The 69766-nt window shown below is 52.2% G+C and overlaps 2 protein-coding genes across 10 annotated transcripts in view; one reads left to right on the forward strand and one right to left on the reverse strand.

The window, feature by feature from the left end:
• AP5Z1 (adaptor related protein complex 5 subunit zeta 1) overlaps positions 1–4380 on the forward strand; it is a 25667-nt gene extending 21287 nt beyond the window's left edge. For all 4 annotated transcript variants that reach the window (XM_044433783.1, XM_044433784.1, XM_044433785.1 and 1 more), the window contains 4 exons: positions 415–512; positions 1504–1636; positions 2646–2860; positions 3940–4380. In XM_044433783.1, the coding sequence (XP_044289718.1) occupies positions 415–512; positions 1504–1636; positions 2646–2860; positions 3940–4210 (717 nt within the window). In that variant the 3' untranslated portion in view covers positions 4211–4380. The remainder of the gene's footprint in view (positions 1–414; positions 513–1503; positions 1637–2645; positions 2861–3939) is intronic.
• A 3341-nt stretch (positions 4381–7721) lies between these two features.
• On the reverse strand, positions 7722–51096 carry RADIL (Rap associating with DIL domain). 6 transcript variants are annotated; one of them, XM_044433561.1, is made up of 14 exons: positions 50470–51096; positions 35774–36099; positions 34504–35184; positions 34197–34234; positions 27274–27434; positions 25305–25417; positions 21269–21506; positions 20804–20976; positions 20002–20152; positions 16861–17051; positions 13353–13734; positions 11007–11146; positions 9759–9898; positions 7722–8682 (listed from the first exon to the last, which is right to left on the reverse strand). In XM_044433561.1, exons 1-14 carry the CDS (start codon positions 51017–51019, stop codon positions 8574–8576), a joined length of 3393 nt encoding a protein of 1130 aa, XP_044289496.1. In that variant the 5' UTR covers positions 51020–51096; the 3' UTR covers positions 7722–8573. The 6 variants fall into 6 exon arrangements, with proteins under 6 accessions (XP_044289496.1, XP_044289500.1, XP_044289501.1 ...); XM_044433565.1 differs by lacking the exon at positions 50470–51096 and adding an exon at positions 47988–48300; XM_044433566.1 differs by lacking the exon at positions 50470–51096 and adding an exon at positions 47974–48300.
• Positions 51097–69766: the final 18670 nt, after the last annotated feature.

A 69766-nucleotide genomic window follows, 5' to 3' on the forward strand; every position in this document is an offset into this window, starting at 1 on the left:
TTACGCTTTTCCTCTGGGTTCCTCTGTGTGAACAGAACGCTGGCCTGGCCGGACCTTAGTCTGATCTAAGCCTCTCTATTTTCTTGTGTCGCTAAACCATGGCTTGTGGCATGTGCCCGAGGCAAACCGTGATTCAAGCCGTTTCTGTGCTTTCCCAGCTTGCACGGCGACAGGCAGGAGGCACAGCATCACCTCATGACAAGCCCCCCAGATACAAGGTTTAAAGCTGAGTCAGCAGTTCAGTGTACATTTGGGACCTTCTCCAAGACCACATTAAACCAGGGTTCATACCAACAATGGTTGAGCCGTTTGAGCGCCACCAAGCTGACATGGTGATGGTGGCGGAGCCCCTGTCTCCGTTTTCCTAGTTAACGCCAAAATAGGAGACTCTCCCTTCTTCTTCTTCTTCTCCAGTTTGCAGACGGGGCTCTTGTGAACAAGCTGGTTTTGGCTATGCTGGAGAGAAGCGAGCAACTTTATGAGCTCCCAGCTTTCAAGGCAGAGGTATACAGGTGAGTGTGGGTGCCCCGAGGTGGGGAGGGATTGAAAGCGGGCCCTCCAGGGCACAGGAAAACTACAAAGTCTTCAGCCCTGGCAGCAACAGAAGCTCTTGGACGACCCGGTTCTATACCATCATTTGGTCTATTTATTTGTTTACAGAGCTGTTGATTAGTAGAGTTAGGATCTTCTGTGCCATATTGGCTTTCTAGTGATAGTCTTAAGTATTTTGGCGCTAACATCTCCACCCCGAGTGTAGCACAATGTGGCATGAATAATACAAAATTGGGCCCACCTGAACCAATGTCACACCTGTTTGCATCACCTCCTCCCTAGACCTGCCCCAGATTCAGTTTCTGGATCAGCTTGCGACAGAGAAAAGCTGTAGAATTGCCCATTGCTGATGGGCAGTGGAAGAAACAGGCTCCTCTGTCCATTCTGATTAAAGGCATTCCACTGGATGGATCATGCTAATTTAATTAAATAAATGTGTACATGGATACAAATAACTCTTAAGCAAGAAATATTTCTTTCCAAACAACATGCACGTTCTGTAGGGAGCCTCCTCTTAGTTCATCCAGTTCCCTCCCGTAGAAGCGAGAGGATGGCGGTCTGCTTTTGTAGCTGTATTTAAAAAATAGTTTGCAACTCGGCTTTGCCCAGTCTGGATTGACGTCTTAATTGATTGGAGGTGCTTTCAAGCAGTGGATCGAACACATCAATCTGTTAAGCCCCACGGCCCTAGGAAAGGCATCCAGGGGGTGCCACGGAAGCCCACCGTGGCGGTTGCATTTCTGCTCTGCATGGGGCAAACTAGAATAGCATGCAGAGAAGGAAAAGGCCCTCCACGCTTGGAGTAAAGGCGGCTAGGGTTCTGCTGCCAGAAGAGCCTCGCGGGGACCGTGTCAAGAGCTCACCTTCCGAAAGCGTAGGCGGAAGTAGTCCGATTGCAGTGGGGTGTTAGAAGCCTTGCACAATGCATCCCTGTCTCTCCTTTGTCGGCAGAGCGATGAGTTCCCAGCTGCCGGTGCTGTGCAAGCTGCACCCTTCGTTGGTCGTGGAACTCTCCACAGAGCTTTTGGAGTTTTCGGGAGCCATCTCCAACATTGACAGCAAAGAGGACGTCTTCACCCATGTGGTAAAGAGAAGCCCACACTCCTCGGAGGGCAGGATGCTTCCCCTAGCCAGGTTCCCTTGCAGGATATTCCCTGAGGGCACGATCCTTCGCATGTTTGGGTAGGGAAAAGTGCGACACTTCCTGATAGTTGCTCAGCCACCTTGGCTCAGTCACCAATTCTAAGGGAGGCTGAAGGAAGACTGGAATGGGCAGCCAGGAAGGAACTGGGAAAGGTCAAAGGTAAGGCAGTCTCCACTGGGAGACCAGTGCCAAAAGCACCCAACTGCTGTGTTACCAGTCACTGGGAATGGGTGTGAAGGCTGGACAGTGAGGAACCGACCAGAAGAACATCGATACATCTAAAATATGGTGCTGGAGGAAAGCTTAGCAAATTCCCTGGACTGGCAGAAAGAGGAGCACGTGGGCGCTAGATCACATCAAGGCGGCACTTTCTCCAGAAGCCGAAATGATGAAGCTGGAGCTGTCATATTTGGGGCACATCATGCGAACACAAGAATCCCTGGAGAAGACCATCCTGCGAGGGAAAGCCGAAGGCAGGAGGAGGGCCATCTGGTCTCCCGCCCGGCCCCAGCCGGCCCTGCTCACGACACGCCCACCATGTGCACGTCCAGCCTGTCCTTGAACACCTGCACTGAGGGGGCCTCAGCCACCTTCCGTGGAAGCCCATTCCACACCCTCGGGGTCCCGACTGTCAGGAAGTGCTTCCTGGCCTCTAAACGGAACCTTGGCTCCCTGAGCTTTGCTCCGTTGGAGCACATCCTGCCTTCCTCTGCAGGGGAGAACCGGTCTCTACCCACCTCCATGTGACACCCCCTCACGTACCTGTAGGTCGCCAACATACCCCTCTGAGCCTCCATGTGATCCCCGAGCTACTCAAGGTTTGCAGTCATGAAGCCAGAAAATCCCATTAACTCCCATCCTCAGGGAATGTCCCACAATTAGGGCTGCGAAGATGGGTGTGGGCGTGCCAGTTCCCCTCCCTGAATGGCCGTGTCTCCTCTCCCAACAGGTCTGGGCCATTGGCGAATATGCATCGGTGTCGCATGATAAAAGGTGCACAGTGGAGCAGATCAACAAGTTCTTTGAAGTTCTGGAAGCCCTGCTCTTCGAAATCACCCAGTCTCGGCCCTCGGTCAGCGTCCCCAAGTCCTCGCCCCGCGTGACTGCCGTTCTCATGACTGCACTAACCAAGCTGGCATCACGCAGCCAGGACCTGATCCCAAGGTATGCGGTGGGCAACTGGGCGAGAGGCGCATGGCTGGCTTGTCGGTCTGGTTGGTGTGTGCTCGCGCATGGCTTGATCTGGTGGTGCCACAGCTTTTTCAGTAGAGCAAATGGCTTTGCATTTAGAACGCAGAGGGCAGTTGCTGGCTTTCCAGGGCCACTCCAACCCCAGTTCCCCTCGCCTCCACTCCTGTTCCTGCACTGCTTGTCACAACCAAACCACGGGGTACCGAACCGCTAGAGAAACACAAACAGAACCCATCTGGCCTGAAAAGATACCCACTTTTGCGTCTCCGTTGTGGTTTGCCACCCAATTTCAGCAGCAATTGTTCTGCTTCGCAACATTTGCACCTCCAAATTTTCAGCAGTGCAGAAGCGGTTCTGCCACTTTTGAAGTATTGGGTCCCAGCATCAGACCCTGGTATTTCAGGTAGCAGGACCTGGAAAGAAAGGCTTGTAGTATTTGCAAATCACAGAGTGCATATTTCGCTGGAACTGGAGGCCTTCCAGATATTGTCAGGATTTCCGCCCCTTGTCATCACTGACTTGGCCGTGGTGGCTGGGGCTGATGGGATTTGGACAACAGTTCGGCTACATAACATGGGACCAGGGTATTTGCGTGTGCGTCTCCTCCCTTACCAGCTGCCTGGTGTCGGGGGATTCTCTCTAGGGCAGAATGACAGTCTGGTTGCAGCAAAGCTTTCTGTGTACCCTTCTGCTGAACTCTTGCCGGTTGAAATTCAGCGTGTGCTGATGTTTTTCCAGCACCTGCTGCAGCATCCTTATTACAACCAGCTTTCCCTGATAGAAAGGCCAACCGTGTTTTTATTGGTATAATTGTATCATTCTGTTGTTTTCATCTGCGGTATTTTGGCACTGGTATTGCTCGCTGCTCAGAGCCCCGTAAACAGTATCTGGCTCCCCCCCCCGCCCCCAGGGTAGGCAGGCCAACGGCTTGGTTTCATCCAAGGCAGCTTCTCACTGCTTCTTTGCCCAGTCCTTGCTCCCCAGTCAGTCCTGGTCCTGCTGAGACTGGCGCTCACTCATCCCATGCAACCCACGTGTCTCTCTCTGCCCAGGGTTTCCCTGTTCCTGTCCAAGATGAGGGCCTTTGTCAAAAGCCCAGCGGTTTCCTCCATCTACAGCGCAGAGGATGCAGAAGCAATCCTGACGCGGGCCACCGAGCTCATGAACTTGCTGAAAATGCCCAGCGTGGCTCAGTTTGTGCTGACCCCATCGCTCGAGGTCTCCAGCCCCCGCTTCCACCAGGACACGCACTCTTCCCTGCCCCTGGCCATGAAGACCACCAGCCGGCTTTTGGAGGGAGGCGCTGGCTCCGTTCCCGGCTGAGGCGAAGCTGGGTGGAGCTGCAGAGGCCAGCCTTGTCTTGGGCGCTTCCATTTTGACTCTGGGATCGAGGCAGAGGGTGGGCCATTCCACAGAGTGGGAGACTCCCTCGGAAGCGGACCGGTGCTGTATGGCTGTTGCTGAGAAGTAAAATCGACCACAGTGAAAAACTTCCCTTTCCCAAGCTGCACGGATTTGTGCCTCCTCGGTTGGTTGGGGTGCCCCCGCCCCAACCCCCCCGGCCCTCTCCTCAGGTAGCTGAGAACCCCACTTACACCCTCAACTGGTCACACAGCTTGCAAGCTTCTTTTCCCACCACTGTAGTTTGTTTTCCCGTATAGTGAAGGCATATGAGGCATGTTGGATCCAAACCCCTCTGTAGATAAATAGCTTGTCTGAGTATCCCTAAGGGGAATAAGCATTCCTCCTGCATCCAGGGCCTCTGAAAGGAGGTGGCCAGAGGCTGGGGGCTTTTTGACTGCCTGGCCCCTCCCTCCCAGTCTTGGTCCTCCTTGGCTAGAGCTGAAATAAAAGGCCCGGCTCGGTCCAGCTACACGGAATCCTGAAACCAGTGGGAGGGGTTGCGCACGAGTCCAATTCCATCGAGTGGTGGCTAGCCTTCCCCTTATTTTCTTTGGAGCAGCAAGCCACTGTTTTTTATGAGCACAGGAAGCGACCTTACAATGACTCCACTGGCCCATCTAGCCCAGTGCAGCAGACTCTGGCTGGCAGCAGCCGCTCTGTAGGGTTTCCGGCAGGATTCTTCCCAAGTCCTGCCTGGAGATGCTGGGGATCCAGCTTGCAGTCTCCTACAGAGCAGGTGTGAGCCACATCCTCTCCCCTTCTGGGGGCCCTACAGACAGTTATTTCCCTCTGACTTGAAAAAGGGAGAGTCATAAAATGACTCTACTCCCCTGGGCTTTGCTGAACACAATCGGAAGCCCATTGTTTGATCACACAGCAAAGGCTTCACACAGCACAGCAGAGCCGCTGCCAGCCCTGGTAGTCAAAGCCGAGGCAGATGGGCCCGTGATCAGGCTTTGAGCAAGGTGGCAGCTTGTGGAAGGTGAAGCAAAAGAAGGCTTCCAGGCCCTCCTCCCCCCATCCCTCCCCCCTTTTAAACTCTTCAGCCTGAGTGCCCTCCCTCCTCCCTCTGCATCAGTGGAAACTAACGTGCTGCCTGGAGTCACTGGCTTGGCCTTTTCTCCCAGTGGTTTTTGGTCTTAACACTGGGAGGCTGCCAGCTGTTTGGTGTGTCCTCACCTGTCATCTTGAGTTAATAGGGAGCAGCATAGGAGAACTCCTGGGCTCAGGATGCCCTGTGAGCTGGTTTGCCATGGGGTACAGTAAGATAGCAAAGTTAACAGCTGGAGGAGGGGGCCGTTGCTTGAACGTGCCCACCTTAGAAACTTCCACACACAGATTTAAAAAGAAAAAAAAAAAAAACTCGGCCATGTGAGTGCAGGACCACCTCTCTGCTGCACAAGCCTTCTCCTCATGACACGCTGCGGCTGCCCACAGGATCCCTGGTGCAGGATGGGTGCAAGCGCCTCAGCAGCTGAGGCATGCAGGCCGGCCACCTCTGGAAAAGGATAGCCCCTCCCCTCGTGAATCTGCCCAGGCCCCCTTTTAAAGCCGCCCTGACTGGTGGCCACCACCACTTCCCGTTTAAGCTCCATAGTTTATCTGCTGTGTGAAGAGGTACTTCCTTTTATCCGCTCTAAACCTCCTGCCAAAATGTCTCCCTTCCCGCATTCCCCTCACCATGCATTATTCTAAACACCTCTGTCCTGCCTCCCTCCCTTGTCTTTTTTTCCAAGCTAAAAAGCCCCAGCTAAACTTCTCCCATCCACCGAGGGGTTAGTGGGACAAGGGTCTTATAAACAAGTTAGTTCTCTTTTCCTGAGTGCGACTGCGGAGGAGGTCCGAAGTTGGTTCTTCTCACTACCCCGTCCACGTTCTTCTCCTCCCAGCTGCTGGGTATAATGGGATTGGGGGACGGGGCGGGCGGGAGCCCAATTGCAGCCCGATTCCAGAGATTGCACGGTGAGCTGCCCCATAATGCCAGTGGGAAGCTGCCTTGACTGAGCCAGATCATGGGGCCCATCCTCCCCAGCAGTGCTGGCATGGGCTGGCAGCCGTGGCACTCTGGCCTTCCAGCCAAGGGTTTTTCCTGCTCCCTCAGGAAAGGCCGGGAAGCAAAGCTGCATGCCAAGCAGGGACTCCAGCCCAAAGCCATGGGTCTTTCAGTGCCAGGGCTTTGGACAGAGCCGGGGGCAGCCTTGGGCCCCCCCCAGCAGGACTCAGCACAGTCAGGCGGAAAGTGAGGAATGGGCGGAAACAGTCCGGCAAGTTTGGAGGGGTTGTGTCCAGTTGTGTCCGTCCCCTAGAATAACCACCGTTGGGTGGCTCATGAACGACGGTCGTCCTGTTTGGCTAGGTGCGCTTGCAACAGCTAACAACTACAGGGTGGGTTTTTTGGTGGGGGGCGGTTAAAATCAGGCCTGTGGCCACCTGTCTTTCCTTGCCGTGACTCACAGAAATGCTCCCTCTCTCGGCTCTAGTCCACACAACTGCTTTCCCTTTGTACGTGTCTTAGTCCGGCCCAACGGTGAAACGGTGGGAGACAGTGGTAAGAAAGCACCGGCATCGTGTGTCCCCCGTACCCGGGCGCTCTTCCTCCAGCACCGCTGCTGGAAAGGAGCGCCGCGGTGGCGCGGCTCACTGCCGCTGGGCAGAGGCCGGGGAACGAGCGCCCCATTCATCCTTCGTTCGGGCCGACGGTGCCAGGCGCCCTCAAAAGTCCCGCTGGCTTGCAGGGAGAGGCCCGAGCCACAGAGGAGCAGCATTGCATCCCCAAAGCTGCCACTCCTGAGCGGCTCCCGTTGGCAGTGGACGCTTCCAGCGGCCAGCCAGGCGCTCTGGCTCCGGGTCCTGGGCAGTTCCAACCATCTGACGCTCAACGGGGGAGTGCTTGGTGCTGAGCCCAGGCATCCTCACGGCATCACCTGCCAATGGGGCAGCCACACGCACTGCTGGGAGACCCCGGTGGGGCCTGGAGAGGCGACGCACCCCCGACAGGAACCCCGGATTGTGGCCACCCTCGTCACGGGGCCACAGGTCAGCTTCTGTGGTTTTTACAGAAAGAGGCTCTGCTCCTTTACAGGTCACACAGCAAGCAGTAATTGGCTGTTGAATTTTTCGCATGTCCCTGCACCTCCCTCTAGAGAAGCAGTAGATAGAACCTCACATGTGCGCACCTGATTGCTTTCTTGAACCACCCCTGCCCTTTACCCTCACAATAACCCTGTGAGGTAGGTTAGACTGAGTATGTTGAGCTTCATTACGCTTCTTGGCTGGCTGGGGATTTGAACCCAGGCCTTCCCTAATGTGATCCGACATTCTAACACCAGGGACTTGCGATGTTTCTTCCCAAGCAGCACCCGCTGCTTCCTGCCTGTTCTGCTCTTGGCATCAAAGCCCAACTCTCCATAAAAAGAGAAAGAGACGGAGAGACGGCAATTCATGGCAATGTTTTAAAGACCAACTTGTAAACAGAATGCTGCAAGTTAAAGGTTAGGCTACAACCGTTTTCCCTTTGTATGAACCCACCTTCTCCCATGGGCAAGGGAGCTTCCCTAAAATTCCCACCTAGATGTAGTTCTTACTTTCATTAGGTGCCGCCCAGGAGTGTTTTGACTCCTGAAACATGGTTTTTAAAAGTGCTCCTTGACCGCAGCATCCCATGGAGGGAGGCAGCAAGCCCTGAGCAAAGAGGCCCCTTGAGCAGCGTGCAGAGTTTAGAAGAAAACACCAGGCTCCCCCATTCGTTGCCGCAGTCTCCAGTCAGGAGCAACAGAAACTGCTAGCTGGACACGTTCTTGAACCCGGCTTGCTTTAGCAGCACCATGGCCGCCCTCTGCCACTCCAGCTCATTTTGGGGCAGCCCAGAGCTCAGGAACTGAGAGAGAAGCAGTCTGGAGTAGCTGGGAGACGGCGATTTCAGACGGGCGACACCCAGATCCAAGGGGCATTGTGTGACCTGGACAGCTTGCACATTTGAGATGGAAAGTGGCTAGGCTGGTCCCAAGTCAGCACGTCCATGAAGAGCTGCCAGCAGATCCTGCTCACCGTCCCTGCTTGGAAAGTGCATGCTGGTATATACTGAGCGCCTCTTGTTCCCGGATGTGGGCAGCCACAGCCCAGCTCCCCACTCCGCCCCTCAGCTCTGACCAGGTGCTGCTCCAGGCCGCAGTCGGCACGTGCCAAGCTTGCCAGCCGCACACGCCAGCACTGGCCCGCATCATCGTCCTTGAGGCAGCATCCTCGGCGGAGAAGCAGAAGGGTTCTTCCAGGTGGACTTTTTTTACGGAGAAGGAGAAGAACTATAGCTGATTTTCTTGGCCACCTCCAGATCAGACTTGGCCACCAGAAACCGCAGTTTCTTTCCCCCTGATCGGATGAGGTCCACAGCACTAGGGGAAGGGGAGGAGGAGGAAAAGAACATGGCCAGGCGTGGGTGAGGCGAACCTGGAGTTGGTTCACATGTGCTTCTGTGTTGCCTGGTTGCCCAAGTCATTCGTGAGGGGCAGCTAAGTGTGCCGATGGGAAACCACACGGCAGTTGTGAAGCCAAAAGGCAAATTCTCTCTGTGCTCCATTCACACATACAAGCCTTCTCCCGATGGGGCAACCGCCAGTTGAATATGCATGTGTGAAGTAGCCCCTGGACGCTTAGCTTGTGGTGCATCAGGCTGATACGTTTGATGTGCAGAGTGCTGCAGTCTACACACAAGCAACAGCTGTTGCCCCATCCTTCCAGCATCTGCTAGAGTCTGGCTGGACCGGTCAACCAGCCGTTCCCCACCCACCAGCCTGGTAACAGTTAGGGCACTGTTTTGCCATGATGTTGTGGAGAAAAGTAGGTGCCATTTAAGCTGTAGAACTGGACTAAAGAATGTTTCTAGCCCCTGTGTGGTCATGGTATACTTGAAAACATGGGCTAAAATCTCACAGGCTAGAAGGAAATAAGTTTGGGGGGGGGGGGGCAGAAAGGCCTGTCCCTGTTTGACCAGCAAAGCCAGCAACAATTATGCAAACATTCCCTTAGGACAAGAATTAGAACAAGAATTCCAGCATTTTAAAGTGGGAAGTGAACTGTACAAATGCCAGAAAACCAGCCGACAAGCAATAGCTGGTGAAGGGGCTGTAGCCAGAGACAAGAGTGTAGCCTTCTGGGGGCTCGAGGATTTGGCCCCAGGCCCTGAGGCTTCCCACCCCTGCACTGAGGTGCAATTCATATTTCTGGGTGCGGATTTGTAATGTTCCTGATGCAGCATATACACAACCCTGGGAATAGGAAATGGTTTAAAGATGGAAGATTTTCAGAAGCCTTTGATACTCTGCATTGGAGGGCGTTTGGATGAGAACAAGCGGACATGCCGCATGGCAGGTGCAACTCAGCATCATCACGGACACTAAAACGTGTGCAGCTCTTGCGGATGCCCAAGCCGCTTGGCTGCTTCAAAACCAGCCCACGCTCTTCCCCTTACCTCTGGTAATCCGAACCGATGAGGCTCGTGCCATTGACGGCGAGAATACGGTCCCCGATGGAGAGTCTCCCGTCGGCTGCTGCAGGGCTGTCCTGGATCAGAGTCCGGATGTAGATCCCAGGAGAATTCAGGGGGGTGTGCTGTGGACGGGGGTGGGCAGGGAAGCAACGTAAGAGTCCGTAGGGATGGACCGTGGGCCTAGCAGGACAAGGACCCTCCAGAGAAGAGGGCTCACGCTTTGAGGCAAGGAAGCCCACAGCAGCAGTAATGCTTCAAAGAGATTGGACTTCAGATGCCACAGTCCCCATCCAACGGAGCCAATGGCCTTGTGAAGGGAAGTCTCCTTAGATGAACAGTGTTGGATTCACTGAGCACCAGTTCTTAAGAATTTCACCAGAGAGACCATTTCGGCAGGCGGAATTTCTCCCGCCGCCTCTGGCCCTGCATAATCTAATCTGTTCCAGAAGGGAGAGGACTGCCTCGGCTTGGCATGAAGGCTGCAGCCTTCCAGATAACATTTCCCTGGCCCTTCTCCCTTGTTTGTGATCGGCGCCAGACTACTGTCACAGCTCTGCCACTCTGTTCCACAGAGCGAGGAGCTGCAGGCGCCTGCGAACCTGCAAAGAGCCCTCCGGCCTTGGACCACAAGCCTTTCCAGTCCAGCGTTCTGGTCTCGCAGTGGCGAACCAGATTCCCCCCAAACCAGGGCTGGGCACCACATAAAGCTGTGCTGGATCAGGCCAAGGGACCATCTAGCCCATCGCCCACGTAGACAGGAGACCATCGATGCCCTCCTGCCCATGTTCCCCAGCAACTGGCATCCACGGGCCTACTGCCTGTGCTACTGGAGGCAGCAGGAATCATTCAGGAAGTGTTGGGAAAAGCAGATGCTTTCCCAAATGTTCCCGTCCTTCCCCACCCCACAGCCTTCACATTCCTAGCCTGACTACAGAGGCGGTGGAACCCAAGTCCCTCTGCTCCCACCTGGCAGGAGCTGTCCAAAGTCTCCAGCGGAGGGACTGCCCGATCTCCGTTCACCTGGAGATGCCCGCGCAAGCTGCAGCTCTGCACCAATCAACTTCTCTGTCACTGAGCTACACCTCCTTTCTTACGCCATGACTTTCCAACCCCTCGCAAGCCCCAGGAACCTGTGGGTACCTGATTTCTAGCAGGTGTAGTAATAACTTGTGGAAACATACATCCTTCTCTGGGGTGCGAAGACACAGATCCAAAGGGAGAGGTGCTTACCAGGCCGTCGATCAATCCCATCCCCAACCCGATGGGCCCTTTCTCCAGCTCCACGACAAAAACGTAGCAGAAATCGTCCGTGGCTGAGCTGCGGCTGGATGACGCAGGCGTGGGGAAGTCACAGGGGGTTGGTGAAGAGCCTGCAGCCCAGAAGAAAAGACGGGCCGGTGAGCCTGGAAGCTTGCAGAAGCGATGCCTTCCAGAGAAGCTGCCATGCTTTCTCCTGCTGCAGGGGTGCAGGATGTCAGGGCCAGAGGCAAATTGGGCCCTGGGGGACGGGGCCCCTGTCCCTAGAGCTGCCCTTTTTCTTCCAGTTGTGACAATTTCCTGGTTTTTATGCAGTTTTCCCCCTACTTTAAGAGGCTCTCCTGGGGCACAGTTACCATCAGTAAATTTTGCGTGACTATATGGTGATATCTGGGGCTGCCGTTTACATCTTTGGCCCCGAGGAACCACAAGGATACAGGTCCTGAGAGCTTAGCTACAATGAAAATTGGCCCGTGGGCCACCGAAGTAGAACAGAAGTCTTGGGGGACCTGAATCAGTCCTCCCTGGGGGGCCCTGGGTAAGGCGCCCTCTGGTAAAACACCTGCTTTCCCCATAGGCCCCGCAGAGCTTACCTGATGGACAAGGCAGGCAACAGCTTGGCTCTGAGCAGCCCTAGAAGCTGAAGGCTGCCATTTAAATTTCCCAGAATGCCCCACAGTGTGGCTACACCAGGAGCATGATGGGGTATTTCAGCAGCAGTGCAGCCCTGCCACCTGGCTGGGACCTGGGCAACCCCACAGCCCTGCCTCCCCACATGAAACTGGGGGAGAAGTCGTGTGCAGTGGAATACACCCCAACTTCCACATGTCTGGAAGCAGCAATACGATCGCCCCGTTATCTGGATCCTATGGAACATTTTGTCAGGTATGCAGATATCCCTCCCTCACAGCGCTTCCACCCAGGCAGGACAGGGTCAATCAGCCAGGCCCGTATTCTTTAAAAAAACATGGTATTTCCACGGGCGGCTTGGAGGGATGTCAGAGGCCACCAAGCAGAACTCCTCGGGGCGAGTCTGGCTTCACGCAGCTCCAGATGAGCTTGGCAGGAGCTCCATCCAGCTGCTTCCCTCCCGTGACTCAGAGATGTGAGCAAACAAAACCGAAAAGCTTTGCATGTCACAGCGGTAGCCTTCAAGCTCGGAGAGCCTTCGGCAACCCACATCACCCGGGTCAGCAGCTAGTCCTTCACCGGGGCTGCATTTCCAACCAAAGAAGGCCTGGCGTGCGGGGAAGGCCGGGTTTCCTTGCAAAGGAAGAGAAACTGCAGAGGGAAGGAACCGGGAACGGGTCCCCCCCCTCGCCCACACACACACACACACACGTGCGCACACACATGCTCTTTGGCCCGCCGTGCAGGCGACTGTTCAAAGACAGCCCCGTTCTTTGCCGAGGGCTGTTCCCCTCGTCACGCACTTCGGCCGCTCAGCGCCACACCCAGACACGACCAGTGGAATGGAGGGTCTTGGGTGGCCCAGCAGACTGCAAAGGGCCAGGGCAGGGGAGAAGATGTCTCTGGATGCTTCCCCGTAGAAAAAAAACTTCGGAGCAGCCAAAACCGCACCGAAAGAACAATGCGCTGCAAGTCGAAAAAACTCCCAGCAGCTGCTGGGACCCTCCTGCCCGCTCCCCGTGAGCTTTCTGCCTGCAAAGTCGCTTTGCGAGGGCTTGGGCTTGTTTCCCATTTATGGAGGACATGCAAAATCACCTACTGGGCCTCACCTCAACATGGGTATTGGAGTCCACACCATCTGCCTGTGTGTGCAGATTCAGCACAAGGGGTCTCTCGCCCCCCCCTTGCGATGTAAATGAGGACTAAGCCTTGATGTGCAGACTCCCCTTTCGGCACCACGATTTGGCCCAGTCCGTGGGCCAGAAGAGGCCTTTGAGACCGTGTGGGACAGGTGTGGATGCCTGGGGCGGGGGAGAGAAAGCTGCTGGGATTGGGCAAAGACCCCAGCTGGCTATCTCTACAGAGCCTTCCCCAACCCGGTGCTCTGCAGAGTTGCAGTCCAGCACCTCCAAAGGGCACCTGGTTGGGCAAGGCAGCCACACGGCGTAAGCCTCACGGCCACAGAGTTTTCCTTTGCTGCAGAAGGCAAGGAGCCATTTAAACCCCCAGCATGCCCTTCCCCGTGATTCCTCAAGCCAAGCGCCTTTCCCCACAGCCAGCCTCGACTGCCAAGTTTTGAAAGGTTTCCCAGATTTCGTGCAGTTCAATCTTCTGCTCTTTTTCCTGCTGCACACGGGCCAAGAACTCCCTGGGATGCAGCGCCATCCTCCCCAGAAAAGCCATTCTTACCATCAGCCGTTGTGGGTTTGGCACCGTTCAGCCCATTCCTCCGCGGGTCTTTCCCGGGGGTGGTCTCCAGGCTCGGTTCGAGGCTCAGGTCGATGGGCATGGGCGTGTTCGGCGGGGTCATCAAGCAGGAGGGGTCCGTCAAGAGCGGCGCCCCCGGCTTGGAGCTGCTCTTCCCTAGGGGCCGCTGGAGAGTCTCTGGGGGCAGCATCTCACAGGGGTCCCGGGTCGATCCATTGGTGCCCAGGGGAGGGGGAAGACCCTCGTCCATCCCTGGCTCAGGACAGCTCACCATCCGCCTGCGGTTTGCCCGGCTGGAAAAGCTCCCAGTGACCAGCTTCTCTGAGGCTACCTGTGGACTGGACTGGCAGCCGAGTGCTTCTGTCTTTGAAGGAGGGTGTAAGGAAAGGCACATTACTGTCCGTCACCTTTCCTTCAGAGGATCACTTGGTCTTTGTCAGCCCTGCGCATCATTTATTTATTTCATTTTTATAGTGCCCAGTAGCCGAGGCTCTCTGGGCAGTTAACAAAAGTGCCCCGCCCCCGGCCGAAAAAGGGGAGGCACTCAAAAAAGTTACCATCAAACCAGAAATAGCAATTGCAACTGAATCCGCTCAGAAGTATAGGAGAGGTGCAGGAGAAAATGCAATTTAAAAAAAAATAAGTTAAAAGGTTAAACTGTTAAAATGCTTGGAGTATGAAAGGTCTTCACCTGTCGCCACAAAGAATACAAAGTAGGTGCCAGATGCACCTCTTTGGGGAGCTCTTTCCACAACCAGGTGCCACCACCGAAAAGGCCTTTTCTGCCCTCCCTGAAAGCCATGTCAGGGAGAAGCTTGCAGGCTCATGCTTTCCAGGAGAGTGAAGAATTGCAACCCAGTCTCCTTGCTCTAAGAGGCACCTGACTCAGCTGCCCCACCTTCCCCTCCTGCTCTGTCTTAGCCTGGTGAAGGAGATTGTTGGAGCCCCTCACTTTCAGGTTAGGGGATTAGCACCACGCTAATCCCTCGCACTGGCTTTCTATCCTCTGCCATAGGAAAGTTCGGCCCGCGAGGCATCTGGACAAAGGCCAGGTGGAGTTGCAGATTAAGATAAGGGAAAGCCAGCACTTCCCTGCACTTCGTGGCTGCAGCAGGGACAAGCGAGCAAGCCAGCATCCCAGGATCACAGAGGGGATGAGCTACGCCCGTGAGTGAAGAAAGGTCCCCCTGCTTTGCGCGGTCATGTGCCACTCCGTAAGCAATGCAGCAACACCTCTGTACAAAGAAGAGCATCCTGAATTCCGCAGCAGGGGTCACTGAAATTCTATGAGAAGAAAGCCAAGTGTGGCGACCTGTATACATGATGCAAAGTTTGCAGGTTTGCACGATCATGTCTTGCTTTCTGCACAATTTATCCAGCTTCTACCATCCCTGGGTAGCCATGCAGAAATCTCCTTGCGGCTTCAGTGATCCCTGCAAACACTCTTCCTTCATGTCCAAGCATAGCTTCACACTCCTAAGGGATAGCAACTTGTATGTGTTTTTTTAAATAAATAACAATGAAAGTTGACATGTACCAGAGATAAAATTGGAGAGGGGGCTCCATTCTGTTGCTTTGCCCTGCTCCCACGGAATCGTGGCACGCACACAGAGGGAGCACGCAGTAAATCTCTGATTGCAACCCACAACCACAACATCATTATTACTTATCCCTTGTATCTGTTGCTTCCCACCCGCAAAAGCAGCCTTAAAGCAACTGAAGCACCCCAAATTCAGCAGTGAAATTCCAGAAACTTGGTCCTACAGGGAAGGCTGGAACGGCGTGGGTACTTTTGGCCTTGAGAAGAGACGGCTGAAGGGGAACGCGACAGCACTTCTTCAAGTTCGTAAAGGTGGCCACACAGAGGACGGCTGCATCTTTGCTCCGTCGTTCCAGATGGCACAACATGAGATAATGGGCTTAAGTTACAGGAAGGCGGAGCTCGGCCGAACCCCAGGAAAAGCTTCCTTGGGAACAGAGCGGTCAAGCAACGGGGCCTGCTGCCGGGAAAGAGGCGAACTCCCCGCTGGTGAGAGAAACTGCACGACCCTCTGCCAAGGGTGGTTTATACTGGATCCCTGTACTGGGCAGGGAACTGGCCTAGAACACGTCCAGCTGTGTGGCCTCCGAGACCCTTACAAGGCACCGCAGGACTCGCCACTTCTTCAGAAATCACGACTAGCTTTCCATTCATTCCCTGGCACATTGTCCAGGAAAGCCAGTGGGACGAACTGGTCTTGGGCGGGGCGGAGCTCAGGCAGTCTGCGTTCTAGTCCCCGCCAGGCCATGAGGCTCACTGGGTGATTTTGGACCAGTTGCGGACTTCCAGCCTAACCTACCTCACAGGGTTGCTGTGAGGATGAAAACGAGAGCAGGTTGGAAAAGCAGCTTGGACAAGGAAAAAGAGGCAGGGTATAAAAGTATTGATAAATACATCAATAACAGCCTTGTGAAACTTTACTTTTAAGCTTATGGAGCCCTTCAAAGCCCTTCCACTCACGACATGCACATGGTGGGCATGTCGTGAGCGAAGCCGGCTGGTGCCGGAGGTCAGACTAGATGGCCTGGGTGGTCCCTCCTGGCTCACTCTGTTTCTGTGTTTCTAAAGCTTGGGACCCGCATACCTCAAGAACTGCTTGTTCCTATATGAACCTGTATGGTCCCAGCTGCAGGGCCTCCTCTGTGGTGGCACCCCAGTTGTGCATTTCCCCAAAGATGCGTGGCTAGCTCCTCCTCTGTCACACGACAGGCTCCTGCCAAGAACAGCAGTGTTTGCGCCTGTTTTCCCAGATTGTCAAGCCCCTTTATGGAGTTTTGTTGCTCTGTGCGTTCACTGTTTGCCCCCACGGAATTTGGGGCTAGTCTGGCTATTTTGCACTGCACTCTCTTGCTGGCCGTTTGGATAAAGTGTTCTATGCGGCTTCCATTTTAATTTGGCCATCGCCTCGGCAGTTTTTTCAAAAGATCGAGTAGCTTGTCCTGCCCTTTCAGCTTCGCCAGCAACACAGTGTGGCAGGGCTCAGAAAAAGAAAAGTGTGTCTCCATCGGGAGCATCCGTGCTAAGGAGACTGGGCTATATCAAGCGGCAGGCAGCACTTCCGTCCGGTTGGGAAAGCGAAGAATCCTCTTCCCAAAGCCTGCCAGGCCAGAGCTGTTCCTAAAAGTTATTTGCATGAAAAGGGCTTGGCTGGCCCATCTGCGTATGTAGTTCTCTTACACACTGACCCCCAGAATGGATGGCTGCCTGCCAGGGCCCACAAACCAGCACGGGCCCATTCGCAAGGGAGGCGCCCCATCGGCCAAGCAACTACGGGCTGCACTGATGAGAGAGAAGGCGAGGAGCCAAGGCGGCTGGTGGGGGGATCGGAGGCTCGCTCGGGGCCTCTCGCCCAAGAGATCAGAGACGCTTTCTTTGGCTAAAGCGTGGGGCGAATGCTTTCAACAAACCGAGCTGGCAGAGGCAGAACCGCCAGCCAGCAACATGCCTTACCTTTGGCGATTCGGTGTCAGGCGAGTCGCTGAGGTGGGGACTTTTGCTGCGCAGGCTCCACAAGAAATGCCGGATGTAAAGGAGGTGCCGATAGATATTGTCATCCAGGTGCTCCACCTCCAGGTCCACCTTGAACCCTCCGCTGGGCAGCATGATGGGAGGGTGGTTGTCGAAGGACTCCAGAACGTCATCTGCGGGACAGAGAACTCTGGGTCAGCCTTTGGTCAGTCCCGGACTCCATCCAGACAAGGGGCCGGGGCGTTTGCTCTGGGACGGCTCCTGCATCAGAGCGCCGAGAAGCTACAGAATTCATGGCAAGAACCAGGGGGGTCGACACTGCTGGCGGGGAAGGCAATCCACCCCTCTGGCATGCCAAAGCGCATGGGGAGCGTTTTAGCAAAAGAAGCCCTTGCATCCTTCCAGGAAATCCAACCACGTGCTCTTTCTTCGAGGTCTGCAGCCTCTTTGATCATCTGGAAGAGGCGTTCATAGAAAGCCAGATTGTTAGGAATACACCGGCAGACCAAGCAGTCACCGAAATACAGGAGGTCCTCGATGGGCAGGAGTTTTTCCACCTCTCCTGGAGATCCTGGGCATCGGACCTTGGGCCTGCAACAAGCTGAGCAGGGCCTCCGCCACGGAGTCACAGCGAGTCGCACGCTCTGTGCCTTTTCAGGGCACCCCCCCCCCCCCGAGCAGCCTTCCCTTCTCGCTCTCCCGCAGGAGAACCAGGCCTGACTCTCGCTTGGCGCTGTGTTTTCTCCTCTGGACACTGGTTTAGGGATTGGACTCAAAATCGTTCTTAGGAAATGATTCCTCGGGGAAGATGCTTTTTCCATAACAGAGATATTTTGGCAACCTCCCATGTGCACCCTTTCTAGTGTCTAAAAGCTCCGTGGAGAAAAGTCGGCATTCATGCTTGGAATTGCTGAAAACACAAGACTGCGGTTTTAATGGCTCCCCTTGGGTGGAATTTGTGCAGAATTTCAAATGTCACATGCTGCTAGTTACCCTCCTGTGTGCCTCAAATGCTTTTCGTAATCACCGTGTGTGTGGCAGGGTGGATTGGGGTGGGGGGAATAATCTCGTGGATTGACCAGTGAGATCCCAGAAAGACCATCCAGCCGTTGTGCTACGGAAATATAGCTTTGCCTGCAAGATGCAAAAGTAGAAGTGGCGCTTGCAACGGAACAGTGCTGGATGGTGTATGCCTGTGAAGGCTTCCAGCCAGCCAGCAGACCGTGCCCATTTCCAGGATATGCCATTCCATTCCCATCACTTCAGCAGGCTGCAGCCTCGCTCCGTCCTCGTCGGTCTGGTTATGGGCGCATGGTATTGTTAGTCGCAAAGTCGTGCCCAACCCATCACGACCCCATGGACAACATTCCTCCAGGCTCTCCTGTCCTCCACTATAAAAATTTGACCACGTCTAGCTTACCTTGATTCATAGATCTTACATTCCAGCTTCCTATGCTGTATTGTTCTTTACAGCATCAGAGTTTCCTTTCACCACCAGATACATCCGCAACTGAGTGTCCTTTCAGCTTTGACTCAGTCGCTTCATTCTTTCTGGCACTACTAGTACTAGCCCTCTGCTCTTCCCCAGTAGCATATTGGACACCTTCCGGCCGGAGAGGCTCATCTTCCGGCATCATATCTCTTTGCCTTTTGGTACTGTCCATGGGGTTTTCATGGCAAGGATACTGGAGTGGGCTGCCATTTCCTTCTCCAGTGGATCGCCTTTTGTCAGAGCTCTCTGCTATGGCCTGTCCGTCTTGGGTGCCCCTGCACGGCATAGCTCATAGCTTCATTGAGCTACGCAAGCCTCTTCGCCACAACAAGGCAGTGATCCGTGAAGGGGTTTGGGGACATGACCCCTCCCTAAACTGTAGGCTCCTTGTAATTCTGCCAGCTGCGGGGTTCCTCTCCTGGTCCCCCTCTCCAGTGTGGGTAGTGCAATTGAGGCTATATAAGAATTCACACCTGGGGAATGAGTTCGCAAAGAGTATATCGGACTCAATATATTTCCAATCAGTCCCGTTGTTCAGTATTGGCATCTGCACAGCTCCAGGTCAAACGTGGCTCTTCGCCCAGCCTGAAACAAGATACCACCTGAAGACTTCCAAGAGCCCAAGTAGAAATGACGGTGATCCGATACCCCTCTTTTTAAAAAATCTAATTAGCATCGCAAGGAAGCCTGAATCCTTTTCTCTCCATCTTAATTAGGGCCCCATATAATTGGGCGGGGCAGACTTGAGAACTTTTGGATCTCCTCCTCTTCTTTTAATTAGCGCTCCAAAATCAAAGCAAGGTGCAAAAGACACGCCCTGAATCAGAACCATGGCTGATCCTGAGCCTAGGAATTTGTTTCCAGCCCTGGAACTGACCTGACCTGATCTGACCTCACAGTCCTTTCCCACAAACAGATGATTCCTGGTTACCCCCAAGCTCTCCATTCCTCACAGCCTAAATTTGGTGGGGAAAAGAGGTTCCATTGCTGCTACTAGCCAATAGCCAGGAGTCATGAATCCTTGCCAGTCTCGTTGCAATGACCCCAGAAAGTGGCCAGTCGTAAACCAAGCCCAACTTACTTTTAACAATCACTGTGTGTTTTACCCCGCAGTGGATGGGGCTGTATCAGGTTAACAGCAGAGAGAACACCCCCATCCCTCTTGGTCTGCTTCCGAGGGCCACTCCACCCCACTTCCCCAGAGTCATGGCTGCACCCACCATTCGGCCCACAGATCTCCTGCCATCTCGACTGGCGGTGAGCAGAAAGTTGATCTCCGGATGTTTTGGGCACCCACTCTCAGCATTTCTGGCCACTGGCCATGTCAGCCGGAGCTTCCGGCAGCCGGAACATCTTGGAACTCCATTTCTGCCCTCCCCCAGTTTCGGCGCCCCTTTCTTGGCAACCAGCAGAGCAATGGCCTCCATCAGCGGTTTGCAGCACACACTGCAAACACCTGCATTTTCTGGACGGTAGGTGAAGGCACAGGTGTGCTTTCCTGCCCAGGGTCCCTCAGTGGTCTGTCTGGCTGGGGGAGGGGAAAGGAAAGGAAGCACAGCGGAAATTCTCGCAAGAGTCTTGGCATGACCCACCCCAGGGCAACGCAGCCACGCCGCCGTCTCCTGCCTTACCTGTCCTCAACGCAGCGAGGCTTTCCTCTTTGCTGGGCTGCCACACAGGTATACAACCCACGTCAGGTGAGGTCTGGTACTGGCTTAGGATGTGATGCAGCTGGGCGGCCGTCAGGGCTGGGAATTCTGTTCGCAGCATGGACCACGTCATCTGAGCAAACCAAGAAAGGCATGGGTGAAGCGATGTTTCGGATCAACTCCGGGGTTTGGACAAATTAGGGCTCTGCACTTGCAAAAAAACAGATTTTGGCCATTGGACTGATCAGGGGAGTGCTCGGTTGCACTTTGGGAGTTCCAGAAAAACCTGAGCTCAAAGGGGAGTGTGGGCTGGGATCGGTGCTCCTGGGTCAAGGAAGCATCAGGACCATATGGAGCTTCAGTCTTCCTATTGCATTCTGGGACAACACAGAGGATGCCAACTCAAAGCCTTCCCACAAGGCCTGAGACGGAGAGAAGGACTGCTGGGCACACAGAGCAGGTTCACACCACCATGTTGACGCCACACGCCCCTGCCTTGGAATATTCAAGGCAGGCCGATGCCTTACCAGGCCACAGAAATGGTCCCCCCACTCCTTTCACCCTGAAACATTTGGTCACGCGGTTCGACCCACAGATGCCCCATGTGGCCTGCATGATGTGTACCCAAGGCTCATCTGTGGCCACAGCGGTGCAGCCCACGAGAAGGTGCTCCCACATGGAAAGCTCCTCCTCTCCCCCTGCTCTTGCTCATGGACCAGTCGAACGGAGCCGCCATCTTGGAGCGAGAAGCCCTTTCCTGCCGCACACGGGCAGCCCTCCTCACCTGCACCAGCTGGGAATTCGGCATGGCCAGCAGGCTTGCCACGCTGGAGAGCTTGCCGAAGAACTGGTCCGCCAGCTTCCCAAAGCCCGCGTTCTGGGCCCACTCCAGGAGGAGCCGCAGCGTGGCTCTCACCTGCACTCCCCTCGACCAGTGGAAGCAGCCCAGAGAGGACCCTGGGAGGAGAGGGAGGCACAGAGGGGTCAGCACCTGCCTTTCACGGCATCCGGAGGGGGAGAGCGCCTTGCCACCGTGTGCAGAGGGCAAGAAGCGTGAGACGCACGCTGGCCTCCGACAGCACGCGAAGCCTTCAGAGATGGCTCCCGAGGCCAGTTTCCAGCCCAGATCCCCACTTCCTCCAGCAGAAAACGTTGCCCAAAGGCCAGGAAGGCCCCCCAACCAAGGGCGATGGGGAAACAGGGCTGGGAAGGAAGGAACCAGAGAGGGACACCATGCCGGCCAACTCACCCTTCTCCATGAGCTGGTTGAAGAGAAGCGTGTTGGAGAAGAAGAACAAGTAGGCGAACATCTGGGAGGCGATTTCGAGGTGCACCTCGTACTGACGGAGGAGGTCCAGGGTGGCCTGGTAGATGAGCACCACTCTGCGGATTTCCTCAGGCAGTGGGGGAGATGTGAGCCACCCGTCGCGCCCCTCGCTTTGGAAGGGGTTGCACTCCAGGAGTGGAGGCAAAGACATGTACAGAGACTGGGAGGAAGACGGGAAGCCCAGCGTCAGTTATCCCCAAACGTGTGTGCATCCTGTCCTTCCTCCAAGGAGCTCTGAGGGGTTTTCAGGGGCCATACCCTGTTTTTATCTTCACAACAACCCTGTGGGGGAGTTTAGATGCAGGGCAAAGCACCTCGCTCAAGGTTGCTCCATCAGCTTCCTGCCTGAGTGGGAACTTGAACCTGGGCCCACCCCCAAAATCTTAGCCCCATGCCAAGATCAACAGCACCAGTGAAGTGTTGGGGCTACAGTTTGATTAAAAAGGGGGTGCTGCAAAACTGGACTTTTGTCTGTGAATCCTGGAGCAAGAAAAGGCCAGAAACGCCTCATTGCAGAAATCTCCAGCTTGGATGTGCACAGGCACTTCCTGATGAAATTCCAGGAGTCCAGGCGAAGAGACAGAGGAAGGGGAAGACTGGACATAATTCACAAGCATTCCTGACCCGATGCTCTACAGATGTATCCAAGTACAACTCCCATAATCCCCAGCAAGTGGGAATCCATTGCTGGGAAGAAGTCCTTCCTGTAATCGGACCAGAATGTCCCACCCATCAGCTTCATGGGATGACCTCAGGGAGCCCTCAGATTTTGCGAGGCGACAGAAAATGCCCATTTTTCCACACCATGCCTGTTTCGGTGTACCTCTATCCCATCTCCCTCCAATTGCCTTCGACCTAAGCTAAGTGGTCCCAGGTGTTGTCATCTTTCATCCAGCCCCACAATCATTTTGGTCGCTCTCTCCTGCACCTTTGCAGCTGGACAGTTCTCCTCTGCCAGATGCGGTGAGCAGAACTCTTCCATGAGTGCCCCTGAAGGGTGAAAGCTTGTGCGAGCCAAGAGGAAGGCTGGGCTCCACTTGAACAAAATGATGGAAAGTCTCAAGGTGGGAGAATGGACCATACCACTTGAGGGGGAATACCATTTCTTACATTTCCCCCCAGGTTAAAAACACCTGTACTAGCACGATCGGTTCATAAGCTATACAGAAACACAGTTTTTTGCTGTTGGGAATCGAGGGTCACTTTACAAGGGGAGGGAATCCCCCCAACAGTGGAGTCAAATGGTACTGCCCATGGTGCACCTCTGGAACTCATTATGACTGTTGTTGTTCTTCATTTCTATATTGCCCATTGGCAATGCTCTCTGGGCGGTTCCCAAGATTAAGTCACCCATCCAGACTGTGACCAGGCCTGACCCTGCTTAGCTTCCAGGATCGGGCGACTTCACCCTTCCACACGCCTAGACCAGGTCTTGGAAGAACAGGCTGGACTGTGGGAAGCAGCTTCTGCAGAGAGGGGAGGCAGGGGCTGGGAGGAGGGGAGCAACCAGAAACAGCTGGACGAAGGGGGAGAAAAAACCTGGGCAGCTTCCCGAATTCCTCCACGTGGCGGAGCTGGCAATGGCTCTGGGCAAGAGACAGAGTCACTTGGCCAGTTTTAGTTCTCCCTCCGGTGGAAAGTCGTCCCCACCCTTCATACACAAGCCCTCTTTCTTTCCACTCGCACACTGCACGCTCTGTCTGGCGTTGCCAAGAGGGTGGCGGGAGGCTCCGCGGGCTTCGGAGGGGGCACAAGAAAGAATGGCTACCAGCGGGACCCCCGTGGTCCAGTAGGCCAGCCAGGTGGCCCTTTGTTCAAATTTGAAGGGCGGCCAGAGCATTGCCCTGTTTCCAGGGCATTCCTGCCCAATTCCAGCTCAGAGAAGACAAACCCGAAGCCTCTCCAACCATCCCCACTTAGCACCTGGAGCGTAAGATGTGCAGACAGTCCGCACAGTATAGCAAAAGACACTGTAAATTTAACTTTCTCCCTGCTATAATTTAAATCATAATACATTGCCAGTTATATGTATAAATCAGCATATGCAAACACGGTGCAAATCAGCAATCTCTGTGGTGGTAATTCATAAGTGGCCGCCCAAATTACAAAGGAGCTTTTCTAAAGGAAGCGTGCGATCCAAATTTCGTCAAGGAGAATGGCGACTGATGCCATCATATTTATTAAGTAATTAATAATCAAATATTAAATAACTTTCTTTAATGTATTGGAAATTTTTTTAGTCAGGATACAGAATTCTGTCCAGGCAGCACACAAGATTAAAAAGCACTGAGGGGGAAGCAAATTTGGAAGGGACGAAAGGATTATGCCATATTTTCGCACTCTGCTCTTGGTAGAATCCCGGAGAAGAGCAGCCAGTTTTGAGGAGTCCAGGCAAGGGCAAAGGGTTAAATCCCTGATCTCTTGCACTGCATCCCCAACCCAGATCTTCCCCCTGCCAAACATCCCCCCCACAACACACACAAACTTTTAAAGAAAGGTTCCTGATCCCAGGAATTCGCATGTAACATCTGCTTTGGCCCAGAGAAGGGGAAGGTATGAGAGAAGTATTCATTTAAAGTATTTTTATCTGACTCCTCCGCCAAAATAAGCAAACACAAAAGACTCCAGGAGAAGCTTGAATGCAGCCAGTGAAACAAACCGCCCATGCCCAAAGGCGTTCAAGTCTAAAATGGCACAACACCCAAGGAAGATGTGCTGAGGAGGGAAGAGGGGGGAAAAGACTCTCAACGGGAGTCGTGGAATGGAGAAGGGCACTTGATTTCGGGGTGGGGGAAACAGAGGCAGAAAGACTCAAGGGAGAAGCCCCGGGGGCCAAAAGCCAACTCATTCAGGGGGACCAGATGCCCCTGGACCGGTATTTCGGCAAGTGTTCGCAGACAACAGAGATTCAGGGCCTCCAATGAAAGATGAGGGGCTCTAGCCTTCAGCATTCTTCCTCTAAGAACACAGTAACTTCAGATACTGCTTTACATGATTCAGAGGCACGAGAAACCCATCAGCTTCCAAAGGGACACAGAAACTCTTGCACGGTCTGGGAAGATGCAAAGAAAAAGGAAACAAAAGCGACACTGTTTGCATAGGCAAACCACGGCCATCCATTTTCTCGTCCCTTGCCTCGGTCTCCTGCTAACTTCTCCAGTCCAGCTGAAACCTCTGTTGTTCAGAAAATATGACCTAGAAGCCAGTTTGCCACATCCCGGAAAACGTCTGCAGATTGTAAGGCGTTTCTCCCTTTCCCTCTCCGTCTCGCTCAAAGGATCACTGCGTGCGATCACCGTGCGAGGCTGGCTACACCTGCGGTGCGACGCGGCGCAAGATGCAGGCAGCTGCAGAGGCAGCGACTGCCGCAAAGAATCGCCTCTCCCGCACACCAGCTGTGCGGACGAGCTCACACACATCCATTTCTCTTCCCCACCTTTCCTCGGGGCCGGGCAGCGCATTTCGCGTAAGATGAGCCAAAAGAATTCTACACTGCACCGCTTCAGACAGAAATCGTAATTCTAAACCCTGCTTAACATGCTCCAGTGTACTGCGTGCAGCAACTGCAGATAGAACTGCAACTCCCCAACTCCAGTCTACTAAAAAAGGGTCGCTGAAAAGTCAAGGGTGAAATGGTTACACGCATGCAGAAGACGGGTCCGGTGGCGTGGTGCATGCCTCTGCAGCCCACAGGTGAGGACTGCCATTTTCTAAAGTTCTCCTACACAAAGAAAACCACAATCCTGCAAGTAGAAAGCTAGCATGGCAGGGAGAAACCCTTCTCCCTGAAGGGCTTGTTTTCCACCTGCAGTGCGGTGTTGTTGTTTTGCTTGGAAGAATGCATTCAAGCAGGTAACCCTCACCTGCAGCCTACTAGGGAGGTGGGAATTGGGCAGTCTCTTGGCCTTGAGAAATGGCCAACTGCCTCATCGTCTGGAACCGGCCCAGGTGGGTGTACCTTGGAGATGTAGTAGACACACTGCTGGAAGGTATACATGATGACTTCCTCTAGAACCGTCATGGCTTCCTCGCTGGCGGTGATGGTCAGGGAAAAGAGAGATTCCTTGGAGCCTAAAAGGAGTGGGGAAAGCATTAGGCCGGAGCCCCAGCCTTGCAGCTCAAGCTGAACCTGTCTAGAGAAAGATACCTCGTGCTCCAAGAGCTGGGGTGCAACCCTTCACGTGTTTAAAGAGAAAAAGTCCTTCCAGCAGGCCCCAGCCTGTGTGGCGTTGACTCACCTGCCTCTACTTTCACAGCTTCATCACAGTCTTGAGATGGAGCTGTGCGTGAAGTACTCATGCTTTCCTGCTATAATAACCTCTATGTGGCACTCTGGAAAAGCATCACAGTGCAATTCCACAAGTGGGAAAATACGGCTTGCTTTTGGTTTTACGAATAATGCTGCATTTGCTTCCCTCTAAAATAACTTGCAGAAAGTGCTGTTTAAAACAGAGGAAAAGGTGGAGGGTGACATAACCCAGAAACAACTGTGAGTTGGGATGACGGGCACACAGTAAGCACCTTGCGTTCAAAAGCTCAGAGTCAGTTTGCAATAGGCAATTGCCTGGGGTAGATATTATTAGCTAATTTAGGTTTTTTTTAAGGTTGGCATCTTTGCTTTGCTCAAAATGGAGGGCAGAGTTTTAAAATGGCAATCAAGCATCAAGCATGTTTCTCTTCAGGGATAAAAATTCCAGATGTTCAAAATGTTCCCAGCTAAAGGTCAGGATGTGTTTGAAGGGTGGAGTCCTCATAAGAGGTACTTGGAGTGACCAAATATGAATCAAATACAAGATGTGGTTACGGATGGACAAAGCCAAGATGAAGCTAATGTCAGGTCTAACAAATCTTTGAACTTGGGCTTTTAGTAACCTATGCCGTTTCTGAGAAAAAGGCAAAATTTGGGTTAATTTTAGTCAAACTAACATTGCAACATTCTAATTTGTCAGCTTATCCTAGTCTACCCGTGTCCCTGACATGTTAGTTTTCTATATGCAGGGAAATTTTGAGTCCGGCAACCCCCGGGCGGCAGTGTTGAGTGGTACAGCCTGGACAGATGTCTAACAGCATCTGCTTCTTCAGCAATGACCATGAGCATAATACATATGAGAGGTTAAAGAACAAGGCTGTCCTTGCCTGCAGCTTCCCAGCAAAATAGATGTGATATGAAAGGAAAAAGGAAGAGGAAGGAAGAGGAAAGTAGGCAAATTTAGGTACTGATTCTTGAGGTTGCATTTTCTTAGCTGTATGATAAGATCTGGGCGGGTGCACGAACCTCCCTGTCTGCAAGTACAGCCCCTTGGGCTGTGGCAAACGATGACTTCCAGGAAAGAACCTCACTTTTCTGGAATCCATCAGCCCATTTTTCCACCGGCTTCATCCGCGCCCCTCATTTTGCCAAGTCAGCCATCCAGGATGAGAGCGACAGCGAGAGGGAACAGGCGGGTGCTGATCAGAAACCTAGCAGGGTAGGAATTTTCCTGCTGTCCCCAACCCGTTTCGACCTTCCCACTGGGCTATCAGCATGAGAACGGAGATAGGAAGGAATGTGGCATTCAGCCAGGACTTGGCTCGGTTGCTCCCTCTATTTTCGGGGAGGGAAAGAGGATGAAAAGGCTGCCTGAGCAAGGCTTCACCCGCTGGGGTCACGCTCCGTCCCTCGTGCCCGAAGCGGCTGCTATTCTTCCCCCTCGCTCTGCACGGCCACCGGGAGACAACACCTGTTTCTGGGATGGGGCTAAGCTGTGCAGAACGACCCTGGTGATTGGAAGCCCTGGTGCTTTGCTCCTGCAAGACTGCACCACACCGCTGGTCTTATCCAGCCGACGAAACCTTCAGGGAAGCCGTCGGCCCCCTGAGCACGGAGCGGTTCAAATCCCCCGCCAAACCCATGGATGTTCCAGGTGTGGCAAGTGCACAGGCCTTACCTCGGATATCAAGCTCCTCTTCCATGTTCTGGATGTAAACTGGGGATTTCTGCTGGACAAAGTACAGGATTTCGATGGCGTTGGACATCCAGAAGATAATGTGCTGGAGGTCGGGCAGGAGGTCTGCGATGGTGAAGCGGGAGAGGGATACTGGGTCCTGGCTGATGAGACGAGCGAGGAGTTAAAGGTCATCCTGGCGGAGGCGCCGATGCTTGCATCCTCTCCCCGAGCCCCCCGCCCTGCGGGATTCCAGCCTCCATGTGGGATCTCTGCCTGCATGGCAGCAAAAGATAGCCTCTTTGGGAATATTTTGATCAGAGCGCTAATGCATATTCTGTCTGAGGTTCACGTACAAAGGACTGGTCTATTTATGTGAGCCTTCCCTTCCTCCCCCTCCCCTCCCTTCCCTCTCTCTCTCTCTCTCTCGCACACACATACTGGGTTCAGACAACACAACCAAGGTTGTGCACGGGTTGTCAATGAACTGTGGATTGTTGTTGAATCATGGGTTACCGTATTACTCTGAATCCAGCCATGCTAACAAACCATGGCTTGTTAACTACAAGTAACCTATGAAGGGACCCATGGATTGTCCATAGGTTGTGAATCATAGGTCACTAACCATGGTTTGTTATCTCAGGTGGGTTCAGGTAACACAATAGCTCAGTGATATAGCACACTCAAGGATTGAGTGTGAATTATTCGTAGTCTGAGCCCAGTCAGTTTCTCTCTCACACACACACACACACGGGCACTGCCCCTTCTCAAATCCAGATATACTGAGATTTGCAATGAGAACTTTCTATCAGAATCTAACTGTGGCATCCTTCTCCACTCCCACTTTTCATTTTTACTCTAGGGGAAGCACTACCCTCCCCCCAAACTGAGATCCTAGCAAGGTGGTAGGGAAGCCTGATAAAATCTGGATCATAACTTCCTAAAAAATAAAATAGAATTGTTTGTTTATTTCACTGTATTTTTACGTTGTCTGATAGCCAAAGCTCTCCAGGCCACTCACAAAAATTAAAATCCCTAAAAAGATCCATCAGTGCAGTCACAGACTTAGAAACAAAACCAAAGGACTTGCATGACTGGAAAAGGTTTAAAAAGGGGGGAGTTCCTTTGCAAAAAGAGCATGATGCAGGCACAGGGAAACTCCTCTGTCATTCTTTTGAGGAGCCACCACCACCAAGGCCTGCCTCATCTCCTTCACTGGGGGCACCCGAGGAGGCTGAAGGGGCCACTGTGAAAGATGAGGGGGCAGGCCGCACCCCTGTGCGATCCTGTGCCCGAAGCAACTTCTGCTCACCCAGGAAAGGAGCAGAGTGCAAGGGAAGGACCGGAGGCGCTTCAGCTCAGCATCACCCGATCCCAAGAGTCCTGGGGTCGCACAGGCACGCAGACACACGGATCGTGTCTCACTCAGCCCCCGTCTGCAATTTCGGCGCTGTGGACAAGGCCCGTTTTCATTCCCTCTCTGCAGCGTCATCTTCATGCAAGGCTTAAGCTTGGAATTTTGGTCTCTCACGTGCCAAATTCTTGGGACTTCTGATTTGTTTTGTCTAAAGTGACCACCCAAGCTGTCTCATTCCATCCACTGGGCCTCTATCGTTGAACATGTTTTCATTACTCTTTTTGCCTGTTTTTGAGCCAGGCCCAAGAAACATCTCTGCTAGCAGGCCCAGGTCAGCTTTTTCCCTGAGACGCCAGACAGCTGCTGCCAGTCAAAGCCAACTGCACTGGCCCAGATGCTCCAAGGCCCAGGGACTGTCAAGCGGAAGGGAAGCAAATGCCAGTGCCATCAGGCCCGGAGTCACTGAGAAGCTGCCTTCGTTGAAAAGCACTGTGGCAAAAGGAAGGTACAAGAACAGAAGAGAACATCTCTTCGGATAAGTCCCAGAGGCCATTCAGTCCAGCCTTCAGTGGTCCTCAGGAAACCCACAAGCAGGAGAGGAGTGCAACATCAGTCTCCTACCCATGTTCCCCAGCAGCCGGCTTTCTGCTTCAGACGCTGGAGGAAGCATGGAGCCATCAGGCCCAGCAGCCAAGCTCGCCTTCTCCTCCGGGAATTTGTCCAAGCCCCCTTTAAAGCCATCCAAGTTGGTGGCACCACGACCTCCGGTGGAAGTGAATCCTGCAGGTCAACCCTGCACCATGTGGAAGCAGTTTCCTTCAAGCTGTCCTGCATCTCCCATCCGCTTTGTGCGGTGGCTGCACTGGGTTCCAGTACTGAGGGAGGGGAGAGGAAGACCTGCTTCTCCGCTTCCTCCACGCCTGACTGATTTTTTCTTTCTGCCGAGCAAACCCAAATCTCCTCAGAGCCGAGTTGCTCCAGACTCTTGATCACACGACTTGCTCTTTTCAGGGTTCCTCCAGCGCTTGCCGGCACCATGGCCAGAACTGCGCACTGGGTTCCAAGCGGGGCAGCACCCGAGGTTTGCATAAGCACGCTGCGGTCGATGCAACCCATCCATCGGGCAGGGAAGGAGCAGCTGAAGGGAACCTGCCTCCCACCGACCTTCCAGAAGCAACGCTCGGCTCCAGCTGCCAGTTGCCCAAGGAGGGCTGAGCTGAAGGGAGGAGGCAAGGTCCTCACCCCTTGCCCAGGGGTCCAGAAGCCACAACCGCTCCCTGCAAAAGAGCATCACGGCCAGGCGGAACCAGCGTGGCCTCATCCGTCGGCCGCAGGGAGCCAGCTGCCCTGCTCCCCACCAGAAAGAATTCCCTGCTCCGATTGCCAGCCGCAGATCCAAACGGAAAACATCTGTCATCCTCCATCGGCCACAGGACGGAGGGCCTCTGGGTTGTGTGCAGGCAAGAACAGCGGCCTTCCCCTGAGGACGGGAGGATCCACAGCTCCCTGGAGGAACACATGCCATGCATCCAGAAAGCCTGCAAAGGATCTCCCAGAAACCTGGACGCTGGATCCCCTTTTGACAAGAGAATGCTTTGCACTGGAGAAAGGCCTCTGTTCTCACCCCTGCTCCTCACCAGCCCTGCTCCACACAAGACGCAGCCACAGAATCGCTGGCCAAGAGCTGCCCAGCGCTGCTCGAACACCTCCAGTCAGGAAGCATCAACCATCTGCCAGGGCAGCCTGCTTGCCCACCCAAAGGCCTTCACTGGAAGGACTTTCCCCTGACCTTTGGCCGGGCTTTGCCACATCTCCCCCAGGTTCTGGAGGGAAAGAGAGCCCCTGTGCAGGGCAGCCTTGCCGATACACAGGCTGTAGACCAACGCAGCTGGAGGGCGGCAGGTTGGAGAAGATGCCTCGAACCCTGAAGAAGCCTGACTCACCCTATTCCTTGTCCTCTAAGAAATCTCCGTGCTCATGTGCCCTCTTCTCGCCCCCGAGCCGACAGCACACAACCCATCCTCTCATCTGATGACTTCCGGCTGGAAGCTTGCTCAAATGAATAAAGAAAATCTTCTGGACACATTCCTCTGTTCCAGCGGCGTTTGCCAAACCCACACGCCCCAGCGCCACTCTCCACGTCTGTCTCTTCTCCCCGAAGCTAAGACGGTTCCAATTATCTCAAGGCGGCAAGGAAAAGAATGTGGTTGCTGCTCCTCCTTGTACTGCAAGATGGCTTTGGGAACGGCCTGCCTTAATCCAATTCTCTCTGTCTTGCACAAGAGACCTTTCAACCCACCATGGATTTCTGGACGCCACCCTCAGATGCTTAGCGGGGTGGGGGAACAGCGAAAAGCAAAGATAATCCCATTGCTGACCCTGTGCGCACAACCGGACGCAAGAAGGCTGCAAGGCAGATGAGGCGAAGCACACCGACACGGCTGTCAATGGGAAAGAGACACATTTCTCTTCCATGCTTCACCCTTCAGAAGCGCGGCCATCGGTGCCCATAGCTAAGCAGGACAAAACAAAAACTCAGGCAAAATTCTGTCCTCTGCAGCATTCTGCAATCCATGTTCATTATGCAAATGAAGGACATTTGCACACAGTAGCCCGAGTGGGTGCCTGGCTTTCCACCAGGCGCCTCGGGCAGGAGGAAGGCAGCAGAAGCTTTGAGCCATGCAAACTTTGACCTCTTCCAGGATCTCACCTGCATCCTGTGGTTGATTTTGTCACCTGCCCCTGGCTCTTTGGGTCAGGCTCAGAACTTGCTAAGGCCACTTGCAAAGGGAGCCAGAACCCAGCCTGCCTCCATCAGGGCCTCTTTGGCCTGCTTCATTTCTCATATTTCTGCTACTCAGAAGTGGAGGAAAAGGGATGCTGCAAAGCTGCCTTCATGATATCCAGAAAGCGTATCTCAGGCACAAATACACACTCTCCCCAACCACAGCAGAATCTGGCCCTGACTGCAACGTAAGATACATATTGGGTTCCCCTGAGATGCCATGTGGATGCATCTCTTGCCACACTGCTCAAGTGCTTTGCTGAATCAATTCAAGGTCCATTTTGCATGGCATTCACATAGCACGTTACCTCTGGAAAATTAAGGCACAAACACCACAATCATTCCCTGCCATTTATCCCCACAATCTGACACTCAGAGCTTCTCTACTTCTGTCCTGCTCTGTGCTGATGACATTGGATGAAAGGACAAAAACAGGACCTTGGATAGCTCCCCATGGGCCCGGCTGGCTGGAACTCTCTCCTGCTAGACAAATAGGAGGATGTTGTCTCAGCAGGAAGCTAAAGCCAACTAACATGGGGGCTTCTAAGACCTGTGATGCGCTCATCTCCACCTCCCCTGGAGCCTCTGAGCCAGCAGACCATGGCTCCATTTCCAACAGAATCTTCTGCACACTAGAAGGCCCAGAGGCGGCACGACACCCTCTGACTGAACCTGGAGGCCACCTACTGTTGCCGTAATTTTTTTTAATGCTTTTACTTCTTTATTTTTTTAAAGAAGTGAAAAGGGAATACAAAAGATGATCAGCTTAGCTGCACCACACCAAGGAAACAGAGGGGCAGCTAGCACTACCTTTCCGTACCATTCGGCAGCTGGCTTAACTGAGAGGTGTGCTTGTTTCTTCATTCATTCATTATTTAATTAATTGGATTCGTATCCCACCTTCTTCCTACAAAGAGCACCAGGCTCTTCTCCTCCTGATCACCATTTCATCCACACAACAGCCGTGTGAGGCAGACTGGGCTGAAAGTCGACAGCTGGCCCAGAATTGCTCAGCTGAGCTTCATGGCCAAATGGGGACTACAACCCAAACCTCCCATGTCTAACTGACTCCTCGGCTTGCAAGCAAATCATTCTAATGATCAAAAAGCTGCCCACCACTCCCCACATGACCTGAGCTGTGCAATAATCCATTATCAGTTTACCCAGAAGGATACAAGAAGCAGGCATAATTTGGTTATTGTTGCATTGCAAACGTGAATATCACTGGTCCTAGAAAAAATGCATTCACACATCTACCTGAGCAACTAAATGAAGCATTGCCAACACTCCTTTTCCCTCTTCCCTTCCAATCCTTTTCCTCGTGTCTGATTTTTTTTTACAAAATCCCAGCGCCTTTTGACTGACAAGCAGGGTAAAAACACTTTAACATAATCAATATAGTTATCTTGATTCTCCTCTTTTCTTTTGAGCCACTCAGGTTTAAAATTGTGTTGGTGCTTTTTAGATGCTTGCACTGCTGTGGTCGGAATTGCTTTGGTTTCATTAGATGGCTGCTTCAATTCTGAGTGGTGGGAATTTGATACTGTTTTATTAAATTTGTGTATCTTATGGGTTTACCTCTGATGAACTGTGATTGGGCAGGACACAAATGCAGTAAAAGAAAGAGAATAACACATCAGAGCAACCCAGGCTAAGCAGAGGGTGGGAAGAGGAAATGCACAGACATTGGAACATCCATTGACTCAGGCGAATAAGTAGGTAGGAATAGGTAGCAAACCTATACCTACTTATGGAAGAGAAAATCCCATTGAAAATCCCATGGGGCTTACTTGTAAGTCGCAAGGCGCAGGATTTACCGCTAAATACAGCTTCTCTGAAGCCGGCATAGTGGAAAGAAATGGACAACTAAGCTGTCCAGGAGGCTGATGCAAAGCCAAGCCCTGAAAAGAGACCGTTTGGAGGGAATGCATACAATGCAGGCGGCGGCAAGACCTAAGGCCACACAAGAAAGAAAAGAAAAACTTTGTTCCTATCTAAAGGCTGGCATGAAGACAGGCCCCGTACACTAGGTTTCTGCTCGGTTGGCTTCTCCTCGCTTGCACTAAATTTGGTAACTGTTTGCTATTTCCAAGGACAGGCTCCCCTGCTGCAGCTTCGTACAAACTAGCCCCGCCCAGGACTTGTGTACTGTGTGAGTGGCTACCGGGCTGATGTTTTGCTCCCCATCCTATCGCTATACACCGCAGGTGTGTGTGTGTGCGGGGGGTGGGGTCCTTTTTTAGGCAAAGGACCAAATTCCATTTCAGGTCCCTGCTTGGGTGACAGTGCTGTCATCCTACCCAAGTTTACTCAGAGGTAACACCTACTCTACCAAGTGGGGCTTATTCCCAATTCTGCTGGCACGGAATTTCAGTCCATGGATTGTTTATTTGCCGATTGTGGTCCGGCGAGGGTCACACCTGAGTGGGGACCGGAACCGGATCTGCAATATAATTTGTATTGTTAAACCATCCCGAGACTTCAGTAATGGGATGGTCTAGAAAAATTCTAAATAAAGTCGAATAAATAAAATAAACACCCCAACCATGTCACGCTGGCACGGTGATACAGCCCTGGAAGCAAACCAGAAGCCATGCAATCGCTCTAAGATTGGCATCATACAGTCTGAAAGCATACGCCAGAAAGCAACCTGGCTGCAGCCCTTCGTGCCAACTAGTCTCGGGACGCTGTTCAAGGGCCACCCAGCCTGGAGCTTGCTGCAGTAATCTACTTGCCACTTTTGCAGGTCAAAAGAAGCATGAAATCAAGATATGGAAGACTTACTGTTGGGACTGCTTCTCGGCTAGCTCGTTGGTTTTCTCCTAGAAGAGTAGGAGGAGAGAGACAAGCCAACAACAGGTGTGAATACACGCCCCTGAGGCAGGCAGTGGAAGAGAAAATGCCCCAGTCTACACCGGGAGTCCTGACTTTCCTCGCCAGGTTCTCCAGATGTCTCTGATCTGAAACAGGCTGGGAAAAGACCGATCCATCCATCCATAGCCCAAGGGCAGTCACTGCCGCCCATCCTCAGCCCCCACAGGCTCATTCCCAGCCCCTGCATCTTCACACCACCCCCAGAACCGCTACTGACCCAGACGGTCCGCTGGATCATCTTGGCCGCCTTGAGGAGCAGCTGGCCAAAGTCTCCCGGCTTGAAGTGGCTGGCAGAGTGTTGGATGCAGAGACACAGCAGGAAGGCCGGGGTGAGCTTGTGGTCATCCCCCGTGGGCTCCAGGAGCATGAGGATTCTTCGCAGCAGCAGGTCCTCGTCGGCCTTGTCGAACTCCAGCTGCAGCTTCCTCCGGCCGCCTCTCCGGCCGGCCGGCAGCTGCAGGTCCTGCTTCCTGGGTGCGGCAGCAGCCCTGTCCTTGACCTGGCTGCCACATATCTTGCAGGCCGAGGACAGCTCCGGCTCCGAGGCCCGGCGCACGGCCCTGAGCCGCATCAGGGTCTGGGCGGGCAGCGGCTGGGTTTTCAGCGGGTCCTTGTAGAGGAACAGGTAGTAGAGGCCCAGGGAGACGAGGTCTCCGTGATGCAGCGTCACCGTCCTGCCCACCTCGGAGAAGTTGACGGAGACGCTGGCCCCCGCGATGGGCTCGAGGACGAGCTTCTCTTCCGAGCGGTGCCGTGAGCGGCCGGACACTCGGACCCGCCGGATGGTGCAGTGGAGCGGGAGGATGTCCGGGGCAGAAAGGCTGATGCCGGGTTTGCTGGCTTGGGTCCTTTGGCCGACAGTGTGCTGGTCGCGGTTCAGCAAGTAGACCAAACTGTCCTGCAAGAGAAACCACATGGGCACAGACAAGGAGACTGCCTTGCGGGAGGCATCGCGCTTTGCAAGTGGCAGAGCGCAGCAGGAAACGTGACAGCAAAGCGGGCACTGCCCGTTCCATCAAAATCCACCCCAAGCAGCCCTTCCAGCTGGCCGTACAAAGAGAAGCAAAGCCCTGCTTGAAAGACTTTGCTCCTTTCCTCCGAGTCCCTCCCCTCTCCTTTCCCCTGTGCGATATTTTTTGCCGGGTTTATTTTAGACTGTAACCCTGTGGATAGGGAGTGTTGTATTTTAGGGTTCTATGCAAGCCACATCTGCCTGGAAAAGGAGTCAAGTAAAAATACCTTAAATAAATAGAGCACACACACACACCACAAAATAGAACATCAGGCCCCGTTCAAGAAAAGCAATGCTCACAAGCATGTTTGCCCACACTGGCTAAAGGCTTCAGACCCTTCTTAGCAATAGCCTTCCATTACTTGCTGTTGCATTGAAAGAAGCTGGGAGAGATCATCCATCCATCCACTCTCTACGTGTCCTCCTCAAATGCATCCTCTGGGGGCAAGCAGAAAAGGGGCTGAAAGAGACTCACGTGTTGCTGGTTGTAGCCCTGCAGGAGCAGGAGGTGTGGAAACTGGTACAAGGAGTGCCTCACGCTGCTGCCGTTCTGCTCCTCGGTGGAGACCAGCTGCCCCTCGTGGGCCTCCTCCAGACACTGGATGGTCTCGGGCAACGTGGAGCAGTGTCTTTTCAGGCTTTCCCCCTCTCCTTCGTCCTGCGTGCCCACCTGGCTGAGGCTGGCCTCACTGACCGTGCGCCGGAGGGTGGGTGGCGTGGCGTGGCCCTTACAGGCCGTCAGGAGGGTCATGTTGCCCTTGGCCCGGTTCCGCTGGAGCTTCCGGGCCTGGGCATTTATCCCTGGGGAAAACGAGAGGTATTCAAGGCCAGCCATCTGAAGAGCATTCCCTTTTAAGGAAGAAAGTGGGAGAGAGTCTACACTCTCTGTGCATATACAGGGCCTTCTCTCCCGTGGCACCACAGCTTTGGAACACCCTCCCTACGAATTGGTGCCAACTTGGTTTTTTCTTTGGAGTGTCCAGGGAAAATGTTTTGTTTTGCCCAGGCATGTTAACAGTATTCACATAACTTGTGAATAGTTGTTAACATTTTAAAGTTTGGTTATTTTCCAAGCGAATTGCTTGTTGTGTTTTTGTTTTGCTTCCTGGTTGAAGAGTTGTTCTTTCACTAGCTTTTCAAACATGATTTCTTGTTTATTTTTAACATGGTCTACACTATCCTGGGATCCAGCAGATGAAGAGGGGTTTGTACATTTAGCGGGCAATCCTATGCAGAAAAACATTCATGTGATTGCACCTTCTTCAGTCCAAACATGCTTATTTAAGAGATTCTGCCTTTTATTAAGCAAGGATTTATAGCCCTCCTTTTTTCTGGCCAAGAACTCAAGGCAGCTTATAGAATCCTTCTCTTGAATTCAACCTCACAACAACCCTGTGAGGTAGGTCAGGCTAAGAGTCAGCGACTGGCACAAAGTCACCTCGCAAGCTTCATGGCTGAGTGGGGACTAGAACCGCGTGTCTCAAGTCCTGTTCTGATACTCCAACTGCTACACTGTGCTGTTTTTCAAATACATATCTCTGGAAATACACACAGATCAGAGATGGTCAGAGCAGAAAAAGGAGGGAATCACTGATTTCCACCAGAATCAAACATCTCCAGCCTTCACTTGCACACCTTCACTGGTCCCCTTCCCACGCCATGCACAAAGCTAGAGCAAAAAGTCTGTCCAGGCACCTGGCATACCGAAAGACCAAACGATTTCCCCCGAAGCAGCACGGTTTTGCACCATTCCCTGGTCTCCGGTTACCCCTTCCTTCTCCAACTCTCCTGCTCCCCTCCTCCTCTTGCTGCCGAAGGCAATCCATCCCAGATCTTGTGCAGCCACCCTTTCCCAGTTGACTAGGATCGTGCTGAAATGCAGCGAATACGAGAATAAGAAACATGCTGGCCGAGAAGGGCTGAGAGACTCGTTTCCTTACCGTGAACTCGTCTGGAGAGGGTCTTGAAGCCCCTGACATGCGGTAAGGGCACCTGTCAGTGTGCTGGCTGGCTGGACCTGCAGACTGCAGCAAAGGCAGAGCTCTCCCGCTGCAGCAGCGAGAAATAATTAACTTGTCTCTTCCGAGAGGGGGGGGGGGGGGGGGCTGTCAGGAAGACAAATGTGGCGCTTGGAACAGCTTGGGAGCACAGGCACTAAAGCCCAAATTGTCTCAGAGAGGCGAGTCCCTCCCCTCTCCAAAGTGGGACAACCTCCAATAGGACAGTCCTTGCCCTTCTGTTGCCAACCTGTCTAGCGGGATGTAACATCGAGGCAAAGTTAAGGCTAGGCTGCTGGCAATCAAAGAAGGTCCAAGATGGTTTTTGTGCCAGAGGCCAAGAATCCACATTTACCATCCCTCCAAATACAGTAAGGAAAGAAATAATTGCTATTTTGGGCACCAACCTGCTTGCTGCCACCTGCCCAATGGCAGAGCCAGCCCTGATGGGTAATTCTTGTACCTTTCATTCACTGTTTCCTCCGCAGGGAAATCACTTCTGTAGCATGAACCTTTGCTCGATGAATTCCACAGTTTCCTTTTCCCACGATTTTAGTATTTTAAAGTTCTTTTTCTTGGCTTCTTCCCACAGTTTCCCATGCAGTGATAAAAACAAAGAAGCAAAACCCCTGCAGCCTAATCGTACGCAGAATACAGGATCTAGGAAGAAAGATCTACTCCTCTGCAGGATTTGCAGGTAGAAAGAAGAAACCTCGCTGTTCCAGTCCGCGAAAGAGCGGACAAAACCCTCCACACTGGATGCATAAAAGGTCCGCACTTTGCTCCCAACTTACAACCTACCTTATTTGGTGAGAAACTGCCTTGGAGTTCTGAAATACTTTCTGCTTGTTTGTTTTCAAATCCATCCTTCCCTTGCTGGGAAAATTAGAGAGGTGGCCAGAGAAGGGGGGGGCTGGTCCCTCCTGTTTACATGCCTCAGGGTTAGGACCAGGGCGGACAAACACAACACGGAGTTGTCATGTGATGGGATGCAGCCATTTCGTGCCAGACTGGGGTCCTGCAAACAGATAAGCGGCTGTGCTTTTTCCCAGGCTGTCCGGCACGAGCAAGAAGAATTCTTTGTGGACCGCGCTATACTATACATGTGGACAAAAAGTGGCCAGAACGCAGGGTTGGGGGTCCCCTTTGCTTAGGGATCACATACGGATCAAAGAGTTCCCATGATTTTCTGGCAGACACCCAGGGAGTAGGTCTAGAGCAGTCCCAGAGGCTCTGCTGACATCCTCCAGCTCTCCAAACAGCCGGGAAAAGCAAAAAGCCAACCTAGAGCTCCTTCAGAAAGCGGAAGAACACCCAGATCTGGGCCACAGCTCCGGTTGTCCCCAGGTAGGGTGTCTAGCCAAGTTGGCTGGAGCTGATGAGTGTGTCCCTGCTTCCTGTTTCTCCCAGTGCATCCTGTCTTTGCTCCAAGGAGCCCCAGGTGGTGTCTGTGGTCCTCATCCTCTCCAGTGCGGCCACCCTGGCCCTTGGAGATGTGGCCCCGGCATCTGGAAAGGACCAGGTTGAGCAGGGTGGCCTGCATTCGCATCCCGAGGCTCTTTGTGAATGGGGCGGCATAGAAATGCTTTAAATCAATCAATCTGCATTAAAAGCCGGGTTGCTCCAAGAAGGTCAGCTACCTGGGGCTCCTTATGGGATGTCGTGGTGCTCCAGAGAACGGGGTGCTCTGGATGGGTGCTTTCCCTGATACTTGGAAAGATACCTGAGCCCTTCCCAAATATCTCCTGGAGGTAATTAGAGCCAGGACCTGGCAGGTCCGGGGAAGTTCAAAGGAGGCTGAGTTGAACCAAGGGGTTGACTTCTCCAGGATGTGGCTGGTCACCCAGCTGGACCACTTGAAAATGGACTGGACACATTCCTGAAGGGGACGGTGATCCATGGCCACTAGTCCTGATTGGCCCCTCTGTGAAGAGAAGGCTGGACTACTTGGAGCCAGGGACCAATCCGGGGAGACGCTTCCGAAGTCCTTCTGCGCCATCCCATAGTGAGTGTTTCTAAGTTGCAGAGAGCAGGATGGAGCGGGGAAGCCGGAGGCGCCAGCTAAAGATCCCTGCATGGAAATTGCTCCACACAGGTGCTGGCAGCTCCCACAAGGATGCCTGGGATGCAGCTTTCCCTAGCTTGGTGCCACCAGACCTTTTGCATGGCAGTGGCCAGCATTCCTGGCTCCTGGGCATGCTGATGGGAGCTGCAGTCCCAAGCAGAGATCTGGAAGGCCCCAAGCTGGGGGAAGCCGCTGGGTCTGCTGTTAAGTTGGACCTCAGGAAGGCAGGATTTGATTGGCAGAACTTGCGTTTTGCTTCGTTTATTTTTTTTCTCGGGGGGGAAATGCATTCCTAGCTAGCATACCACTGCAGAGCCCTGCCCCTCGCGGCCCGTTCGGCAGCCGCTTCTCCGAAACGGATTCCATCCAGAGAAACACACAGCAGTTCACCTGTGACCACCTCTGGCCGTTCGAAAACAAAACGTTAACCCAGCCCAGGCAGGGGCCTCTGTTGGAAGGAGTACCGACATTTTGGAGGGTTGGTTTATACCATTTTCCTGCACAGTTTTCCAAATCTAAAATGCCACCGCGCTCCCGCAACCCCTTCCTATTAGCCACATGGGGTGGGGGCAGGGAGAAGAGGCAATCAGCCCCCACGAAGGAGACCCAAAGAGAACACATGCATGCATACGATTTGCATATGTTAATATAATGGCGTAGTGCGCATTTAGGAAAAAGGGATCTTGCCGGGAGCAGAAATGCCGTCGCCTGAAGCTACAGACAACTGTTCTCCTCAAACTGGGATTGGAATGGACAGCCCTTCCAGGTGGCCTTTCTAGCAGAGGACTGTCATCCTTAAAATAGGACACCTGGCCAGTAAGCCAACCTCACAGCTTTGAAAAAAAGAACTCAACTTGGAAGGTGAAACACCTCCTTCAGTGCTCCACGCCACACGAACACGACTGCTTCCAACTAAAATGGGAGCCCCTAACATGGATTCCTTGCATGACCTCTGTCTGTTGAGAACAGCCACCAAAGGACCATGTTGCAGAGTGGTTAGAGGGCTGGGCTGGGACTTGGGTGATCTGGGTTCGAGTCCCCAGACAGCCATGACACTCACTGGGTGACTTTTGGCTTGGCTTGGACTCTCAGCCTGACCTACCTCACAGGGTTGTTGTTGTGAGGGTAAAATAGAGAGGAGGAAAGACTCTTAACGGGCCCTGGGCTCTTTGCAAGTGGAAGGCCAGGGTAAGAACACAGGGTGTAAGTGCAGGGGAGCGATGATGATGAGGAGGAGGAGGAGCAAGTGAGAGAGAGAGAGAGAGAGAGAGAAGCATCCCACTGCTCACACGAGACTGGAATAGGAACGAGCATCTTGCTGAGGCAACGCCAGCAGCCCCAAACAGAGAGCCTGTCAGCCCGCAAGGAGAAAGTGCTGAGCAGGGCGAGAGGAGCGGCTTCTGCATGAATGGTCGACGCAGCTGCCAAGTTATTTCTGGCAAGCCGGAGGAGCGAGGCCTGGCCGAGGAGGTACAGGCTGCAAAGTACCGATTCCGATTCTGGGGGCTGGTGATTCAGGAAACCGGGAGAGCCAGCGGGCCTGGGGCCACTTTGTATCCCCATTTCTCAGGGCTGGCTCCCCGGCAGGCGTGGCTGGGCCGCTGACAGAAGGCCCACCCCCAGCAGGGGCCCACGGGGAGGAGCCCCCCCATCGCAGTGCTTCTTCACCTCCGCAAGCCGCTTGCTGCTCCGGCCCAGGTGGAGGTGAGGAGGAGGACCAGCCCCCTGGCTCGCTGGCTCTCTGCCCCTTGAGGAGGCAAGCAGTACCCGCTGTGAGAAGGAAACCAAGAAGCAAGAGCAGCTGGGGCCCCGGTCCGGCTGGACGAGTTGCCTTTCTGCTTCCTGCTGCCACACCTGAATCTTTCTGCTTGAGACGTTTTCGGAAATCAGATGCCCTCCTCTCCTGCCCACGCATCTGGTCTCACCAATAGGAGCATCTCTCTAGAGACAGAGGCTTCAGCAAATGCTGATGTAAATTCGCACATGCAAACTTCTGCGTTTTCTCCCTCGGCTGGTGGGCCAGAGCCCTGGAACTTTTGGTACTTTCCACAGACTCTCGGGGGCTGAGCCCTTCTCCTCAAGCCGAGCTCTCGTTGTGGTTTCCACCAAACACGTCATTAAAGCTGTTACAAGCAATACGCGAGTTCATCTGCACACTTCCGCCAGGTGCAAGTGCAACTCTACACTCCCACAACGGACGTTGCTACGTTGCTCTGGGGATCCCAAGAGGCAGGAATCGTATCATCATCACCATCCTCATCCCAACCCACTGGCCTTAAGTCTTCCTTATTCCAGAACTGGCCTTCTTTGTTTAACTCTTGCTTCCCCACTTTGCTTTACAAATACATTCAAAGCGACTTGTAGATAAATTTGGAACAATCTCATTAAAAAAAACCCCACAATGCATATGAAAAAGGAAAAGCCATCTGCAATCGATATCCACCAAAGGGGAAAGAGAAGTTTGAATCTTTAGTAGCCCGGAGACCGTGCCCTCCCTTCTCTCTACCCCTTTGCTGGTGAAAGGGCCCAGTTTCGATCTTCAGTCCAAATCTTGAAATATGCTTCTGCCTTTCCCATGATAACAGACCAAGAAAAGGAAATGCTAAGGGGGCAGTTAAAAACCTTGTTCAGGGTTTGCTTTTAGGCTTTCCTGCTAGAGAAACTGTGAGCATTTAGTTTTCCTTATCTGCAGGAAAGGAAGCTTCTGTATTGACTTTACCTACCAAAAACCAAGTTGGGGAACATAAAGGAAAACAGTGCACAGAATTTTTACAGTAGATAGAACTCCAGTTTCAGGCGCTGTGAAAACTCCCCTCCCCATGCTGGAAAAATAAACACAGAACTTTTCCGGAACATAACAAACGCCTTCTATACCTCTTTTTGGCACCAATTTCTCTCCCATCCTCCTGTAGATTTGGTGTTTGCACACCCACTCTCTGTGTGCGAATGTGTGTGTAAAACACATCTACCATACCAAAGAATTCTGCCTGAGCTGCACAACCAAATGTTCTTCTAATCTGTTGTGCTTCGGGTTTCTGCACTTTGTGAAGGCCGATCTGCAGCTTTCATAGCCAAGATGGGATTTGTTTGTCCTTCAGTCTGAGAAATATTCAGAAATATTCGGAAACGTAAGGAACTGACAATGTGTTACTGGCATCCCCAGAAAAGTGCAGTGTGTGGAGCAGCGATCTGTAGTGGTTAGAGTGCCCAGGCAGGACTTGGAAGACCCGGGTTCAAATCCTTACTCCCCTGTGAAGATCAGCAGGTGAGCTTCACTGAGTCTTTCTTTACCTAATCTGCCTCCAGAGGTTTGGAACTTCAACGGCCAGCTTTCCTGACCATCGGCTATACCTGCTAGGGTTCATCGGAGTCAAAGTTCAAAATATGTGTAGACCCATAAAGGTTCCATTCATCCTGCATCAGAAGATGCAAGAAAAAAGGATTAAGGCAGAAATCCCGAAAAATGCTTCCTAGGGAGGAAGCTTCTGAGTTGTTTCTGAGTTAAGCTACCTACAGCTGCCCTTTTAGGGCAAATGGCCACATTTCAGCCTGAAAACCAGATGTGGCTCATGGGAAGTGGTACTCCTCCTAGCACCGCTCTGTGGAGGGCGACCAACTTGCATTTTCTGAATCATGGATACAGATGAATAGAGATCTTTCTGCATGTATGTTGTCCATGTTTGTGGACGGATGGACGGACAGACAAATGCAGCCTGTGTGGCTGGTAAGGGTGGGCCACACTGAGGAACTGGCTCTGCTTGCGCTTGGTGGACGCTCCGCACCTTGACTACCTGAGAGGAGAAAACAGGTCAAGTTGGGGGTGTTTTGCAGCTCTCGTTTCTGGCAAAGGCCACAGTGTGCATATTTGTTTTCTGTGAAGCTCAGCTGCAATTTGTCTGCATTCAATGTTGAACAAAAAGGATAGGAAAATAATGAATAACATCCCACTTTCAAAGACACGTGTGGGCTGAACTAACACCCAAGTGAACCAGCACTGGCTCTGGGTTGCAAGACCAGAATTCAGGGGACCAATCCAGGCCATTCTGCCAGGTGCTGAACCCCAAACCAGATTCCTCACGCATCCCCTGTGGCAGAATTATACTAGCTCCCTGCTCCCCCGCCTCAACAGCACGACTTTCAGCCTCAATTGTATGACTTTATGCTGCAATTTGCAAAATCTAGGAAAGCAGCCCTTCTTAGAAATCCAGCGGGAGTCCATCAGAAATACAATTCCTCCTGCAATCTTCACACATGCGCACACACCCTGTTCTACCCACACGCCTCATTCACACATTTCAGGGGAGCGGCGCTTGACATTTCTCATCCACATGACGTTCTGCATCCAACTAGCCTCGGCGGAGGGGGATGGTTGGAGAAGTTTAGGAAAGAAGCAGAACACTGTGAAATAACTCGACTGTTGCAATCCTTTTTCAGGCTTTGAAAGGTACACCTTTCAGTTCAGCAGTAAGGACGCGTTCCCCAGGTTCAGCCATCTCAGCCCCACCCGGACAAATGTTCCACAGCAGCTGCTTTTGGAGATATTGGGGATCTTGGTCAGGACAATGGTTCTGACCAGGGACAGCATGCAGGGCTCTGTTCCTCTCCTTCTGAAGGACCTCCTCTTACTCGTCTGTGAGCCTCCGTCCACCAATGCCAGCAGGACACTGGAGGCTTACCCAAGACAGGGCCTTTTTGATGGTGGCACCAAAACTGACCCAAAGACGCTCCATTCCCTCTCTGTTCATGCTGAAGTGGCAAACAGAGGCTGTACTTTTGCAGAGGACCTTCAAAGGGCTCTCCATAGTCGAGAGGCTACTCTGGATGTCTTTCTGCTGCCTGACAAATGAATTTCAGGCTTGTGCATCTGTTTGCCATTTTGCTTGAGGATTACTTTTGCTCTCACAAGAACTGCTGCCTCTTTCTTCCTGAATTTGCCAGAGAACTCTGCTTCCCTTCCAAGGCAATTCCCTCTGTCTTCCCAACTACTCCTGCCCCACCATCAGAAGTCTGACAAAGAGGCGCGAGAGAGCAAGATAAGAGAGAGGAAGAAACTAAGCATCACCATCTCTATTATATTTAGGTGACCCTCCTTAAATATCTCTTGTTTAAAATGTAGGATGCAGATGTTCTGATAGTCAGAATAATCAATTCTCTATCCCAAATTCAATAAATTACACTGTGGTCCTTTGTGGTCTGCGGTTGTCAGGAAGCAGAACAAGTTAGGCAGAAAATAGATCTCCGGAAGCATTGGACTCCAACTCCCAGCATCCCTAACCACTGGCCATGCTGGAAGGAGCTTCTGGAAGTCCCCAACATCTGGCAGTCTTCACTTCTAGAATACATTCTATCCAACAGTAACATCTGCCAAAAACATGCAAAATACAGAGAAATGTTTGCTTATTTTGCATTCAAGACGCTGCTCTTCTTGAAAAAATTGGAACTACCTTCATGCAGAATTTCTGTTAGCACCTGAGGACACAAAGACCCGAGCATCCGCTGAAAGCCATAAAATGTCAAAACAGAATGGGTGTCATGCTTCGTCTGGGGTTGCCTCCATCATTAGAAGCTTGGCCCCTGAAATCTTACAATGGGGAGCCACTCTCAAAATCAGATCGTCGGCAGCATATGCACCAAGTCAATGCCCCGCCATTTTTAGCTGGGAAGTCGTTCTGAGCTGGTGGCTGGCAAGGGGCTGTCACTAACTAAAAAGCACCAGGCTGCCTGCCTGACAGCTGCTCAAAACCGGTCCTGCCTGCAGTCATAAGTTCGTGTGATGCATCACTGATATCAAATTTGGAACATCTGCTGCTTACTGCCCTCCCTTCTGCGCCTGAGGGAGTACAGACAGACAGACAGACCCAGGGCAAAGGACGCTCAGCAAACAGCCCATGTCTTTGCTAAACCTTGACTCCTTCAACCCTGCAATGAAGGTTTCATCATCAAGAATTAGTTCGCTACAGTGCTGTAGCAGGCCTTGAGAGCTTCCGTATTAGTGGAAGAATTTTCCTTGGACTGGGTACATCACAAATTCATCTTGGGGATGTTGCAAATTCTGTGTGTGCCTCGCCAAGACTGAGATCAGCATCAGGGGCTCTAGTCACTGGGTACTAAAACCTGTTAGGCTGATGGGTACTAAGGTCAGAGCCTTCTCAGCAGTGGCCCCACACCTCGGGAATCCCATTCCCTGGGAGAAGAGAATCACAGAGTGGGAAGGGACCCTGGAGATCATCTAGACCACCTGCAGGCCTGACCCTGGAGATCATCTAGACCACCTGCAGGCTCGCACTCTGCAACCACAGCTGCCCCAGCAGAGCCTCGCCTTAAATATTTTCAGCAAGGGAGAACCCATCACCTCACAAGGCAGCTTTATTCCACTTCCTGAACAGCCCTTACATTTAGGATGCTTTGCTTTACATTCACCCCAGATCTGCATCTTTGCAACCTCCAAACAGCAGTTCTAGTCTCGCCCTCTGAAGCAACATGCCTGACAGCTTTCAGATCTTGGAAGACCACAGTCATGTCTCTCTGTCCCCTTATCTCCAGGCTAAACCCTGCCAGCTCCTTTAATCACTCCCTGTAGGAAGCCAGTGATCTGAACCATTCCTCATTTCCAGACCCCTCACCATTCTGGACCTGCTCCAGAATGTCAACATCCTCCTTGAAACGTCCTCCAGAATTTGACACAGTTCTGCAAGACAATCCTTTAATGAAGAATAGAGCCACACGACTCTTTCCCATGGCATTTTGCTGCTGCTGCTGCTGCTGCTCGCGCAAGCTAAAGTTGCATCAGCTGCTTTTGCCACTGCATTGCACCGCTAGCTCCAATCCATCTTCTGCAATCCTATGCCTATTCAGACAGGAAAAAGTCCTGGAGTTCCCAGCACCCCCCAAACTCCTTCGAAATGCAGTAAAGGGGGTGCCCACCTGGACTTGCTTGCTTGCTTGCTTAAGTACAGACAAAATCCTGCACATGTTTAGATAGAAAAGAAGTCTGCCGGCTCCCAGCAAGCATGTTGGCCTTTCTTCTTGTCTAAACAGATAGAGGGCTGCCTCCTAAAACCCCAGGGTCCTTTTTCCATGTACTAATGTCCTAGCCAGGTTTGACTCATCAGTGCTAGATTTAAAATTACAAAACAAACACTTCCAAAGCCACATTCATTCTAGCCTGCACTGGATACGTGAAAAAAGCAAGCAAGCGAGCACCCTATAGCTGCTGCTACGTTTTGTAATCGTATTACCATGCGTTTTCTAATCTTGATAGCCACCTTGCAAGGACAGAGTGCCTGAAAGGAGGGCTTTAAAAGCCCTTGCAAAATCTTCCGCAGGTTAAGCCTACTTGTCAGGCCTCTCTCCAGAGGTCGCTGCCCTTCAGCCAAGGGTCTTGCTCCATCTGTGACCCTTTGGAGAGCTTCCTCGGAGTCCTTGCTGCTCCGGCAGCCATCCTCCTCCTCAGCAAATTAGCACCCTCTCTTCCTGCCCCCGCCTGCCCCCTTCTGCCACCCTCCATCCCTCCAGCTTGCAAAGCCCAGAGAAAGGATAAGAAGAACTCATCCAGGCATCAAAGCAGAAATTAGCTTCCTAGAAAAGAACCCTCCGAGCCGCTGTGAAAGTTTTGCTCTCCTTTGGCCCTTCGGCCAAAACGGTTCCTCCGCTGGCAGCTGAGCTAGGGTGACTATTAGAAGGTAACAGGACCCCTGGCATTGTTAGTATTCTTGCATTAAGTTAAAATCCCCTTTCTCCCTCTTTCAGGGCCGCTTACATGGCTCTTCTCACCTGCTTTATCCTCACAGCAGCCACCCTGCAAGGTAGTCCAATCTGACAGTGAGCAGTTCCACACTGGATGAAAAGTTCCCAGCATTCCTGGGCTTCTTGCGAGTAACCTACAACATGTGAGTAACCTCCCAAGCACACCCCAAGACTCTTCCAGACACCCAGCACATTCCACAGCTGCAGGAATGCTTCATCCACGTTTGTATCTGTTCCTTCCCCCTCAGGTTTCACATCGCAGTGGTGCTGAGCAGAGGCCTTGAGGGACAAATCCAGTTGGTCCAAGGAGAAGTCCAGCCCACCAAGTTCCTCAAATGGCTACCCCTTCTCCCTGGACACTCCCTTTCCCCACAACACTGATGGCCTGGTGGTTGCCCATCTTTCGTACCTCCCTCCCTGCCCATTCGAAAAGGTCAAAATGCCTCATGCAAGGTTTAATTACTGGCAGGAACAGCTTTAAGCTAAACACACTGGTATCCTTGATCCTTATTCCTTTAGCCTTGGCCCCTCCCCTTTTTCATTTAGCTCCGCCCACCATCAAGATGTGGCCCGCGGAACAGAACGTGGCCCTCGGACTGCAAGCAGTTCTGCACCCCTGTTTTTTTGGCTGCTTAAGTTTTAACTTTGCAACAGATGCAAGACGGTGGTTGGACAAGGGGATGAGTGAGGATTTGAACCCAAAGCCCCAAGTCCTGGCCTCATCAGATCACAGAGGTCTTTCTCCTGGGACAGTTTCTCCCGAACTTTAGAGCAGCGACTAAGACAGAGCAAACCTACACAGGTCTGCTCCAAAGAAAGACACCACTCCGTGCCCGTATTGGCCTTATCAGCCACCTGCGGACACACCGTGGACAACTCACAATCCGTTAGATGTCAAGGTCCTCATCGAAAACGATGGACGAACATCATCGTCCTCCTTCCTCACTGGGCAGGAAGCCGCTCCGGTTCCCTTGAACACAGAGAGGCTCTGGCACCCAGGCCTTTCCGATCTCCGGCACGTCTTTTCTCGCAACCAAATAACTATCCAATTCCCGTGATCCGCTAACGTGAAACAGACATGGGTCTTTCTTGCACCGCGTGCTAGACCCAAGACCAACATGGGCCAGGTTCCATTCCAGCAGAAGCAAAACTCATCATGCAGAAGGGGAATTTGGCCACATAGGCAAAAGCCGCTGAAGAAATAAAAGCAGAGGGGAGTCGCGCTTGTTCAGGGTTGTTTCCTGAAAGTCTGTCGATAGCCTTTATGATCTAAGTGGCAACACTGGCAGAAGGTGTTGAGTGGAAAGAATGAGCAGGTGATTTTTTTTGCTGATGAGGTCAAGGTTTATTTGGAGGCTGAACCATCAGTGGTGTGTGTGATCGTGGAGGGAGAAAAACATTTGAAAATATGGGCTCTGCCAAGGACAAAGTAGAGCCCCACTGTAGAATTAGTTTCATAAATTAGGTTATGTGCATTCAAATCAACTTGATCCATGCATCCCAAAATAAAGTCCAGTTTACAAATTAGTAGCCTACCAGCTTTCCTGCATCTGAAACTCCTGATGCAGTTCTTGGCTTAAAAACAAAAGGATCAATACATGTTTAAAAATGCAAACACGGAAAGAAAATCCGCTTAAAATGCATATGTAAAACCACAATGTTTGCAAATGTGCTGCTTCAGAGAAAATGTGCTTTAAAATCTGGGCTTTTCTCCCTTTAAAAAGGAAGACAGAGGGATGTGGAAAAGCGGAGAAGGAAACAATCGACAACATGCAGAAGTGACAGGCTGCAAATGGGCAAATTTCTCCAACCCAACGGCAATCTTCACTGTGCAGCTCTTGTGAGATGAGGATCGAGTTTCATCTCAGAGATTCATGGGCTGCATCCAAAGCGTGGGCCCCAAAATGCTTCCATACTGGAACTTAAAGCTCTTTGCTACAAGCGACTATGCCACAGGAGAGACATTTTGCCCTTACGGGATGGGAGGAAAGCCCCCCAAACAATCCAGGAAAGGAGGAGAGGCCCGGAGAATTTGTGGGGCTCAGGAGGGCTTGACTGGGCTCCTGGATGCAGGTTCCCCACCCTTGCTTTACCAACCGTCCTGTTCCAACTCTGAGCCTATTCTCAGCTCTAACCTCCAATCTTGATAGAGCTTTTCCCATAAAGAGAAAGAGAACAAGCCAGTGCAGTGTGGTGGTTAAGAGCGCAGGTCTGGGACTCGGGCGACCTGGGTTCGAGTCCTCGCTCAGCCAGGGCGACTGGGCCAGTCACCGGCTCTCAGCCCAGCCTACCTCACAGGGTTTTTGTTGTGGGGATAAGACTGAGAGCAGGACGAGGAGAACAATGGAAGCTGCTTTGAGTAAGAAAAAGGTGGTATATAAATCTAACAAGTAAACACACCAAGAGCTTGAGCAAGGGCAGCCTGCACCCATAACATGCAGCAATAAAGCTGGCTTTATTTCTGGCTTTGCTGGGCCTTTGGGCGGTGTGTCTTCCATACTGCAGATCATTGTTATTGTCCTTTGATGCAGAGCACTGGCAGCTCAAAATTCAGGTAGCGGATAGAGGAGAAACATGCTTCAGATCCACCCTACCCCGAAGAACCAAGGTGCAAAAGTGGAATTGGAAATCGCCCCCCTCCAAGAAAGCTACCAGTAGCTGCCCCTCCCTCCCACTCGCACTCCAAGCTACCAGCAGTGATGCCGCATGAGCCTTTCCCAGTCTAGTCCCTGTAGGAGCTCCGTTCCCCCCTTTGCTCTTCCAAAACCATTGGCAAAAGCATCTTTTTTAATATACGCCCAGCAAACGATGGCCAGTGCAGAAAGGCTTTCTGAGCATGCGCAGAGTGGTTTGGTGATCCCAAACTAGAAGCTATTTCTGAGAACTCTCCTTCTGAGTCACCCTGGCCCCTACCCTTCTGGCCGCATCCTGCAGGCGGCATGCCTCCTCGCCGTAGGCCAACCCTCAACTCTGCATCATGCGGTGAAGGATCAGGTCAGGCTCTCTGGCTCCTCTCCAGTGTCCCCTCCCAGCACTTCCGGCTGGTTCTCCAGGTCTTCCTGAACACCTGGAAAAGGCAGCCTTGAGATAAGTTCCTCCAGGTGCCTTACTACCCTTTCTTCTCTCCTTCATTCCCACCTTCAGTTCCCTCCCCTTCCTCTTTTGTATCTGCTGTGCTGAACTCTAAGAGAGTGGCAGGTATTCCAGTCCCTGGAGAAGGAGGTGTGATTGTAGACCAGGAGTGAACAAGGTGTGCCTCCCACCCCAGGTGCAGCCCCCCGTATCAGGAAGCCTGGCACAGGGTTGACCAGGAAGGAAGGATGGAAGGACGGAATGATGGACGGACGGAAGATGGTGCCTCACCTGCCGTGACGGTGTCTTTCTCCTTGGAGGCCAGCTCCTCCACTTCTGATCGCCTCCAGAGCTCGAAACGCCTGGAGAAGCCCTCCCGAGGCTTCCAAAGATCCTGGATCAGGAGCGGTTTCTCGTTGTCCCGGAGGACGCGCAGCCCCTCCGTCTGCCATTGCTTCTCTGAACCCACAAACTTCCCGATGACGTCGCACAGGACGTAGTGTCCGGCGTTCAGCTTGCTGAGCCCGTAGCGCTCAAGCGCTTCTTTCACCAGCTCCTGGGCGCTAGAGCTGGCCGTCGCCAGGACGCTCTTGTAGTGAGTGCCCGCACAGATGTGGCAGCCAAACACCTTGAGCACCCCGGGCGCCGAGACCTGCGTGGACAGCTCCGAGGGGTCCTCCTTGCCCTCTGTCGGGTAGGTGGCCACCGACCTGCGGTCCTTGTAGCTCAGCGTCCGATACAGGACCTGAGAAAAGATCCGGCTTTGCCGCTTGAACCTGTTCTTCGACGGCGGGGACATGGCCGAAGGCGACCTGTAGAACATCGCGCCGGAAGAGGTCATGTGTGATGGCTGAAAAGAGAGAAGGCCGGAGTTGAGCTCTGAGAAGGCCGAAAGGATAAACAGACAGCAGTGGCCACACAGAGGAGGTGGATGTGTTTGTCAGCGGGGAAAGACCGGTGCCTTCGTGACCCCAAGCCCAGCTAGAGTCTTGTCTCAGTCCAAAGCTACCGCTGTTTTTGGACATGTGCAAGGAGGACATGCACTGGAGTGACAGCTGGCAGCCACTCCGCTGGGTCCCCATGCTCCTAAGAAGTAAGAAATCTCTTCTTGAGCAAGAATAGGAAGGTGTCACCATGTGGCTGTTTCGGGGCTTCTTCCTGAACCTCACCAAAGAGCTTGGGCTAGAAGGCAGCATACACATCAAATCAATACATGGCTTTTTGATGGCTGCACGCTGATGAGCGTATTTGGATTGTTTTGGCTTGTTCACAACAGAAGGGTCAGCTTCATTTTTGAGGAGCAAATATGTTCCAGTAGGGTTCTAGGGAGGGCCACACCCCCTTCCTTGGCCACATCCCCTCCCTACCAGGCCACACCCCCTCCCTACCAGGCCACACCCTCTTCCCCAGCCTTTGTGTGTTTCCTCTACCTTAAAGACTCTCCTCTCGAATGATGCTCCTTCTGTGCTTTTACTGATATTGTTAGCATTTGTCATTTTTATCGTTGTTATAAATTCTGCCCGATTACTTATAAGGAAAGCAATATTTAAAATAAAATTTAAAAGCCCATAAATAAAGCTGCTGTCAGGTTAAAGCGGTTCATAGACATGCCTGCCGCTTTCCCTCGTAAAATGCAGGGAAATGAGATGAGGACCTCCTGGTTCAGTGAGACTGAATCCTGCAAGGGGGTAAAAAAATCACGGCGTGACGTGCCCCACAAAAACCAAGATGTGCAGATAGATATTTCAGAATGGGACATCTCTACTTACGTTCACACTTCCGCATGAGAAGCCATCTCGTGCATCACAGAGCACTGAGCATTCAGATACTACAGTGCGAGCCAATGTTGTGCAGAAGGGACCACGCAAGTGGATGATCCTAAATGCCATCTCCAGAAGACAGGATCTGCCTTGGATACACGGAGCTACAGGTCATGAATGTTGGGAGTGAATAATATAGCACTGGGCAGGACTCAGGGCCCTATGAGCTTGGTGTCTAACATGAAGTTTCTAGTCCTCATGGATGCAAAAATTTGCTTCAAAGGATGTGAGCAATTTCTAGTGACATCTGAGAAGTCAGACATCTGAAGCTGCCAAAACAAACCATTTGTCCTGTTGGTTGGGGGGTGGGATATGTAGTCTACCACATTGGGAAGGCTAAGTTCTACCCAGAGCAACCAGGGGTTAAACCTGAGCTCTTCTGCCTGCAATCAGATGTTCTTTCCACTCAAAACATTCCTTTATTCAGGAAAGGATGAATTTGACTCCAGAAAAAAGGAGGTGACATTTCAGCATCGAATGTAGTTCCTTGCCCAGACCTACTGTGCAAGTTGCCAGATTCTGCACCATGGGAGGACAGATTCTGCAACCTGAAAAAACTGTGCAAGGGAAGAAGATGGGAATGTTTCGTTTGCATAATTTATGCAGGTTGCAGAAGCTCCACATATTCATTTGGACCACCTTGGTGCAGAATGTTACATTCTCTACACGCATCATACACATGTCCTTAGTATAAGCTTACTCTGCCATTTGATTGGGTACTTTGCTCCAGTCAGAGGGGTACCGATTTCCTAGCACTTTCTAAAAGTATGTGCTGTTTTTCTCCCCCAGATCACTCATTTTTCAGCTTCAGCACTCTAAACGCATCCCAGAAAGCATAATCTGTGTATGTAACCAACATCCGTTCCCCAGAGACGATCAGGAGGTTAATGAAGTCTGCGGTGTGTTGGCTAGCCGCCTGCCACTGCTTTTTCATGACTCTGCCTTCTCCAAAACCATAGCCTGCAGCACTGTACAATTACACCTAAAACCTCTGTTTCTATTTTTACAGAAAAGAGCTGCCCATTTCTGTCCTTCGCTGTTGCTGATACACATCTAAAGCAAGGGTCCTGAAACCTCCGAACACAAATAAGGTAAGCAAAATCAAGAGGAAGTCTGGGTGGGAGGGTGCATGTGTCATGATTTCGCTTTCTCTCCTCTTCCTAGGAAAGCAGTGTCATTTCTGCACAATCTTTTGGGCAGTTCCTGTACAGTTCCATGTTACCAAGAGAGAGGAAACATGTTACTGTTTGCTTTGGACCAATTTGGCACACCTGGCTAGTCATCCTGAAGATTAGCGTGAAGAAACAACCCAAAACAGGAAAATAGGCAGATGCCTTTGTAACTCACAGTTTGTGTCATCGCGAGCCTCCTGAGTAAGATTTTAGTCTTTCGTACGCACAACGCACGTGTTTGTGTATGCTTAATGTCACATTTTCCACAAGCTCTTATGGGCTGACAAAGCCCTGCTTTTTTTCACATCCATTTCAGAACACACGCTTTGCGTAAATATCGCGTTATATAAGGTCATGGTATACTTAGCCGTTAAAGCATTTTTCCAGACGGGGGGTTGCTTCTGGTTCTCCAGACAAGCTCTTCATTGTCACTCATGCATCAGCGCATTGCCTGATGCTCTGACACTGGAGAGGTGGCCGCTGGGTGCATGAGCCAACCTTTCCCAACATGGTGCCCTCCAGGAGAATCGGGCTTCTGCACCTCCCAGAATCCCCCAGCCAGAGCACCAGGCTGGGTCACCAATGGAGCGCCTTTGAACTGTGAGACAGTGCAAGAAAATGCACGGGTTCAGCTGGTGCACTGTGGATTTTTGCACTGTGCATAATGCAGTGTGTTGCTTGAGAGGACCAGGTCTTCTGGAGTTAGGGGGCTCAGACCCGAGGACACTTGAAGGGCCAGTGGGGACCCCTCTCATGTGCCCAGCTGCCAACCGGCTCACGGTTCAGGCTTTGCCAGGACAGACATGGGTACTGCGCATGCAGAGCGTGTATGCACTGCCCCTTGTCTTGCGTGTTGAGTGCACAGGGAGGTGTGCAAGACAAGGCCGCACACCTTGTCCGGCCCAGCGAACTGACTGATTCCAAATTCTTCAAACAGGTGAGGTGGGGCAAAGCAGGCAAGGCAAAAAGACCCCCAAAACAGTGTCCTTTGGCTTCAAGCTCTCACCACCACAAGCTCATCCAGGAAAGGCCCCTACGAGCGCGAACGGACTCCCCAGCTTCTTTAGCCCAGAGAGGCGCCCCTGACCTAAGCCTAAGGAGATGGGTTTGGATGTCTTTGAGTGGCGGGAAAACAGGGCAGTGTGTGGGGAAGCGGTACGGCGGGGGGTTTCTGGTCATCTCAGCAACCAAAAGCGAGCAGTCTGGAAGGCCACCTTCAGGTCTGAGGTGGAAAGTTTCCCGGTATGCAAGGCCTCCTCTGCAGCCCTGCCTGAAATTTACATACAGAAGTGGGTTCTAAGCGCATGTACCCCGAGGGTATTCCCCCCACCCCCGCAATTTCTTAGTCCTGGCAGTTTTAATTTCATCTGCATCTTTCCTGGGCCAGCCCTAAAACTCGCAGTCTCTGGGTGACTTGGAAAGAACAGGTCCTGTGTACTAGGCAGACTCCGCCATAAAACGAGGAGCGGTCTGTCCCGCAGCTATTTCCGAGCCAAGGGCAGAGGCGGCATTTCTGAAGGGTTTTATGAATCAGGGTACAGTTTGCGATCCATCTGGGACTGCCCTGAAATTAGTTCCCCATGTTAGAAATGCATTGCCCAGTCAAACTGACTAGTACAGGGACAGGGTGGAGAGAAACAGTCATTTCAACAACCCGTTCTAACCTCTTTCCGCCGTCATGTATTTCTGGATATATCCTATGGCATTACTTTCTAGCACCCAGCAAAGAAGAATAGAAACACTGTTTCGTAGCAGGACTGAAAGCAGTTCCACACACAGGACGGACCAAGCCCAGTGAACAATCTGTGTCCACGTGGTTGAGCAATGCGACACAGTGAAACTGGAACAGCCTTGCTTGTTTCCTTAGAAAAGGCGAGGCGTCTCAGGAAGGAAGGGAAACCAATATCTCAGTGATCTTCACAGCAACCCTGTGAGGTAGGCCAGTACTGTTATTCCCATGCCACAGGAGGACCTGAAGCTAAGAAAAGTATAGTTTCTCACAGCAAAAGAATGATTTAGACTAAAATGCAGCCATTGTCGTTGCACTTACATTGCATTTATATCCCACCATCTCCATTGCATTTATATCCCACCTTTTTTCCTCTAGGAAGGAACCCAGGTGGCCTACGAGCAGCTCGTCCTCTCCGTTCTGTCCCCGCAGCAACAACTCCGAGAGGTAAGGCAACCTGAAGGAGCACCTTCTCCCCTCCCACCCCTTGAGATCTGAGGGAGAGGCCCTGCTCTGGGAGCCCTCCTTGAAGGAGAGCAGGAGAGAGAGAGAGAGAGAGAGAGAGAGAGAGTACCTGGAGCAGGGCTTTCTCTGTGGCGGTGCCCCAATATGGAATATGCTCCCCAGAGAGGTTTGCTTGGCACCAATGCTATATTCTTTTCGGCATCAGGCAAAGCCCTTTTTATTTTCCCATTATTTTAATGTTTAATTGATTTTAACTGGATTTCAGTATATTAATGGTCAGATGTGTGGGGTTTGTTTTATTCCACGTATTTATTGTAAGCCATCCCAAGACATTCTGTAGTGGATGGGATAAAAAGGCTTTTAATAAAAAAACAAACAGATTGGACTGAGAGGCAGTGACGGGCCAAAGTGCCTCATGGCTGACTGGACACTAGAACCCAAGTTTCTGGAGTCCTGATCCAGCACCCTTAACCAATGGGCCATACTGCCTGCAGAAGCCCAGTGACTTCCCGGCTCGTAGCTACACCTCCTAGCCACAGTGCTAAACTTGCATCAGGCCAGGCTGTGCATTAGTGGCCCCAGTAGGTGTGGGGTGTCATACCTCCCTTGGGTTTTAGTCTGGACTTGTCAGGAGTGATCCGTGGCGCTGAGCCTGTTTTGGGATGGCATTCAGCACCATGGATTCCTGCTCTGCAGCTCAGACTGAGAACAGAGAGAGCCGGCGTGGCGCATGGTTAGAGGGCTGGATGGGGCCCTGGGAGATGCAAGACCCAGCTGCAAAGCACACTGGGTAAGTTGGGCCAGTCTTGGCCTCCCAGCCGAACCTCAGCCTGTCCTGGGGCTTCTTGCAAGAAAAAGGAGGGAGGTGCAGTCGACCAACCCGTCTTGCAGCCGCTGATGACTGGGTGCATTTTTGCTGCCCGGGGGCTAAAATAACGCTCGGCAGGGCAGCCCTTGAGACAACGGATGCCTTCAAACAGAGGACAGTCCTTTGCGAAACAGGGCACAAGGCCATGGGGGCCTGTTGGTCTGGCTGGGTACTGGCACCAGCCCTGCCTGGGTGAACTTGGCTGGGGGCTCACCCTTTATCGAAGCCACACCTCTCACTGGACTTGAGCTATTTCTGGGCGCTGGGAACCTCCTCCTCTTCTTTCTCCTTTAATGCTATTAGAACAAGCTTTCCTTCCTCGGGGCTGGAAAAGCTCCAAAGCCGCTCCCTGACGTGCCCGTACCGCTAACAGACAAGGTCACCTTCTAACCTAGAAAGAAAAACCCGATTGCCTTTTCTATTCCAAGCCCTGGAAGAGGACGTCATCCCTACAGGATCACTGGCCACCTTCCCGCTCGGTGGACACACATACTCCTGGCTGCTCGCAGCAACCGCCTCGCCTTCCCACAATTCCTCAGGAGGTTTGTTCACACCAGGAAGAATCTTCGTTCAAGCAGGAGTAGCAACAGCGCTGGTGCAAAGACGGAGCCCCAGAAAATTAGTCCAGGTCAATTCCCAACACGAACTTGGAGCGCCAGAGAAGAGCAAAGGAATCCAGGTCAGGAGTCCTTGGAAAGAAGCCTCAGCGCGGTTCCAGCACATGCAGCCGGGAACCGAAGGCTCGCCGTAGTGCAATCCTAGGCCTATTCAGACAGACAGAAGCCCCACAACTCCCAGAATGCCCCAGCTAGCCATGCTAGGAATTGCAGGACATATTCCCCCCCCCCCCGCCGTCTGAACGGGCATCTGATTGTTTCCTACGTCTCCTCCTTCAGAAGCAAGCCACCAATGCCCGATGCCATGGCCAACCCATGAGTACAGCCTTGCTCACCAGTACACCTTTACACATGAAGAATCCTTACTCCTCAGGCAGGCACTTCTCCTGCGGGCATCTTGGAGCTAGTCGGCTGCCTCCACATCCGCATCTCGAGAAGGAAGGCCGACAACCTTCTCCCCGCATGGCCTGGATCCGCCTGTTCCGTCTCAAGTGCCCCTACCTGACGCTTTCCTCAGAGGGAAGGGATTCCCACATCTTCTTCAGCAGTCCTCCAAAGGGGGACCAAAAACACACACCTCAGAGATCCCAGGCTCTTCTCCTAGACATTGAGCTTTCTTCTTATTACTTCTATAATCGTTCTGACCAAGCCTCCAGCCATGTCTCTGCATGTTGCCCGCATCCAACGCCCTAAATCAGCAGCCCCGGTGGAATTCAGCAGGATTCACTTCGGAGCACTGTGGATAATAAAGGTGTTCCTGCCTTCCAGTGTTCACACTGACAAGTGTAACGGCTAATTGTTAGGATAATTGACAAACAGTAGAACCCACTAATTAACTTGCCTGGCGTTAATTACAGAAATTAAAAATTGTAGCACTTGAGAGGAAGTGTGACATGCAGGTTGAAGTGTTGGACTGAGACTCGGAAAATCCAAGTTTGAGTCCCCTCTCAGCCATGAAGCTTCCTGGGCTACTTTGAGCCAGTCCCTGACTCGCAGCTGGCCCACCTCACAGGGTTGTTGTGAGGGCATAGTGGAGGAGGACTGTACCCACTGCCCTATCTCTGCCAAACAGGCTATAAACACAAACATAAAATAAAAATGTATTAAAGAAAGTTAAACGATCAGGCAATCTGTATTTAGGTTCCAGCTGGACTGCACTGATTCCACTTGCTCACATCATGTGCCCAGTTCTCTCTTTCTGTCAGACACACACACACACACACACACACACACACACAGCAGTCCTTTAAGCTATTTCTCCCCAAAAGTGCATAGCTCAAGTGTATACTTTTCATGCCAAAACCCCCGGCTTCTGCACAGAAGGGCTGTCGTTGTTGTTAGTTGCGAAGTCACATCTGACCCATCGCGACCCCATGGACAACATTCCTCCAGGCTCTCCTGTCCTCCACCATCCCCCGGAGTCCACCCAAGCCCACAGCCACTGCCCCAGTGACTCCATCCAGCCATCTCATCCTCTGCCGTCCCCTTCTTCTTTTGCCATCTATTGTTCCCAGCATTAGGCTCTTCTCCAGGGAGTCCTTCCTTCTCATCAGGTGGCCAAAGTATTTGAGTTTCATCTTCAGTATCTGGCCTTCTACAGAGCAGTCAGGGTTGATCTCCTCTAGGACTGACCATTTGATCACCTTGCGGTCACAGAAGGGCTAGGAAAGTTCGTTCTTTCTCTGCTCCCCTAGGGCTGAGTTCCCCGCCTGAAACCCCAAAGAGGTTCTGCCCTTTGCTGTGGGTAATACTAACCAAGATGGTGCAGTGGCTGGCCAAGGGCCAGGTCCAGCCCCTGGCAAAAGACCCCCTGCCAACTCCAGGACCCCTCTGGCTCAGCTGCTTCTCACCACTGCTTAGGGCGACCTCCCATCCTTTCTCGCAGCCGTGCAAGTTACATGCATGTGATTTTAGGTGCAATCTTACTACAAGAATGTAAGCCCACATTCAGAGCCTTACATTCATCTTATGCAGGGCAGGGGAGCGGGGAGATTCCTTTATTCCCTTTTCGGCACCTATATTTCCCCTGTGCAAGGAAAAGAATTAAGCCTCCCTTCTCTCTTGCTGGCCACCAAGGGCTGTTGGATGATCAAGTGAGGGCTTTTTGGTGGTGGCCCTTGGAAATAGCTTCCATTCGGAATGCATCAGGATTCATCCAGGATTCATTCCTGCCAGTCTTCAACAAGGCTTTGAAAACCCAGTTGTTTCAGTTTGCATAATTTGTGGGCTGCAAGTTTTGTCAGTATGGTTTGTTTTAACATTATATTTATAGTGTTTGATTGTATTCTATTTATGAATCACCTATTCTATCCCTTTTATCTTGCCTGCTGACCTAAAGGCTGCCTAAAAATCATTCAAAATAAACAAACAATGGACAAAATTTTGCCATTTTCAAGGCAGAGGGAGGGAAGCGGCTCTCACACTGCAATCTGGAAGAGATTATAACTCGAGACTGGCAAAGGAAATTTCAAAAACAAACAAACCGAAAGCAAAGCTGTGCAGTTTAAAAGTCTTATTCTTCCCGCTGACCCAGTTGTGCCTTTACCAGCATCGAGATGTAGCCATCCATGTTTTTTTCCGTGGTAAAACATCCATTGAATATTCCCGTTTCACATGTTTGTCGCCGCAGATGTGGCAAATTATGGCACGGAAAGCCCTCCGTTGCACAGGGAGGGCGCGATTAGCTTCCTACGGCCTGGTGCAATTTCAGGTCGAGGGTGGTTGGTATAAATGGAAAGCTGAGTGAGGCGAGGAAGGGTGGGATTCATCAGCTGGTTGTGCAATGAGGTTTTTAATGGAAATTTCTTGGGCCTGGTTCAGCAAATTGCTTCTGTTTGTCTGCCTGCAGAGCATCTTCTGCTGAAAACGAGCAGTTAATTTGGTGATAAGAACATTCAGAGAGTAATCACCAGTAGCCCAGGAAGACACAGCTACTCGGAAAATGAGAATTCGGGCTGAATGCCACTAGGAATGCAGAGTTTAACTGACATTGATCGACTAATGTTTGAGCTGACTAATTGGCAGGGTCGGCTTTAATTGTCAGTGGCAAATGTTAAAACTGGAGTTACGATGTTCCAGTGTTTTACTGGATGGAAAAATGGATGGAAAAGAAAAGGCTACCGGGTGTCTGTCCTCAGCAGTAGCCCAGGCCACAAAAATTGAGCTGGTGAGACTTTTCCCGCGTGGTGATCAAGTAATGGAAAAAAAGCATTGCCTGCTTCATTTCTGCAAACCAGGCTACCGTAAAAAGGACAAGAGAAGAAGCAGAGATTTGAAAAAGTCGGTCGCTATGGGAGGATTTACATTCAGTGTGATATAGCCAACGTATCAGGCTGGAAAAAACACAGTCAGTGACCTGCTTGTGTTAAAACCAGATGTGGCCATCTAGGAAAGTGAATATATATTTCCATACTGGTCTGGTGCCTGAAATAAAAGTTGGCTCCGAAAAATTTGTGCTGGTGAACAGGATTTATAAATGCTTTCCCAGCCCAAGTGCAAGCCAGGAATTTTATTGCTCTCAGGCCAACTTGCACAAAACCAAATAAACTCCTTGTGTGATATTTGCTTGTGTTCCAAAGTGCCTCCACAGGCCACTTAATAAAGACTTTATTGTAGCAATAATGTCTTTGTGGTAATTAGCTGCTCGCACAGAGCTCTGAAAATGGATGTTCCCAGAGCAGCAAAGTACCCAGCACTTTTCTGGGACTTTGCAAAGAGACATCATTTGCTAGAAGACGCTACAGCAACCAAACTTATTGAAAACGCCACCCTGAAAAATTCAGTCCTAAGCGCATTTAGGCGGAACAAGCTTTTCTTCGACTGTAGGATGTTTTTCTGTCCTAAGCATGTACAGGACAGGACAAATTCCCAAGGGAGTAAAACGGGATGCGGTGAAGGCAAGCCCCTGCTCTTCTTCTGCCTTCTTTTCTTCTAAATGATCGATTTCTGCTGTTGGGCAGTAGGCAAATGTAATTCATAGATTAAAAATAAATAAAAACTCTTCTCCTGAAAGGTCTCAGAAATTAGAGCGAGCCAAGGAACAGAGAAAGTCATTTTGACTAGGGAGAGGGTGGACTTCTGAGCTGTCAGGGTTTCTATGTCCCAGCTAGGCCGAAATTCAGCAGGTAAACCAAGCATCGTAATGGGTGAAGCTCAACCTGTTGAATTTCTGCCAAGTCGTGGCCCAAATGACCTTTAAAAAGTGGCAGTCCCACTTTTCATAAACGGAAGGACCTTTACTTCCAACCTCTCCTTGCGTCCTTTTGATCTAGCCCTCTCGGATCAAAAGGGCATCTTGTGAGGCCGAAATCTGGACCACAACCACCCCGCTGGCCACTGGTGGGCACAACTAGATCCCACGCAGGGCAGAGAAGGGCTCTCATTAACTCTACAGTCCATCTGGGAGCACGGCTGCCCACGGCAAGCCAGCTAGGCCCAGCTTGGTCACCCATGGCAACGAGACAAGCCTCGACACAGTCGCTTGCTCTCTCCCCCCCCCCCCCCCGGGCTGCGCTTTCTGAGGGCATGAAAAATAAATACTGCAGCTTGGCTACAGCTCCTGTGTCGCTTTTTGCATTGTGTGTGTGCAACTGCTCCTTTCACAGGGCTGCGGGAAAGGAGGAGAGAGACGCTCTCTGTGTCACCGTGCTTTCCCCCTCTTATGCCCACAGGGGAATGAGAGTGAATGTTCGCCTCATTCCGTCCTTCTCCGCTGCCGGTGTACTGATGCTACGGAGATGCCGCAGCCGTCCATTTGTGTGCCGGTGTTTGTGTGCGCGTCGCTGCTTTCCTGAGCCGTAGCGGCACCATTTGTTTTGCCACCGTTTCAGCGTCTCCGGCTTGGATCTCACTGGTGGTCTCGCTGGATCTGTCGGCACCCCGAGATACACCTTTCCTGCCAGTCTCTCTCACTGTCAAACTACCTGACTGCGTCGTAGAGTCCGGCAGCTTCAATATCACAGCTACTTCACGTGCCAATATCAACATTTCAGTATGGATGTGGAAATAGTCCCAGCCGGGTGATACAGCAGATTACAACACCCATCACTCTCCTGTCCAGCATGGCCATCAGCTGGGAATAATGGAAATTGGAGCCCAATGCTTCTGGAGAGCACCAGGTTGAAGAGAGCTGTTCTACTGTGACCAGCAGAAGACCCGTTCACACAACAGCACAACCCACTGTGGGTTGGTTAACCTTTGATACCGCTCTGGCATGTGCCGGCCACCTTTTTGTATACCCAGCCCGACTGGGGATTTGTCAAGTCGTGCAAGGACAGCCACCATGGTTTCTGCAAGGGTTGAACAGTCCCTGCACAACCCATGATCTGATTAACCCTCACATCACCCATGAGGAACAGATTTGCCGTGGGAACCAGACACCCAGGCTGGAACACACAAAATGGCGGCCATCACAGAATGCTGCCCAACCAAGAGTGGGTTGCCGAATCATGTGGACAGGGCCCAGCGTTCTTCGGGCTCAAAGCAGAGAGGTCTGCTTTCCCCATCCGCGGTTCCCTGATCCTTCCACGTGGAGACTACTGCATCACCCTAAGGCCTTTCCATGCAGCACACGCGCTCTGCTCCTGCGTGGGAGTAATCACGTCATGGGCTCATCTGAGGCAATTTCCACCCTAGCAGGGCGACAATGGATGGAGCGACCTGACATCGCCATCCCTTGACCCCAGCCACAATCGACGGGGTCCTTCCTCGCCGTACCAGGGCATGGGAAGTTCCAAGAGATGCCCAACACATCCGGCCCCTTCAGGACAACACGATCCCCTGGCTGAGGAATTGCGAAGCTCAGTTCAAAACAGAAAATGCCGGCAAGAGGATTCAGCAGGGGCACCAGCCAAGACCAGCTGTTGATGAACGCCGGCACCACAAAACAACTCCGGAAAGCAAGACCACTCCGATATGAGACCCCTCACGGGTCCTGAAGTGGCCCTCGGAGCGCCCCACGGATGCAAGAGACCAACCTTCAGCCCAGGCTGCGCCGCCCAGGCCCACTCCAGCAGCCTCTCCTCCAGGGCGGCCCACAGGTGTCCGGGGACCACTTCGGGATCCATGCCCCAGCCGAGGGCTCGTCTCCCTTCAGTGCCTCTCCTCGTGGCAGGAGTCCTGAGTCCTCCCCGCCAGCCACAGGTCCACGCACACGCGCCCCGCGCGCAAGGCCCCCCTTCCCCGCATGGGCCCCGCGTGGAGCGCCGCCCGTGCGCGCCAGGACGCGCCCCCAGGGCGCTAATCCGCTCGGCAGCGGCCTTAAGCCTCCTCAGGGGGCAGCGGGAGGGCTTCCACCCCCGCGCTCGCCCCGGTTCCTCGCGGGCATCGCAGCCTCTGCCGCGCTGAGTTCCGCGCGGTCCCGGAGCGCCCGGCCGGCGCATCTTAGCGCGAGCCCCGTGCGCGCGCCTGCAGGTGCTCGCTCCGTCTCCGCGCCGACCTGCCCCAGTTTCGGGCCACTTCGTGCGCGGCAGGACTTATCTCCGCTGCATCCCCGCGTGTCCTGAGCGGCTTCGCATCCGTTTGTCCCTGCGCGGGGGCAGGACACGGCGCCCCCGCTACCCGCCTGCCCTTCTCGCTCCCGCTCTCCAAACTGCACGCTGACAAGCAAGCAAGCAACACCTCTACTTTGAAGGGGGTGGGAAGGGAGGGGGCGCGCTTCGCTGGCGCCGCTCCGATTCCACCCGTCGCCGACGGCCAATCCGGATCGCTCTGCAAAGTGGAGCAACTTGCCACTCACCTTCGCCGGGGTCTCTCCAGCGGCCCCTGGGGCATCGTCGGCCTTCTGTGCCGTGGTAGCGCCTCTTCCTCCAGGACTCCTCGGGCAGGCGAGCCGAGCTCGGAGCCGAGCCGAATCTCTCTTCCCCTCCTCCGGCAGCCGGGGCGGAGGAGACGTTCCTGAAACGGAGGCGGCCGCCAAGGAGCTCCGGGCGCGCCACCTCGTGGCGACTGAGCTGCACAACGCGCGCGGGGAATGCCGATGCTGCCGGGCCGCATCCAGACGTCACACAGCGGGGAACGCGTGTTTCCCACGGTGAGTACACGCACTTTTCTTGCATAAAATGGCAGTTATGCTATGACATACATAGGTACTGCATTCCCCAATATATTTCATTCCCCCCTTTTTGGTTTGGGTTTTGGCTTTGGAAATTCCCCATAAGAAACGTGCCCGTGTGTACATGCAAGCCGCAGGTTTGCCTTCACCTTAGGCCCATGAAGTCTGCTTAATGCAAGCACTGCAATCATCCCCAGCCAGCACGATGATCGGTGGGTATCATCAATGTATCACCCCACACACCTGCAGGCCCCCCAGGTTGGAAGCATCTCCTCTGGTATTAGTGTTTCAGTGAAGGGTTCTTTCCTCCCAGTTCTTGCAGGAGATGCCAGGAGTTGAATCAGGGGTGTCAGTGCCTTGCATGGAAAACACAAGCCCTGGCATGGAGCTTCCCTGTTAGAGTGTTCCTTTAGGGACTTGTAGGCTCTTTGCTGTGTTATGTACGAAGGAACCCTTCGAACGGCACCACGCTTTTTACCCAGGACTTGTCCTGTTTGCTCGAAGGAGCCTTCCTGCAAGGATGAATGGAAGCCAGATCTCCAGATGCTTGAGCCTTCCGTTCCCAGAATCCCCCTGTCAGCATGGCCAGTGGGAAGGAATGCTGGGAGCCGATGTTCTAAATCATCTTGTGATTTGTTTTCTGCCCACTGCTGCCTTGCAGCGCACGGACAGTTGCCTACATGCTGAGGAAAGTCGACTTCTCTGGGCAGACATCTGTGGCCCTGGAGAAAAGGAGTGTGCCCCACACACCAAGGTTACCAGCATAAAAGTTGCTTTTTATTGCTTACCCTATACTTATCCCACCCTCCCAAGAGATTTGAGTGGCCCACGTCCTTTCACCACGGAACCAGTTTATCCTCTTAATCTAGGGTGGCCCCTTTTACAGAAGGCAGGCCTCTCTTCGAAGGGCCGCTGGAAGACTGGCCTCTGTTTGATGGTGAACTGCCCCAGTCTAGATTAAAGATAAAGGACCCAAAGAAGCACCCGAGCCGCTGGTGGGGCAGGCAAGTTCGACGCATGCCTGCTCACAGCAGCCTGAATTACGGCGCGATGGACTGGGTTTCTATTTTTGCAATAATCATGTCAAAATCTGCAACTGCATGTCCACTCAGCATGTGCAAATGTTTGTGTCTTTTGTCTTCTCCTTTGCCGGGTCGTAACTGGCCATGTTACTACATCCCTGAGAAATAGATGAGGTGCCGAGCAGGGGGAGAGAGGGAGAGAAACGGGACCATGTTCCTCCAGAGAATTTTATGGCAAAATGGGCATTTGAATTCAGGCCATGGCAGCCCTGGTCTGACAGGTTTTCCTAACCTAGCGCCTCCCAGCTGGGGTAGACTACATGCCCCATCATCCCCAGCCAGTTTGGAGCAGCAGGGTGCAACCATTTTTTCAGGGGGGGGGGATACTCAAAATGTTACTCCGACCTGCAGTTTGAAATAGTTTGCTTCCATCTTTGCAATCCAGCAAATGAAGCAATCCAGTTTGTACCACTCTTTCTCCCAACCCTAATGCCACCAATGGAGCTTTCCCGCCCTCCATAAAAGGCCAAGAAAATCCAGCTGCACCCCCAACCCCAGCCGGCATGACAAAGATACAAACACAAACCAGGATTCTTTTTAAAATCATTATTTAAATCTTATTCCGCATAAAACAGTACCCACTAACATGATTTCGTATCACAATTTGTATTAAATAATACTGTGTTAGATATAAAATACTTTTTAACAAGAAACAAATGATTTAAAATAGAAGATGTTTTTCTGTGTGGGTTTTTTTTTTTTAAATCACACGTAAGTTTCATTCATAGACATTCACCTAAAGTTACAAATTCGAGAAAAGTTAGTAGAAAACCACAAGGTCAGTCATGATTACTCTTCAACCTGATTATATGATAGAAAGATCTTACAAAGCATAAAAATATCTGCAAATGGCCAAGAATCAAGACTGCAGGAAATCCAGGCTTGCCTGGAAAAGCGGGAACCATTTGCAGAGGTGGGAAGTGTGGAAATTATGCCACCAGATTTCAATTGGTTTATCTTATCATTTGTTCTTGTGGATATAAAAGCATCAATTCCCCCGTCCTGCTTTTATTTCCATTGTTTAGGCACAAGTGCAGGTTCTTACGTAGCCGCAATGATACCATGCCAGTCCAGGCCTGCAGAACTGTTGGGTTTGCAGAAGGAGAAAAAATATTCTTTAGGAAAAGCATTTCCAATACTGGAAACCCCGACACCTGCCGGGCGTGGTCTGAACATCCTCAGAGGTCAGGGAATCCTGACTGGAAAGGGGCAGAGGGAAAGGAGGCAAACAGGCAGAAAAGGGAAACGTATGGAGTGGTTGGAACTCTGAAGAATAAACTTCCATGCAGCAACATTTCGTTGCAGCCCCATAAGCCTGGCCTTGAACTCCAGTCAAACTCAGCAGGACTTGCTTTTGAAGGAATGGGTCTATGAATGCCATCTCTCACAAGCATCCCAATGTTAAAAAGAAAAAGGAAAATGAGCAGATCGGGGGAGAGGGTTCAAGCCCAGCCCTTTCCCTGTGATGCCTAGTGTTCCACCATTCCAGGGAAGAAGCCCACAGGATGAAGGAGGACAGAAAATTCTGTTACTTCTGCTTGTTGCATGTGTCAAGCCGGCCTCACTTCAACCCCGTTTGCACAATGAGGACTTCCCCCCTCTTGGCACGGTTAGACCCAAGCACACTCAGGCATGCGCAGAGTAACGTGCAAACTGGACAGCTGTGGATCGTGTCCATTGGCGTTTTCCATGAGGACAAGCACTGGAAAAGCAATCGGGACGTCAGCATGGGATGCACTGGGGCTGAGGACTACAGTGAGAACGACAGTATTTGGGGGAACAGGTGTCGTGGTCTCAGGAACCAGCCAGAAGAATACCAACGACTGCAAGGCCCAGTGCAACCCTGAGAAACTCCCTCACCCTCGGATTTCTGACCAGTCTCATTATAGGCAGAAGCGTTTTAAAAGCAGATCGAAAAACAGACGAGCAAATAGCATGAATAAGATGCATTAAAAATCAGAATCTTTTGCTCAGTTTTGACATGCCAGCTAAAAGTCACCACATTCTTGGTTTGCTTGAAATATGATTTCGCAGCCTTTCTGAGCAGGGGAAATTTGTCTGACTAAGAAAGCCGGCTTTAAAGTTTGGTCCTTCAATATGACACACATCTGTCAAGCTAACTTACGAATCACCCCGAAAGAGGAAATACCTCACCAAAAAAGGTGGGAGGGCTTATATTTGCACATTTGAACATGCTGATTTCTAGGAAGGATTATTCTAATTTAAATAGAACGATAGTACATTTCTCCATCGTACAGATACCTGAGATCAGCTGACCTTTGTGCCCACCTAGTCAGTTTGCTGTCCAGGTGATAACCAAGGATATGCACCTGTTCTTCAGGTTAGCTTTAAATGGGGACTTGGGCAGGAAGCACTTCAAACTGAAGACGCATCAGACAAAGAGGAAGAGGAACTGACTGGCTCAGAGGAAGGCCTGAAAATCGGGATGCTGACTATGTAGTATTCGCTGATTTACTGACTCTTTATGGCAATTCCAGATCTTCTGCTAAGGTGGAACATCTCCCCTTGCGTAAAGATGGGGCCAGCGCCAAGCAGCCCCCGGCAGAGAGCCTCCATCTGTTGAGGAAGGGAACATACTCCATCAAACTGGTCAGCACACCCCAGTGTTAGTTCCTCTAGGCTGGAATTTCCAAGTCTTGGCAGAAAGGCTTCTCCCCCTATGGGGTTTTCCCCAGCCCTACTGCCTTTGGAAGGATTATAACTGGGATTTTCTGCATGCGGGTCACAGATTTTGCTTCCAGCAACAGGCTTCCTCCTGCGATGATGCAGCACAAAAGACTTCTGTGCTGACATGACGCAGCCTTCTAGCACAGGGCTAGGTACCTTGGGCTGGTCCAGAGATGCCTCCATTGCACCGAAATCGTTTTAGTGGCCAGCTTGTTGACAGCAAGAACGTTAGAATGGAACTTTATTCAGGGTTTCCCATGTGGGTGACTTTATAGAGCACAGTCCGCTCTTGGAAGAGTCAAGGTGGTCAGCCTCAGTTTGATGGCATCCCCTATTTGAAGGCCTTGCCTGGCCCAGATGAAGTTTAAAGATAAAGAACTCCAAGAAGGAAGAGAGATGGCGCCTGGAAGCTGCTGGCCAAAAGTTAGCCCTTGGATAACAATACAGCAGGTACACTCACAATTTCCCTTAGCATGGTGAGATGTTTTTGGAGGAGGTGGGGTGACACAGCATTGGCCAGCCTAGTCAAGTGAAAGAGGATTTATACTTTCTCCTTTGCTGGACAAAGATAGGCAGGAAAGAAACCCGGGTACGAAGTCCTTTCAGTTGAGACGGAGCCTAGAAATGAAGACTGAAATGTACCATTAGAAAGAAAACATCTGTAACCGGTCTTTGTGGGGCCCTCTGCAAGGAATGTAAGGAAGTGTATTGAACAGCAAGAGAGAGAAATTCTCTCCGTGTGCTCCAGAGAGTCCTGGGAAAGATTCAAGTTTCTGTAATAAGGCGTGACGACACCGGAATCCCCAGTCATCTCCTATCTGGACCTCTCGTAGCAAGTTTCAGTGCCTCTCTTCTTGTTCACACGGGGTTTCTCGAGGTACCATCGTTTTAGTGAACACAGATGCTTGCGACACTTTAATAGCACCATCCTACGAGGTTGCCTTTTTAGTTTTCCCTCATGTGCCCCTAGATTTGCCCTGACAATACACATTGGGATTGGGAGACCGTGGGGGGCTCATTCTGATGGATGGAGATATGGCGCTGAGAGAAGGGCTGGCCAGGCGAGGAGAGCACAAACCAGACAGACCTCTGGTGCTGATCTGTGCAGAAGACCTCCCTCACCCGGCATGTATGACTGAGACCTGGGTGGGGGAACAGGGGGAAATTGGCCTCTCCCAGTTGTGTTCCCTGGGGTGCTTCGTTCAGCATCGGGGAGACTGGAAGGTCAGAGATAGGGCGAGTCACCACAGTCTGTAAGAATTCTCTCTCTCTCTCTCCAGGTGCTCTGTCTGCTCAATTGCTAGTCTGGAGTGTTTGCAGCTTGGGTTTGGCCAGCCAGACAGATTGGGATTCTGCTGGTGTACTTTGCAACCTATCAGTCCCTCTACCTGAGCTGACACAGGTGGTCTCCAATGTTGGGGTCCTCCAAGCTGTTGGTTCTGGGGGATTCCTGGCCAGGGCATGCTGGGAGTTGTAGGTCTTCCATTCTGTCTAAACATGTCCAGATCTGCACCTGAGACCCTGCTGAAGCCCAGTGGGGCTCGCTTCTGAAGAAGCATGCTTTTAGGGTGTATATCCTACTATTGCTCAGAAAGCAAGCATTGTTTCAGACAACCAGAATCTCCTCGGTGTCAAGCACTTGGCAGCTAAGTCTTTGTGGTTAGACCTCTGTGTTCACTTGATGTGTGTGCTCAGAAAGAGGAACGCCAATCAGGGATCCTATTATCTGACAGGAAAGACCTGTCATTTCCTCCCTTGACCTGTCCTCGAAGTGGTGCAGTGAACAGGGAACCAATATGGTTCCCTTAAAGCAGAGATGGGGAACCGATTTTGACCCAAGGAACAAATTCTGTTTTGGAGCAGTCTGGGGGTGGGGTGGGGGGCATTTCTGTGGTGGGTGGAGCCAAGACAAAAGGGGCAAGGCCAAAATATTTTTAGAAAACCAGCATGTTTTCGCTTAAAGCTCTTGCCGCCAGTAACTAAGGGAGAGGCTTTTCAGCCTTTGAAGAAGGGAGAGAAAACAGCACAAACGCTGGAAAGGGGCATTTTGGGAAAAGGAAGCAAGGCCTGTTCTGATGCTTCCCAGTGCAATACCT

Source organism: Varanus komodoensis, unplaced genomic scaffold (genome assembly GCF_004798865.1).
Source record: "Varanus komodoensis strain SLA01 unplaced genomic scaffold, ASM479886v1 scaffold26, whole genome shotgun sequence".
Classification (NCBI taxonomy): domain Eukaryota; kingdom Metazoa; phylum Chordata; class Lepidosauria; order Squamata; family Varanidae; genus Varanus; species Varanus komodoensis.

Bases quoted from the DNA above. Each gene is read 5' to 3' on its own strand.
- RADIL (XM_044433561.1), bottom strand. From the start codon at position 51,019: ATGACCTCTTCCGGCGCGATGTTCTACAGGTCGCCTTCGGCCATGTCC. The intron at 36,100-50,469 runs GTGAGGCACCAT...CGTTTTCCCCAG, and splicing joins GAAAGACACCGTCACGGCAG to GGATAAATGCCCAGGCCCGG. The intron at 34,235-34,503 runs GTCAGTAGCGGT...CTACTCTTCTAG, and splicing joins TGATCCAGCGGACCGTCTGG to GAGAAAACCAACGAGCTAGC.